The following is a 72,089-nucleotide window of genomic DNA, read 5'->3' as shown; positions in this document are numbered from 1 at the left end:
TTCTGTTTTTCACATCTAAAAAGGGGACCTATTCGTCGTCACTGATTTCTTCCAAATTTATGGTGTGTACAAGACTTGGCCAGAATTGAAAGGGATTGGTTTGGTTGTTCGATTCGGAGGTGGAGGCCAAACTGCGAGGTCATCGGTCCCATCGGTTAGGGAAGGCTGGGGAAGGAAGTCGGCCGTGCTCTTTCAAAGGAACCATCGAGGCATATGCCTGAAGTGATCTGGGAAATCCTAAATCAGCATGGCAGGACGCGGGTTTGAACCGTCGTTCGCCCGAACCCGCGTCCAGTATGCTAACGACTGCGACACCTTACTCGGACAATGAAAGAGACAGAAGCGAGAACACCAAATGGCCAAGCGTTGACAAAAACAGTATTTTTGTCGGGCGAGGCATGAACCATTTGTCTTGGCGTATAGATTCCATGCTGCGGCTGGTGCAGCAGAAGGAACAGACAATAGAAATGAGAGAGGTGTGGGTTCAAGTCCTTATGCGGAAACATTCATTTTGAGTTTTGAAGTTAGTTATCACTGTAAATAGACTGAAACAATGCTCAGTATAACGTACTATGTATTTATTAATGTTTTAATAAAAGGCATGAAAAGGAAAGGCAAAGGAAAATTTTGGATTTCAAATAAATTTCCAAGAACGGATTGTAAGGAGTACACGAGAACTTCGTGAATAAAAGTAGATAGTTTTATTATTTTGCAGTTGGTGATCTACGCATTATGTTGTGGCAGCCATCATCAGGACAAGGGAAGCTGTAATTTTCCAGGCACCTTACCCAAGTTATAATGGCTCCTTTTTTACTATTACTTTTTTGCTTTAAAATGTCAATTGAAAAACAATATTCTCACTATGTCCTCACAATATTCTCGTAAAATTCACGTTACTCGGTCGATAGCTAGCAAGCAAATGAGTCCCGTAGTCGTAGCTAGTGTTGTCCCCAACGGCCGGTGGCAGCGGGAACCTTCAGCTCACGTGCAGATGCCAAGGGCTGCTCGAAGGTCATATTGAATGTATCAGAATACGCATTACTTATATGCTTTCTTGAAAAGATATTAGGGTGCCCTCGTGAATGCTCTAAGTACAGTAGCTTCTAGGAAATTTATTTGCATCCCCATATTTTCCTTCGCCCTTAGTTAAAATGTATAAAAATGTAAATGTCGTGTGACTAGGGCCTCCCGTCGGGTAGACCGTTCGCTGGGTGCAAGTCTTTCGATTTGGCGCCATTTCGGCGTCGATGAGGATGAAATGATGATTATTAGGACAACACAACCGCCCAGTCCCTGAGCGGAGAAAATCTCCGACTCAGCCGGAAATCGAACCCGGTCCCTTAGGATTGACAATCTGTCGCGCTGATCACTTAGTCACCGGTGGCGGCAGTCAAATGTTAATAAATGCAATACATTAAATATTATATCAATTTGTTTGAAGTATAAATAATGTAAAAACCGATAGTTAAATAAAGTTTCTGTACGAACCTCGGATTATTGTCCTGTACTCTATCCGCTGCGCCAACTGCCGCTTGGAAACTACGCTAACACAAATAACTCACGACACATTCGATCAGCGCCAGAAATGCTTTGGCATCTGTGGCTCCCACTGCTGTCTTATTTCTGGCCAAGCCTTGTGCATACCATAAATTTAAACGAAATCAATCGTGGTTAGTAGCTTCAGTCCGTTTGTAAGGCTAAGGAAGCCTTCGAACTGCTCGTATTGCATAAAGCACAACACTTCACTTGCAAGGCAAGGAGTTGAGCAGACATGGATCAGATCCGCTCGGCGGATAAAGGACCGAGGCTGATGCACCAGCCAGCCAGCCAATCTGGGTGTCATTTTTCGGCGGTTTCCCACACTCGTTTACACAAGTGCAAGGCTGTCCCTCACATTCCGCCTTAGAATACACGATTCACGAACAGTTAAACTACGTTCACCCACTGATCAGAGTCTACACAATTCAGAGAGTTAGCGCACACGATTAGGTAACTGACAACTGTGGCGAAAGCAAGGGCACCCGACTGCAGAATTAAATAAACCGAATTTGGTAAAACCTGTAAATACTCACGAAAAAAATAGTAAAGGTAAGTCCTCATTACGGGGTACAGATTCTTTCTTATTGAGATTAATTCATTGCGATACCCGAATGTTGTTTTTCGATATAGAACTGTAGAAATTTCTGCTGCTAATATGGTAGTTACGAAATATACTAATTCAACGCCAATAAGTCACAGAATTACAAGAAGTAATCTTGTAGAAGTTACAGAAGTTTGGATTTTGCAGTTTGTAAGATGAGCCTGTGACAATTCGTTATTTAATGCCAGAACAAAGAAATACGTTGAGTCGGACGAGAAGGAAATTTTGCACCGTCGTAGTATCAGTGTGAACAGGACAGAGAGGAAGTGCAGCTCTGAGTACTGGGCATGTAGTCCTCAGGCACCGAGTGATAGGGAAAAAAGAGTTTTTCAGTGCAAGAGAGGCACGTCACTCTCAATAACTATGCCAGTGTAGTGTTATGAAAGAATAAATTAGCCCGAGTCTAGGAAACTACTTTATTATAGCGAACAAATACCTTGATAAGAGCTTTGGAAACAAATACGGTATTTTCTGGATTATAAGAAGCTACGGAGTATGAGGCGCATCTTGATTTCTAAGCAGTTTAAAAAAAAAACATTTTTGCTATTTTTATTATTAGATTGCAAGACAGAATAAAAACATTCTTTGTTTATAAAACCTAAAAGATCTTTAAAATTCCTGAAAATAGTCGTCTGAGTCTTCTTCCTATTCTTCTTCTTCTTCCTCCTCCTCCTCCTCCTCCTCTTCGTCGTCATCGTTGTCCTCTTCATAAACAAGATGGTGTTCACTGCCATCGAGAGAGTTACTTATGTCGCACTTCTTGAAAGATTTAACAATAATGTCTTCTCTCACTCTAGACACAACTATTTTATCCACTGACACAATTCTTCATTGTAGGTCGTTTCAAACCTCCCTTCGGCGTGAATTCATGTAGAGTTACATCCATTCGATTCCTCTCTACACTTTAAATCGTTAATTTATCGAGAATTCAAGAGTTTGCAATTGTGAAGTAAACCCTCCCGAAATAATAGTAAGCTCTGTATTTCCCATTCTCAATTTCTCTTTCACAGAATTTTTCGAATGACTGCTAAACTGATCTAGAACAAGAAGAGAATTCTTCTCCAATAAAGCACCTTCCCTTCTCTCAAGCACTCTGTTAATCCTTAATTTCATATCAGTCTCGTACATTCAACCCTTTTCATATATGTGTACAATAATACCTGGCGATATTTCAGATTTTGACATTGTTTTCTGCTTTAAAATTATCATTGGCTTAAGTGTAGTTCCATCAGCACACCATATTTTTCATGTCCTGTTGTTTTTATAGTTACAGTTTTACCATCTTTCATAGCAACAATTCTATTACTCGGCATATCAAATATCAGAGGAGTTTTTTTCCATATTCGCTATTTGGCTTAATTCCGCGCTGGTTTTCTTTCGATATTGAATAATTAAACGAAGAAAAGACAATGTTTTCTCTTCACACTCTTGCGGCATTTTCGGGGATATTTTGGTTTTGGTTCGCATGCTAAGTCCTGATGCTTCATAAACCTATAGCACCAACCAACTCTATCCCTAAGTCTGTTCCCGCGGTGTCGAATATATGGCCATTTGTAAGACTGGAATTTTAAATCATATACTGGAGATTTTTACATTAATTTCGAGTATAAGACGCACCTGAATTTTGGAGACAATGTTTAGAAGAAAAAAAAGCGTCTTATAGTCCGTAAAATAGGGTATGTAATATTTTCAGTATTACAACCTCTGCCTAAAGCTAAATCCAAATAGCGACACAATATTTGACTGTACTCTTTACAATAGCAACTCCGTCAATAGCGTATTCAGAAACGCGTTCCTGCCATTCCACTGTAACTGTGAAGAAATTATGGACACGACCTCATGATCCGACTTCGCGATATGACTCCGTGATGATACAGCTTCTGCAGCCCTTGGTCGAGCATTATAATACCGCTCAGATGACTGTAGAACGGTTTCGTGACTGGCTGCCGCTGTTGCAGGTAGCCTGTTGGATTTCCTGAACGGACGATGTTATCGTAGTCTCGGATCAGTGCTTGCACGAGATGCGGCAGAAGTAATTCCTTTGCCGTAGGCGATCTCTGATGAGAAGCCACCGGACTGGCCACCCACTGCGCTGCCTGCACGGTCGGCAACCCGGAACACAGCGATGAGGGAAGGGATGTATCTAGCAGGGGTAGCTGGCGTATCCAACACAAAACAAAATGAATTTCTGCATGTATACGGTGAATGCAGAATCGACGTTTAGAGAATGGGTGAATAGATCGGATAAACATGTCATAACACACGGTGTTTAACAATTATTTCAAATTAGCAATTGTGCATAAAATAGTTACCAGAAGGGCATTTGTATGCCACCCGGAGGATAAGAAGCAACACTGCAGCGAGTGTCCTCTGAAACAAGTAATGTTCTTGTAAATTCTGCTCAGATTCACCATGTCGGATGTAAATAAGCCGTAAGGGTCTCTCGAATAAGTCTGTCGAGAGTTATTCATGTTATACACACAAGAAACTTCCATTTTCATCATGTGACGTATGTCTCATAGATTTCTATCTGCTCAAAGAATTCTCCATACCAAGGAAGCGAGATTTACAAACCATGGCAATATGAAAATAAGAAATATGCAAGCTCTTTCAATAACATTCATCGAATTTCTCAAGACTGCATCTTCTGCATGAACGAAAACAAAAACTTTCGGGAACATTTTACAAAGCTTTTATTTTCAAAAGAAATATTCGATTCCACAATTCTTTTTCCTCCATCACTAGAAGCCTGAGGACTACATGAGCAAAATTCAAAGCTGCATTTCCTCTCTGTCCTGTTCACACAGGTACTACGGCGGTGCAAAATTTCCTTTTCGTCCGACACAACGTGTTTCCTTGTTCTGGCATTAAATAACTAATTTTCACAAGTTGATCTTACAAATTGCAAAATCCAAACTTCTGTAGCTTCCACAAGACTGCTTACTGTAACTCTGTGACTGAGTGGCATTGAATTAGTGTATTTCGGAACTACCATATTAGCAGCGGAAATTACTACAGTTCTGTATGGAAAAACAAAGTTCATACGGGTATCGCAATGAATCAATCTTCGACGAGCACACCAATACAAACTTGGTTAACAATTCACAATTTTCTTGCAGGAATGCTTTTACTTAGATTTAGTAAAGGTTTAACGTGTTCTACATCGGACGAACGACAATCATCCCGTACTTCTCACTATATTTGGTGTTATTGCATTCACTGCCATTTAAATGGCGTCGTAATTCACTTACGGCAGTTTGATGGAAAGATACACAAAGGTCAGTGGTGCAGTGGCAGATCCGGACGGACCTCACGTCTGATACATCGTCGATTCTTAAAGCAATGCCCTTATATGCAGTTATTAGTATTATCTTGTCACCGTCTTTTTCGCAAATAACAACGGGCTCTAAATTTATTACCAGTAAATGGCGCAACGTACACGGCAAGCTGAGGGTTGTCTTGAAACATTATGTAAATATCCAACAGAAATTTTGAAAAAAATGTTAAACTGAATTTTTGACTGTTTTCAGGCAGAACCCTGTGATAACGCCATATGGCCCTAAATGATGTAGTGATGAACGCTGAAACTTGCACAAGCTCAACGTAGATTTGTAGATGTCCTTCTGAGGTAAACTACGAATGAGACAGTGGGTCACAAGGTTTCAGTTCTATAAAAATATAGTGACTGAAACCGTAGTTTGGTGACCTTAGAGCCCTTGCGAAGAGCAGGAAACCCTTCCCATGAGTTCACTACATCAGTTGAATCTACATTTACACTTCGTAACGGATATTACATGCATATTTTACATGCGTAAGTATGGCAACTTGGAACCTTTGAATACTGGTAATGAATAATGATATCGAAAAATATTTGAAGGATCCCTAAGACAGTCCTTTTAATTAAAAGTGTGGTAGTAATAACTCGCCGTCTTGTCATAAATAAAAATTGTAGACATGGCCAACCCCAATATTGCTACTTTTGGTATCCAAAAATCATGGTCTTTCGGGGTTTTCTGAGGAAATGTCTTCCAACAAATGGTACTTTTATATGCCACCTAAGGTACACGTTAGACAAACTAATTGCAACAGGACCAAAACATTCGTTCAGTTTGCCTACGCTAGAGGAAGTGTGTAATATCTAAATTTTGGCTCTTTACTGTAGGACTGATGATGTAAGCAAATTTGGTCCCCCCCAAAAAACCCCATTTTCGAGAATGGCTTTTTGGAACTTATTGTTGTGCACGAAACGATACCTCCTCGCCTCTACAGCGCCTTTAAGGACTAGATTTAAACTGTAATTTGGTTATGGTTTGCACATTTCTGCATGTTCTACTCAGGAGAATACTTCGTCACAGCATCGGCCGAGCATTTGCTCACATTGGGACAGTTCATTTACATCCGATTCTTTAGCTCTCTAAAAATCTTAATTCCAAATGTAAAGCTGGGATAATGAGTTCAAACGTTCTCTGAGTGATGGGACATGGGCAGAAGGTGAGAAGAAAATTTCTTGATTAATTGGTTTTTAAAATATGCTGAATGGGAAGAACGTACGAGCCGGCAAGCACCATCACATCTCGAAAGGCCAAAGCAGATGAGGAGGTCGCGTGGAACTATGGTTATGGAAGAAGAGACACGCCGACCACGACCAGCCATTGTTCTCAGGAGACTGAACACTAAAAATTGTTCTCACAATCAGTGTACTGTTTTTCTTTCAGGGCTCACCGAATTATCATTCCATCAGACTTTTGCTGGCATTACTAATTTATTTACTCGTTGTGAAACGTCCCCTTAGAATAATTTATACACGACTGTGCTTAAACTGACACACAATAGTTTTTAGCGCAACGCAATCTGACTTTCAATAATCCCTACAAAAGAATGGCCCTGACTAACATTAACCTGTACCTTTCACAAATCACTTACCTCACAAAAAATCTTCGTTACTCGAACTACTGTAATACAGCGAGCACCACTACTGCCAGCTAAATAAAAGATTCAAACTACTGAAGGCACTAATTACTGATAGACATAGTTAGCGAATGAAAGATTTTAATAGAGAACAAACAATGTATTTACCTTAATAGTCATAATATATATATCAGTTCATGACACCAATTCTTACAAATTTCAAAACTCCGCCATCTCTCTCCCCACGTCCACCACTGCTGGCGGCTCACCTCCAACTGCGCAACGCTACGCGCTGTTAGCATCCAGCTGCCGCTGCCCAACACTACAGTGGCAGACAACAATGCAAACTAGCCACAGACTGCGCACAGCACAGCCAGTGATTTTTCATACAGAGCGCTACGTGGCGTTGCCAATAAGAAAACCTAAACAGCCTACTTACAGTTGTTTCATGACAGAGTATTGTTTGCATAGTAACAGGGAGCGAAATACTTCTGACGCAGTGATATCCTAAAATTAGGGCCAAAATTACATTTATTCTGGTAGTTTGAACATTCCGTGGATATTTTTTTTATTTTCGTCTACTTACAATGCTACTTTAGCAGAGATATACTTAAACTATACTATACGCTCGTGAGCCGAATGTTGAACTACTCCAAAATAAACTCAATCATTCGCATAATAAGGGAACCACCACAATATCTAATCCCTATACTTTTCATTACGTTATGTTCGAGTTCGAATGTAAACTGATCTTTGATGTGGATAAAGAAGGTAAATGATTTACATATCTTTACTTCAAAATGATTTTCAAAATAATATCTGATTATTTTAACGTGCCGAAAGATTTTTCTTGACTCCAGCGTGGCTAATTTGTGCATTTCTCCTTCCAATTTTAATCTTTCCTGATTTTTTCCCCTTCTTTTCTCCGTTCCCAAGGTGCACCTTACTTCAGGACATTGCTCCGGTTGTCCCAGTCCTGTTACACCTCTTTCATCATCTCTTTCATTTCTCTTAATTATGCCGCGGTTATTCTACGTATCTCCCTCTAGTACAAGCTAAATATCACGGCGCGACTCTGTTTTTGGAAATTGGAAATTTGTGATAAGCTCTTATGGGACCAAACTGCGGAGGTCATCGGTCCCTAAGCTTACGCACTAGTTAAACTAACATACGCTGAGGACAAAACACACAGCCATGCTCGAGGGAGGACTCCAACCTCCGACGGAGGAGCCTCGCGGACCGTGACAAGACGCCTGAGACCGCGCGGATACCCAGTGCGGCACTCTGTATTTAACAATGCAGGAATCACAGTAGCGACACAAGCCATTGCTTGGTACCAGGTTGAGACAAGTACAATGCGATCAACATGAACATTTCCGCCATTCAGCAAAATTTTTAGAAAACCGTGAAATGTAGTGACAGGAAGGACTGTCGATAGCAGACAGAAGATAACCTATCAATAAACATTTCAGTTCTGCCAGTCGTGACACTAAAAACACAGGCGTCATATCTCTTACAGTTCTCTAGGAAGGAATAACACAAATTATCAGAGGTACGTATTCTTAATGAATATGGAGATCTTTGACACAGCCGGCCGCGGTGGTCTAGCGGTTCTAGGCGCTCAGTCCGGAACCGGGCTACTGCTACGGTCGCAGGTTCGAATCCTGCCTCGGGCATGGATGTGTGTGATGTCCTTAGGTTAGTTAGGTTTAAGTAGTTCTAAGTTCTAGGGGACTGATGACCACAGATGTTAAGTCCCATAGTGCTCAGAACCATTTGAACCATGTTTGACACAGCAATTATATCCAGGGTAACTTTATTTTGGAAACCATTCGTCCAGACTGTTTATAAAGATTTGTCTGGGGCTGTTCGTGATCAAGAAGTATGAATTTTATAAATCTTGTAATAACAGGAAAATCGGAATATTAAAAGTTATACGTTTTCTTGTGAAGCTTGCTTGCTAAGTGCTCTATGCATTCACTCTTATAGATAATGTTCGACAAGTCGAATATATCACAGCTGTGTCCTAAAACGCAGGTTTCCCATGCACAAATCTTAAGGAATAACGTACATTATAACAACTTATCATATTCTATAGAAGCATTTCGTCCATTAAGCTATGTTTTTGTCACAAAATAATTTACCTTTCAAGCATAGGCATCTTATAAATGGAATAAAATGAGATTTGAGATTGTTGTTTTTGAAGTGGTATAATTTAATTTATGATTTCTGTATGAATGCAGTTTGTATCCTCAGACTTAATACAGTTCGCCCATAAACTTTTTGGCTTTTCATCTCCCTGTTACTGTGGCTCTAGAGGTCGCAGGAATTCGAGGCGCTAATATATTGATTCAGACTGCTGCCACCTTAGGCGATCAGTAGGCATGACACTGCAGCTGTCACTGCTAAACGCTGTGCTTCATTTCGGCCGTAAGTCCTCGCAATTTTTTCAAGAGGAATTCTCAGTATTAGTCATCGGATTTGTCCAGCGACGTAATTCTTGGTCTGTTCGTTGGATTTAATTTCTTTATGGCATTCTTAGCTGTCACTTTTTCATTGGTTTCGAGCGGAACTACTTTTTCAAATCTTGTTGTGTATAACAAACATTATTTGTCTCTTCAATTTCGTCATTATTTTCTGATTTGTCAGTCCTTTTCTTTATAGTAGGATGCATTTTTATTCAATCCATGTAAAGAGATGTCGACTAAAGCTGTATACTTACAGTGTATTTTACGATATATTGGATTCGATTGATTCACAATATTTGTTTTATTAGTTCGTATTGTGTATCGTGGTCCCCAATACACTTAAAGAGCTTTACTGCGACATTTCTCGGTAAAAATTTCTCTTATTAGCACGTTAGCGAACAGTGCGGTTTTTACTCCAAATACTTATTTTCCCGACGCAGTGTATTCTTGTAATCGAAGTTGGCAGTTTTAAGTTTCACATTATGACTAAGGAAGTAGTTGCCGCGTTGTTTACGTTACCTGACGCATGTACACCACGTCAGAGACATGCTGCTAGATTTGTTGCCGGTTGGTTCGATCAGCATGCAAGTATCACGGAGATGCTTCATGAACTCCCACCCAAACGACGTATATGTATTGTTATATTTTATAACAATTGTAGAATATCTGCTTACCTATAACTCGAACAAGTAAGTATATTATGTATGCTTCCATAATTTTTCTTACAGTGACTGTGTCAAACAGTTCTATTTGTCGTAGCGAAACATCTCTTCACCCCTGTGCGGTATAGATATTTACGAATACATGCAATTCTCTAAGACAGCCAGAACTGAAGCTTTGTCGATAAGGGGGATACGAACTAACCACAAAGTTGCAAACCCAATGACGTCAAGGGGTCAGCCCAACGCGACTGCAACGACACCGCTGTGCGAGGCGCGATAAGTTGGCTTGTGGCCACAGGCAAGTGAAAGTCAAGTCTGCCGCTGTGGAGGCGTTCACTCGTCCGCCGTGATAGTCTAGTGGTTAGGACATTGCGTTGTGGCCGCAAGAACCCAGGTTCGAATCCTGGTCACGGCAAACGGATACTTTTTATCGGCGATGCTGAGGAATCTGCATTGATCTATTGAAGCAATATGAGCGTTTGAATCGATAACGATTACATTTGACATACACAAGACACTTAAAAGTATATATTTTATGAACTGCCTGTTTCTCTGGTTTTTATTTACTTGTATGTATTTCAGACCGAAATCTCGCTATTCAGGGTCTGCAAGTTTCAACCGACACATTTACGTGAGTCACTCCAAAAGAAATTCACACTATTTTTTGTTTTTAAATTATCTTTTATTCTACATGTTTGAAAATTTTACAGTGTGTAGTACATTCTTTAGGAACAATATTTTCATTTCTCCACATAATTTCCGTCACTCTCAACTGCGTTACCCTATTTTGGAACCAACGCCTGTATACCCGCACGCTACAATTCTGGACCAATCTGTTGGAGCCATTGTTTGGCAGCGTGCACAAGAGAGTCATCAATTTCAAACCTTGTTCCACGAAGAGAGTCTTTCAGTTTCCCAAAGAGATGATAGCCACATGGAGGCAGGTCAGGACTGTAAGGCGGGTGTTACAGGGTTGCCCATCCGAATTTTGTGATCGCTTCCATGGTTTTTGGACTTACATGTGGCCGTGCATTGTCGTGCAACAGAAAAACATCCCTGCTTTTGCAGATGTGGTCGAACACGACTCAGTCGATCTAGAAGTTTCTTCAGTGTCATGACATATGCATCAGAATTTATGGTGGTTTCACTTGGCATGATGTCCAGAAGCAAGAGTCCTTCGGAATCGAAAAACACCGTAGCCATAACTTTTCCAGCAGAAGGTATGATTTTGAATTTTTTTTTCTTTGGTGAATTTGCATGATGCCACTCCATTGATTGCCTCTTCGTCTCTGGCGAATAATGATGGAGCCCTGTTTCATCACCTGTCACAATTCTTCCAAGAAATTCATCTCCACCATTCTCGTACTGTTCCAAAAGTTCGCTGCATACCGTTTTTCTTGTTTCTTTTTTGTGAGCCACTGTCAACATCCTGGGAACCCACCTGGCACAAACCTTCTTTAACGCCAACACTTCTGCAAACAGTTCATTCCCCTATCCGACAGTAGCGTGACAATTCGTTCACTGTGATGCGTCTGTCAGCAGTCACCAATTCGTTAACTCTCTGCACATTGTCTGGAGTGTGTGTAGTACGAGGCCTGCCACTGCGAGGACAATCCTCTATATTGTCGTGCCCGCTTTCATCACGTAACCTGCTTTTCCACAGACTAACTGTACTGCGATCGACAGCAGCATCTCCATACAACTTTTTCAACCTCCTGTAGATGTTACTGACTGTCTCGACTCAGGAATTCTATGACAGCACGTTGCTTCTGACGAACGTCAAGGGTAGCAGCCATCTTGAAGACATGTTGTGACGGCGCCACTCACGGGAACAAGTTGAACTAAGTTTGAAAACAAGCGGGAAGTATGTATCTACATACTGTAGAACTTTCACATATGCAGAATGAAAATTGTATTTTTACAAAAATAGTGTGTATTTCTTTTGGAGTTACCCTCGTAACTCCGACTTGGTGTAACAGTCGCACGTGAATTTTGCGGAAACCTGATGAAAAGATAGGAAAGTAATGGTTTAACGCACCGTCGACAACGAGGTCATCATATACGGAGCACAGGCATGCGTTGATGAAGGATAGGCAAGAAAATCGTCTGTGTCGTTTCGAAAGAACCATCGCAGCATATATGTAAACAATTTTTGGAAATCACGAATACCTGTATTTAGACGGTTCGTTGGGAATTTGAATCCGACCTCACCGTGAGTCCATGGTGAAATTCCTCTATATTATTTGACCCTTGTCACATACGTTTCGCCACAAGAAACTAATGTTGAAGACGAACATATCAAATAGTGTCTGGAGAACTTTCTGAAGACGAACGTACAAATATAATTTTGGAGACATTTCTATCATTTGTGCTTTCAATTTCGTGCTTTATGAGATTGTAGAACACTCGAGTCACGGTTTCTCATGCATAAACTCATTTCATTTTCTGTGGCTTTACCTAAAACAGCACGCCGGCATACGTTACAGATCTCTAGTGCTATCTATTTCGGAAATCTATGACAACATACTTGACTTTGTTCAGCATGTGAACAAACGGCTGCCTAATGGAATTTCGGCTGGAAGAGAACAGCGAATATGCAAAAATTTTGTTGATATGATCTTTCAGTATGGCAAACAAAACAAAAAATAAAAAAAACGACACTGACAACTTTTAAAGACAGGTTCCTTCGACCACAAAAAAAAAGAAAATGTCTACTAGAAATGGTCTCTAAAATGCATACCTCAAGAGCGATGAACACTTCTTCAGTAGAAGAGATATTTTTATCACTAGGGAATATGAACAAGGGCTCATAACTCTTCACGTCCGCGTTTCAGACCCCATATTTACTGGACGTGTTTTTTCTTGGTTTGGTCTGCACTACCTCTTCCCAAAATATGGAAAGCAAAGTCCTTGCAGTAGAAGAGGTCTGTTTCATAGTATGACCGACTGCTCGTAGCTAACAACAACGGCCTTTCTGCAGTGGTAACACTGGTTCCCGTCAGGTAACGGAAGTTAAGCGCTCTCGGACTTGTCTAGCACTTCGATGAGTGACCGTTCGGGGTCTGCTGAGCGCTTTTGGCAGTCGGGGTGCAGTCAGCCTTTGTGAGGCTAATTCAGGAGCTATTTGACTGAGAAGTAGCAGCTCCAGTCACAAAAACTGACAACGGGCGGGAGCGCGATGTGCTACTACATTCACCTGCGTATTGACATCCAATGACGCCTGTTTGCTGATGATGATACGGCAGTCAATATACAGGGTGTAAATTTCAAGTTGACAAACCAGAATAACTCGAAAAATAAGCTTCACACGAAAAAATGTGTAGAATCCAATTCTGCGGTCGCAGGTTCGAATACTGCCTCGGGCATGAATGTGTGTGATGTCCTTAGGTTAGTTAGGTTTAAGTAGTTCTAATTATAGGGGACTGATGACCTCAGATGTTAAGTTGGTAGTTGGCTCTGTAATTCAATAAAATCCATGTTCTCATATTTGGGTGGAAAATGGTTACGGATAGATAAAAAATATTTATTTACTTCGTAAATTTTGATTCGCTAAAACTAAAAGTCTCCCTCTCTCTCTCCATAGGGTGGTGTTTGAGGGAGCGGAATTAGAGTTTTACAAATGTTGACCCAAATGGAGAGAGAGGGAGAGATTCAGTTTTAGTTTTAGTGCATCAAAATTTACGAAGTAAATAACTATTTTTTATCTATCTGTAACCATTTCCACCCAAAAATGAAACTATGGAGTTTCTTGAATTACAGCGCCAACTACCAAGAATCGAAACAAATCTTTAAAACTAAAAATGGTACGTAGTTTTTTATGTAGAATCTGATTCTGCAATAAAAAAGGGGGTTCCCATTTGAAATTTTTAAGTTGCCGCCCGCCCCACCCCCAAGCGGCTGGTGGGCTAATTTGAGCACCAGCAGATGTCCCCCTCGAAAATAATCAATATTACATTCTACACAGTTTTTCGTGTAAAGCATATTTTATAAGTTATTCTGGTTTGTCAACTTAAAATTTACACCCTGTATACAGGGCGATTCACGGAGGTATGCAAATATCTTCATATGTTGTTCTGTAATTAAAACTAAAGAAAAAAGTTCAGATAAACATGGGTCCGCAAATGTTAAGTTACGGAGTTACGCCTAGTAAAAGATTTTGCATAAAATCTAGCAACTTCGCTCATATGAAGCCATTGAAAAACTACACGAGGTAACAGTAAAGCACGATTTCCATTTATTTTGTTGTTATTGGTCTGGTGAATCTAACAAGGATAGATTAATATATAAGTAAATCTGTTTAGTTTCCATTAAGAATGTATAAACGTTTATGTTGGAAACAGTTTATTGTTGGAAACAGTAAGTTGTTTAGTCGTTTCCTAATCTTGAAAAGAGTTAGTTTTCTGTACCCTTCAGTGATAGAACATAATAACAACACTGTATTTAAGTAAAACCACATAGTAACAGTTGTAGTTTGCTGTTATTTATGAAATAGGGATTCCTTTCACATTTACGACAGAGGAATACGCCGATACGGTGTTTTCCACGCCTGCATCTAAATGTATTGAACTCGGTGGAGACATTTTTGAACATTTATTTTGAATGTATTGTGAAACTGTGTGTACACTGTACAACTTCCTTAACACTGAGCTTTATTTTTTTCCGGTTTAACATGAATACACGTGTGCTATGGTATTAACAAAAGCAGATTATCTGACACATTCACACAGTTTCAGTTAACGTTATTATAATCATTTCACCAAAATTAAATTCTCTATAACTTCTGCTGAAAACTTTGTGCAATTGTCTGGAATTTAAAAAACAAATTGGGCCAAGTAGTTAACAAATTAAATATTTTTTGAAATTACTTCTTTGCTTCTCTGTATGTTCTGGAAATCTACTGCATATACATGTCTGGGACATGTTTCATTAGATTCGCCAGATCAGTAGCAACAAAATAAATGGAAATCGTGCTTTGCATTAACCTCGTACAGTTTTGCGGTGGCTTCTTATTAGAGAAGTTGCTAAATTTCAGGCAAAATCTTTTACTAGGCAAAACTCCGTTACTAAACATTTGCGGACCTATGTTTATCTGAACTTTTTTCTTTTCTTGTATAATAAAATGTTAAAATATTTGCATAGCTTCGTGAATCATCCAGTATAAACAGGAAGTCCCATTTATCTTGATCACCCTAAGTAACTGTTTGTCCAGATGCAAATTACAATATGTTTCAAACAAATGCTCTTTAGCCGTCAGGGAGACATCAATCAGAATGACTGCTTTCGTTGTAGCTTTGTTTTTTTTACAAAGATATGAACAGCGGTATGACTTTTTTTAATGGCACCCTGCATTTTTTATTCGGTAATTCATTTTTTCACCTAAAGACCTATTCAAAAATGTATCGCAGTGTGCCATTGACTGAAACACAACGTTATTAATTACATAACACAACACTGACTTTGAGCCCGGGATCACAAACTCGTCCACTTGCTGGAGTTGTCAGAAAACAAATGAAAACCAAGTAAAAACATAACACAGAATTGACTTTGACTCTCCTGTTTCATTGGCCAGGACTAGAACATTTAAAGGGGCTCAGAGTGGTGTCCCTGGACACCGATACACTGGTGCACTCGTTGAATGAAAGAATTATTTACTGCTTCCAGTGTTGCCTGCTGAAGAGAATTACAAGCAAGCACGATACTTTCCTGCAAGTCCTCTGGAGTTGTTGGTATATCGCTATAGACAACGTCTTTAATGCATCCCCAAAGAAAAAAAAGTCCAGAGAATTTAAATCAAACCTAGCAGGCCAAGTAACTGTTCTTCCTCGACCAATCCATCTGGCAGGATACCTCCGGCTCAGAGCACGACGTGCACGGAAGGCATTATGTGCTGGACATCCAACGTGTTGATACCACATAAGCATTCTGGTTCTTAGCGACAATTCATCCAGAAGATGAGGAAGAATTCGTCTGAGGAACTTGGCATACGCTGTGCCGTTTAGACTGCCACTGGTGAAAGTTAATTGTAGTACGAAGCATCCCACATCAGATGTTAACTCCCCATTGACACTGATGTTCCACCTGTCTAAGCCATCGTGGGTTGTCGCTGGACCAATAATGCAAGTTCCTTGTATTTACCTGTTCTTTGTTTGAGAAGGAACATTCATCGGTAAATAGAACATTGGAGAAGACGTTCGGGTTGGCGAGGATTTGCTGCTGTGCCTACTGACATAACTCTACACCCTGAATACGATGTATACTGGTTTTAGGAATGCCAATCTCGTGTTCAAGCTATCCTGTGCTCGCATGTAGATACGTAGCAACGGAAGCCACAACAGTAACTTCGGCAGCTTCGTATGTGCGAGTGGTACGACGATTGTGTTGTCGTGGGTTAAAACTTCCAGTTTCCTGAAGCGTCGCAACAAGACGAGAAAACATCCGTCGGGAAGGTAGGTTCTTTTTAAGATATCGTTCTCTGTACAGTTCTGCTGCCTGCTTAGCATTTCGCCTACCTTCAACAACAACAAAAGAAACGTTATGTCGATGCAGTTTGTAGGAAATATAGCCTTAACTGTACGCCTACTTTACACAGCAGTATTTAAATGACAAAACTACAGTACTAGATGTACCTGTACATAAAAATCAGTATTGCAACTACTGTTCTGCCAAGTTACATTCCCCATAGATGAGTAGAATTTCTACCTTCTCTTCGTTGGTGTACATTCTACACACACAACACTTCAATTATCGGTGGTTGACGGAATGACGGGTGTGCCTTCTACTTATGTTTACGTTTGTCCTCTGTCAACGTCAGCACGTGGATGTGTTCCATTTCCCCGAGTACCTACACTAAGCTCTGGGAGCGTCAACGTCAGTGTTGTGTTATGTAATCAATAACGGTGTGTTTCAGTGAATGGCACACTGTGATACATTTTTGAATAGGTAGGAGAGGAAATGAATTACCGAATAAGAAATACAGGGTACCATTTAAAAAAAGTCACAACGCTGTTCATATCTTTGTAAAAAAAATAATGCTACAACGAAGGCAATCATGCCGATTGATGTCCCCCTGACGGCTAAAGAACATTTGCTTGAAAAATTTTGTAATTTGCATCTGGACAAACTGTTATTTAGGGTCATCAAGATAAATGGAACACCCTTTATTTTGCCGTAATGAAGAGGAAACCTGATTAACTGGAATAAACACAAGAAGCATCTGATTTCCAGAAACTAACGCGTCCAATGGAGGGTTCAATGTGCCACGCCTATTTCACTAACACTTCACGTACATGTTGCACACGTTTTACATGTTTGAATATACTCACACAAATAGAAGAGTATACGGAGAAACAAGGACAACAAAAAATCGAATATTATGCGTATGCTTCAAGAAATTTCTAGGAAATAAATGATGTTAAGAAAGAATGTACGTCTCTAAACTGAATGAGTTCTCGCATTTAACCATTATGAAAAAAATTTAACTGCAGAATGAGTTTACACAAGCGAAAAGTTGTTTCAAGTTAATGAATGTGGTTTAAAGCACCGTGAAGCAAACAATATGTGAATGAGGATACGGCAATGAAAAGTCCCAAAACTACAGAAAAAGATTCATAGATTTCTTATTAAAATTTCTATTCAAACGGTGTATGTTTAGTGTCGTTTTCAGGCGTCGACATCACATTTCCCGCCACATTTGCACAACAAACCGTATTAAAATGGCACAATCTGGAGAGATCTTTAATGTGGTGTGTCATTGGTACTATGTATTTTCGCAGTACACCAGTACAAATACGAAAACCACCAATTACGACACGTGAGCTTTGTGAACACTTAAGTGAACGTGGCAGCTGCTCGGTTCACTCCTGTCATCCAATCTGAGCAGAGGACACTGTTGTCACACCTCAAACAAAGGGTGATTCAGTGCTCCTACATGTTGCATGAACATTATGAATGATAATTAATCACGACTGACAATGAATACTCTATAATACGTTCTCTTGCCCTCACCTCTGTGAACCGCGCGACTGCTACGGTCGCAGGTTCGAATCCTGCCTCGGGCACGGATGTGTGTGGTGTCCTTAGGTTAGTTAGGTTTAAGTAGTTCTAAGTTCTAGGGGACTGATGACCACAGATGTTAAGTCCCATAGTGCTCAGAGCCATTTGAACCTCACCTCTGTGACACTGAGCCAAGGAAACTCTAACTGTGATTCATCCCACATTGACGCACTAAAAATTACAAGCTAAATGTATTAAATGTAGTAAACATAACAAAAGATTAAGCTTATTCATTGCTGATACTGTTATTTCGTTCGGCAACTGAATTGTAATGGTCAGAAAATATCTGACTTCTGGCCCCTGTGTACGTTCACGGGTTATCCGAAGGTCGAGAGACTTGTCTGAAATTTCGGCTTATCTAATGTCTTGACTGGTCTTCTCTCAGGCGTGAAGTGCGTATCAAGTGGAGGATTATTAATTCAGAGCAGTTAATGTGCAGAAACAGTCATCTTTTAAATATACGAGGCGAAAAATGGGAAAAGGAACCACAGAACAGGCCGTAAAATCATCGTGCGGTGGGTGTTCGTTGGAATTCGATGAAGATAAAAGGTCTTCGTTCTGCATTTGGAAGATTTGTTAGGAACATTCAAGGAAAAATTAATGCGTGGGATAACTGTCATAAGCGAGTGCTGGAAGTCATATGACAGTCTAGGTACTGAAGGTTTCCAACGGTTAAGAGTGAGGCATTGCGTGAACTTCGTGTGTCCGATAAGTCGTTTCGTTGACGCACAGAACGTGGAGAGGGTATGGTAGGACATTATCTCACGATCTGGTAAAAAGAGCGATTACTTTGTGGGTAGCATAGCTGAGTACACGTTCCAGAAGTATACTGTACGATAGAATTATAATATTTTTTCCTTGAGGTGGGTAAACTTTATCCACCTGGCGACATTGCTATGGGATAGTTCTTTCTAGAGTTCTACAGCCAAGACTGGTGTCTACAGTACCATGCTTACAGTTTCTTTGCACGACTTTTGGCGCAAAAGTTTCGGGGAACAAAGTGCCTTTACTTTCCTCACCATTCAAGGTATGTGAAGGCATGACTTTACATCATACTCTGTTGTTTGCATGTTATTCTGAGACTCTTATAATTCCTATTATATTCATGCTGATTGCTTAATGTCTTTTGTCTTCTCAATTCTGCGCACACATGTATTTCGCATCTATTCTGTCCGCGGTGTTTGTGTACTCGCGCGATGAATTAATGATATTTTCTTGAGGTCATGTGTCCTGTTCTGTCATTGGCAGACAGAAGCAAACCGACCAGCCCCGTGTTGATTTAAGTGTTTGCGAAGCTAACATACCGTGTTTTGTGGTATTACTTACAGCGACACACCACATTTAAGTCATCCCCCGGTACCTGAGTGGTCAGCGCGACAGAATGTGAATACTAAGGACCCGGGTTCGATTCTCGTTTGGGTCGTCGATTTTCTCCGCTCAGGGATTGGTTGTTGTGTTGTCCTAATTATCATCATCATTGTATCCTCATCGACGCTCAGCTCGCCGAAGTGGCCTCAAATCAAAAGACTTGCACTTGGCGAACGGTCTACCAGACGGGAGGCCCTAGTCACACGACATTTATTACCAGATTAAAGATTTCTTCAAAACGCATCATCTTTGGAACTGTTTGTTATGCCTAAGTGTCGGGAAATGTGCTGCTACCGCACTAGAATCGTCCCTAGCGTATAAACAATCAGTTAAAGCTGTTTGTCGACAACGTCTTTTAGTTGCCAAAATGTTGAATGCAGAATTAGTTGACGTGCTTTTGTCCCATGTCGGTAGACGGAGATGTAATCCGTGTAATCCAGTGACGACGAACGCACTCGATACTGCAAATGTAATTGTACTCTTCGAAGCAGACATGTCAAGACGTGACAATAAATGGTTGTAGATTTCTGGTAGCTAAACTGTTCACCAGTACACCAATAAGTTAATTTCCATCCCTCAACACTTTGGTCTATTATGCAATGAGTGCATGATCTGTGTATCATATCAGAAAGTAAAACGGTACACATAACACGTCTGCATGCGATATATCACATATCAGTTCTGATGCGTTTAGCGAATAATAAACAGCGCAGGAAATACATTTAAGATTATGATCCGCCCTGATTTTTGCCTTAAATCTCGGTTTAAAGATAGGCGTCCCAGAGACCCCACCTTGTGGGATACGTTACAGAAAAGCAACCTCGCGAGCTAAAGGTTAAATCAACTGTGGCTTGTAACAGCAACCAATACGAAAACACGTGCAAACGCGAGATTCGTTGCACCGCAGGAGATAATTCAGTTGAATAATGTATTTTAATTCACAGTCCGTACGCGGCACTTGAAATGTTTGTTCATTGGCAAGTAGTAATGGCAAGCAATCTGCGAAACACAAAGAATAACAACCAGTGCACAAAACACACAAGAGTGCCTAAAACACAGTTCACAGGCATCGTATAACAATTTTTTAAAACGTCTTTTATACTGTACGTCTGCACTCCACGTGTTACTTCAGCGTAAACCTGTAAAATAGTAACCACAATACAATTCACATGTAAACGCTGAAATAGTTCTTTGCGCCGCAGGGAACAGCGCTTTGATCTCACTGTTGTTCGTAGTTCTTCACGCAATAATTCAAGAAAGGTTTCCTAATGATGATGAACGCGTAAACACACTGAAATATCCACTTCCCATAATGTGCTTCACATCTAAGTAAATGCACATTCTCTTGGTGCTTGTACGAGTATTTTACGCACCACGTATCACACTCTCACAACAACGAGTCTCTACACATTAATCCAGGCTGCTTTGTTGCCGTTACATCGATATACAAAGCTCGTCTCTCTCGCAAAGTATGACATAAATTACGGTCCTTCAGATTTTTCACACGAATTATAATATTACCCACTCGCTATATTTTGATCAAAAATAGCATGTTGTCAAATGCGCGTGCACACAATAGCACAAAATCATAAACAATAATTCCATAGATGGAAGTTACAGAAAGTATACCGGATCAAACACAACCCCCGATTTGAAAAGAAAAAGAAAATTACGATTACGTTGGTATATTCATATGCATTTGTTTGTCATCATGGATACGATTTCACGGGAATCTGATGTACGATTCTCTCTGATTTCGTAGTAGCTCCGTCATAGTGGTATTGAACCGTTGTAGGTCCACGTTGCAACTCACTATCTGTCACGGTACCAACGTCCGCAGGGTAGATTTCTGGGGAAATGAGAGTGGTCTACAAACAACATCACTTACGGAATAGAAATTATCAGACCAAGAAAAAAGTTATTCTAACAGTTTACCTGTATAACAACTATCGTATAAAATATTTAAAGTCTACGAATGACGTGTAATTACAAAAGGGCGCTGATGGCTTCGTAGTTTAGAGCCCTGAAACACTAAAAAACGAAAGAAGAACTGTGCATCACACCAGAAAAAAATCACTGAAAATGCCTTTCGTCTTCTTCTCGTCGTTACAGGTCATCTAAGGAGTACTTTTAAGCCACTAAGTAACCTTTATTTTCACTTCAATACTCATATGTTCTAACTTTTCTTCTCTACTATCTACTGTCTTTATTCCTTTTCAGTTTTTTTTATTTGTCTTAAAGTTATTGCTTTTTAATTCCAGTTTCTTCTAGGTCTTGAGGCACTATCGTAAGTCATGTGGGTTTAACTTTTAGTTTTCAAAATGCTGTACGATTTTTATCAGTCTTCTACGACACATTATTTTGATACGTTCCTAGAACCTATTTTGTCTGTAATTTTTCTACATATTTGTATATGTCTTCGTTACATTTTAACTTAAATGTTCTTTGCAATGCCGTCCTCTCAGATTTTCTTCCCTTTTAAAGTGATTTTTTCATTTTCTTTCGCAGATTCTGAAATTAGTGTGTCTGAATGTTGTGTACATTCCGATCAAGATGCTGTCATACAGTGATGAATTGTTGTAATTCTATAATGGTTTTTAATTAATATATTTAGTTAAATGAAACGCGAAGTTCATCATTTGTAATCTTCGCCTCATGACCCCTTTTACCTCCATCAGATTGGATGACTTTTTTCAGACACTTATAATCTGCCTGTCCTTCTGATTTTTCCTTGCCTGTTTCAGTTCTCTTGTTTGTCATTACCTCTGACTTCCGAAGGAGATTTAAAGGCCTTCTTAGGCTGATGTTTGCTTTGGCTTTTACAGCTGGGTTTGTAATTTTCTGAACTATGTAGCAAAATGACTATATCGCCTGCAAACGAGAAACAATAAATTTGAATTTATCTCTTCCCTAGCCAATTTGTATTCCATATCTGTTGTTGACTGGAATACTCTTTTTCAAATTCTAAAGGTGGCAGGGGTAAAATACAGGGAGCGAAAGGCTATTTACAATTTGTACAGAAACCAGATGGCAGTCATAAGAGTCGAGGGGCATGAAAGGGAAGCAGTGGTTGGGAAAGGAGTGAGACAGGGTTGTAGCCTCTCCCCAATGTTATTCAATCTGTATATTGAGCAAGCAGTAAAGGAAACAAAAGAAAAATTTGGAGTAGGTATTAAAATTCATGGAGACGAAGTAAAAACTTTGAGGTTCGCCGATGACATTCTAATTCTGTCACAGACGGCAAAGGACTTGGAAGAGCAGTTGAACGGAATGGACAGTGTCTTGAAAGGAGGATATAAAATGAACATTAACAAAAGCAAAACGAGGATAATGGAATGTAGTCCAATTAAATCGGGTGATGCTGAGGGAATTAGATTAGGAAATGAGACACTTAAAGTAGTAAAGGAGTTTTGCTATTTGGGGAGCAAAATAACTGATGATGGTCGAAGTAGAGAGGATATAAAATGTAGACTGGCAATGGCAAGGAAAGCGTTTCTGAAGAAGAGAAATTTGTTAACATCGAATATAGATTTAAGTGTCAGGAAGTCATTTCTGAAAATATTTGTTTGGAGTGTAGCCATGTATGGAAGTGAAACATGGACGATAACTAGTTTGGACAAGAAGAGAATAGAAGCTTTCGAAATGTGGTGCTACAGAAGAATACTGAAGATAAGGTGGATAGATCACGTAACTAATGAGGAGGTATTGAATAGGATTGGGGAGAAGAGAAGTTTGTGGCACAACTTGACTAGAAGAAGGGATCGGTTGGTAGGACATGTTTTGAGGCATCAAGGGATCACAAATTTAGCATTGGAGGGCAGTGTGGAGGGTAAAAATCGTAGAGGGAGACCGAGAGATGAGTACACTAAGCAGATTCAGAAGGATGTAGGTTGCAGTAGGTACTGGGAGATGAAGAAGCTTGCACAGGATAGAGTAGCATGGAGAGCTGCATCAAACCAGTCTCAGGACTGAAGACCACAACAACAACAACATCTGTTGTTAGAATCTGTCAGTTCCTTCCTCCGTTCTCTGGTCACTTTGTAAAGAACACAATTACAAAAGACTGGAGATATCCATTACCATATGAATTTTACTTTAGATTTTGTACCTGTTAGTCCTTTAGTTAGGCTCGGTGCGTCTGGAGATTAAATAGTAACATTACAGCAATAAAAAGGAATTTAATTGATGATCGACTACTTATCTGCTTACAGTGTTTCAGTAGTCGATATTAAGCTGGGATGTAGGAATATACGACAATCGTCTACGTGACTGTTCCCTAGGTACCGCAGCAAGATCGAGAAAAACCCTAACGTGTAGTGCAGTAGAAAGACTTGTTCACATGCGTACGTAATTGAACTCAGGAAGCTTCTGGAGTATTACAAGCGGCTACTTGCACAAAAGAAATGAAAAATGTTTCCAGTAGACGGAGACGAATCTCCGTGTTATAGCAACGGTTAGTTGTATCCTGCAGTTATAAACGTCTCAGAAGTGTCAGCTAGGATACAGGTCCGCATAACATATTAAGAGGTGGTACACTGACTACATCTACATCTATACTCTGTAAATCAGTGTTAAGCGAATGACTGATGGCTCTTCCCACTGTAACACGTGTTCGGGTATCTTCCCGTTCCATTCACGTACGGAGCATGGGAAGAATGGATGCTTAAAGCCTCTGGTAGCCTAATCCTGCCTTCGCGATCCACGTGGAGGCGCGGCTATGGGGTTGTTCTACATTCCTACGCTTAAAGCTGGTTCTTGAAACATTACACGCAGACTTTCTCGGGATATTTGGTGTCTACGTTCAACTACCTCCCAGATCCGTTTCGTCAATATCTCCGTGACTCTCTCTCTTAGATCAAACGAACCTGTGGCCATCCGAGCTGCCCTTCTCTTTATATGTTTAATATCCCCTGTGGGTCCTATTTGGTAAGGGACTCACAACCCTGAGCAGTATTCTACGAAAGGCGGCTCGAGTGTTTTGTTCCGTTTTTAGGCATTACGCAGTATCCAACTACTGTGTTAAGATTTCTTACTGAATATAGAAACCTGGCAGAAGTTAGCTCATAAGTGATGTTGAAAGTGAGACGGTAGGCATGGCGTTTTAAATGTCTGAAGGAAAGAATTTAAGGGCTGTATTGTGAGACACAAGTACTACAGACTGGAAGTTATTTATTTACAGCCAAATCCATGTTCCGTTTGTTGACGTCAAGCAGAAACACTCACTGGCCGGTCACGTATTGGAAAGTAGCAACACAAGACAGCGATAACACAGTCTGCCGTCCTCCGGCTTGCTGCTTCGGTGTCATCCTATGCGGTCGAGGCGCCATCTACCTGCGGGCAGAGTTGCCGTGTCAACTGGAGCGGAAAGCGTAGTTTTCCGCTGCCAAAGGAAGGAGCTCAGCAGAGAGAGCCTAGCCGTGATAGTCTAGTGGTTAGGACATTGCGTTGTGGCCGCAAGAACCCAGGTTCGAATCCTGGTCACGGCAAAACGACACTCTGCTTTTATATTGCGTTTCCTTACGTGCCTAATATTTTGATCTCTTCCCATGCTCGTACAATTTACTAAGATCACACAACTGTGTTTCGGTTCAGATTTCACAAAACTGCGTCCAAGACGACTTTCTTTTATATTCTGTGTTATTACTGTGGTCTTTGATCCGAAGCCGGATTTGATGCAACTCTTCACGCTAGTCTATACAGTGCTAGCCTTTTTATCTCTGCGTAACTACTGCAGCTTGCATCCATTTGAACCAGCTTACTACAGCGAAGCCATAATCTCCTTCTACAATTTTTACTCCTCACACTTGTCTTAACTACCCAACCTGACGATTTCTCCTTGCAACAGTGTGTGGCATATCAATGAGTTCCTTCTTTCAGTTTGGTTGGGCCTCCTTCCCGATTCGATAGAGTTCTTCGTTATCTCTCTGTCTAATCTATAGCATTATTCCATAGCATCACATTTCAGAAGCTTGTCTGAACAGTTTGTTGTCTATGTTTTACTGCCATGTAAACCTATACTCCAGAAAAATACCTTCATTACAAACTTCGTAACACTTACCATTACATTAGATGTTACAATATTCGTCTGTCACAGCAGTGCATTTCTTATTATTAGCAGCCTGTATCTTGAACTCTCTTTGCTTCGGTCAACGTCAGTTAATTTTCCTTCCAAATAGTGAAACTCACCTTCTACTTTCAGTATGTCATTTCCTTATATAATTCCATCAGCATCACCTGTCTTCATTTCACTCCACTCCACACCAGTGCGTTACACTGAAATGACAGAAGTCAAGAGATACCTCCTAATATCGAGTCCGAACTCCTTTTGTGCAGCAACTCGAGTGACATGGCCTCACAAAATCATTGGAAGCGCTTGCAGAGATATCGAGCCATGTTGCCTCTTAGCCGTATATGATCGCGAAAGTGTTGGCGGTGCAGGATTTTGTGCGCAATCTGACCTCTTGATTATGTCTCATTAAGGTTCGGTGTGTTTCATGTCGGACGATCGGAATGGCCAAATTATTCGCTCGAATTGACCAGAATGTTCTTGAGACCGATCGCGAACAACTGTGGCCCAGCGACATGGCGCATAGTTATCCATAAAAAATTCCATCGTTGTTTGAGAAGGTGAAGTCCATGAACGGCTGAAAGCGGTCTCCAAGTAGCCAAACGTAACCATTTTCAGTCAATGATCAATGTACGCACAGTCCACACCTTTATGGAGCAAGTTGCACAATGCCTTCTTGACAAGTCGGGACCATGGCTTCGTGGTGTCTGCGCCGCACTCGAGCAGTAACATCGTCTCTTACTAAGTGAAATCGGAACTCATCTGACCTGGCCAAGGTTTTCTGGTCGTCTATGGTCCAACCATACTGTCACGAGCCGAGGGGTGGCGCTACAGGCGACATGGTTGTGTTAGCACAGGTACTCACGTCGGTCGTCTGCTGCCATAGCCCATTAACGCGAAATTTTACGGCACTCTCCTAACAGATACGTTCGTCGTACGTCCCACACATTCCCTTCTGCCGATATTTCAAGCAGTTTTGCTTGACAGTTAGCACTGACAACTCTACGCAAACACAACTGCTCTCAATAGTTAACTGAAACCCGTCGGTGAATTAGATGCCCGTGGTGAGAGGTAATGCCAGAAATTTGGTATTCTCGGGAATCTCTTGGCACTGTGGATCTCGGAATACTGAATCCCCTAATGATTCCCTAAATGGAATGTCTCATGCATCTAGCTGCAATTACCATTCCGCGTTAAAAGTCTGTTAACTCCCGTCGTGTAGCCATAATATACCAGTACAAACGTCAGCTCCACTTATGTGCTGCCCTTTTATACTTTGTCTACCCGATTTTATGGTCACCTGTCCACTGATCACCCAGAAAACATTATGACCACCTACCAACTAGACTGTATGTTCACCTTTGGAACTGATAACAGCTGCAACGCGTCGACGCATGCCTTGGAAGGCCGCTGAAGGGAGTTGGTATCACATCTGCACACACAAGCCACCAAATTCCCGTAAATTCCTGGGAGGGTGTCGCTGAACTCTGGTGTCACATTCAATCACATCGCAGATGAATTCGATCGATTTCAGATCTGCTGAGTTGGGGGACCAGCACATCAACTGTAACTCGCCACTATGTTCCTCGAACCACCCCATCACCCTCTTGGTCTTCTGACATGGCTCATTATCTTGTTGAAAAATGCCACTGAAGTCGGGAATTATAAATGTCATGAAGAAGTGTATGTGGTCTGCAACCTGTGTCTGATACTGCTTGGCCGTCGTGGTACCCTGCAAGATTTCCACTGGACCCGTGGACGCCCAAGTGAATGTTCTCCAGAGCATAATGGAACCGTCGCCAGCTTGTCTCCGTCCCGCAATATAGGTGTCAAGGAGCTGCTGCTCTGGAAGCCGACGGATTCGCGCCCTGCCTTCGGTGTGATGAAGAAGGTATCGAGAATCAAGACCATGCAACGCTCTGCCACTGTGACAACGTCGCGTGTCCATTTCAGTCGTTGTTGCTGATGTCGTGGTGTTAACATTGGCTGCAGAACCCATCGTTAGTAGCGTTCGGTGCACTGTGTGGTCAGACACACTTGTACTCTGCCCAGTATTAAAGTCTGATCTTAGTTCCGTCACAGTTTGCCGCCTTTCCTGTTTCACCAGTCCGTCCAGCTTACGACATCCGATGGCTGTAAAGAGAGGTAGCCGCACAACACCACGACGTCTGTACGTGGTTTCATCTTGGATCCTTCACGTACTGAGAACTCTCACCAGAGCACTTCTTGAGGATCTGACAAGTCATGCTGTTTCCGATATGCTCGTGCCGAGCCTCCGGGCCGTCTCTATTTGCCCTCGATAAAACTTGGATAGATGGCACGCCTTCGCCGTTTTACACACAGACAAAATGTTCAAATGTGTGTGAATACCAAAGGGACCAAACTGATGAGGTACACACTGCTTAAACTAAGTTAAGCTTAGAAAAACACACACACACACACACACACACACACACACACACACACACACACACACACACACACACCTATGCCCGAGGGAGGACGCGAATCTCCGGCGGGAGGAGCCGCGCAGATAATATTTTGGCTGATTAGAGTATATGTGTATATCGCCAACCCATGACTTTTGTCACCTCAGTGTACATTTGCTGATATCCATATTGTACTACCTGTTCTTTTCAACGGATCTTCAAAGTCCTTTGACACCTGTGATACATTTACAACGTCATGAGCAAACTTAAGAAATTTAATTTCTTCTCTATTAGTTTTAATCCATTTTTTTTTTCAAATTTCTCTTTGATATCCTTCACTGCCTCGTCTTAAAGCCTCCTTTTTTTTTGTTCTTCTGCTTTTATGACTGCAGTTTGATGTCTGTAAAGTTTGTGGATAGCCCTATGTTCCATGCTTTTTACCCCTGATAACTTCGCAGTTTCAAAGAGTATATTCTAGCAAATATTGTCAACAGCTTTTTCGAAATCTACAAACACTGTAATTGTGATTTGGGAGAAATGTAATTGTACTGAAAAAGAGTTACAGATCTGACCAATGAATTCGGAAACACACACCGTTAACAGTCGACACGCCGCATTCAATTGATTCCTTGCTACGTTCACAGAAATATCCACAAAGACAAAGCATCCTAACATCAATCTATTTAGCTTGTTTTTAGCTGAAAGGCCGTGTTCTAAGGCACGTGTTGTGGGAACACGTGTATTGTCAGCAGACTAATGAAAAGGCACTAGAGAAGCACGTGTAACCACCAAAACCCTTGCCAAAGCGCATGTTTAGTTTAGCTCGCAGACTGTGTGAATTAATTTAGAAAACCATGACTCCGCTTGCAACAAACAACTTCGAGGTCCCTTCATCACAACTCGCGTAAATACGGCTTTTCTTACCATCACTCTAAGACTGCAGAAAGGCTGCAGCGGTAGCTGAGGGTTAAAAGTTCAGTCCTAGCATCTATGATCAGATCTAGGACGAGATCTTGCCTATCTACAGCTCTAAGGTGAATTCTTCATTATCTGGAGTTCTAAGATGTAGTGTTGCTCTTGAGCAACCCTAAAATGAAGTACAGTCTGTTATCCAACTCCAAAGTCTTGCTGTTTCTCCCAGCATTGGATTCTGCAGCCGGCCACTACAGACCTTTCAAGTACCGATCAATGAAAAGTTAACAATAATAACAACCATTTCCGTTCTCCTCAAACACCAGTAATGCACGATTCTGTGCTACAGTGAGGCAGAAAGAAGCACATCTACCATGGGAGTTGTAACATTACAGGACATATTGGGACATATTGAAGTATTCGATACTGTAGACTTTTAGGGGATGTCGATACAGATATGCAAAATGTAAAGGGAAACTTTGGTGATGTTTAAATATTGTACTGTGTCAATATTAGGACATTTTGCACAGAAAGAACAAAAATAGAATTAATGTAAATATATATTAGTGTTAGTAACCTATTTTCATCCAATTTTGTAATCATATTTCATTTTGTAAAAGAAAGACTCACTGTTTGCTGTAGCTCTGATTAATTGTATAAATTATCAGTTTTGAGCTAAATTATTTCGTATAATATGGACAAGATACTTTTAAAAACTCACCAGCTAAAGAGAAAGTCTCTAAATGAACGTTTAATGCACACTTCTGGAACTTTCTATGGAGAAATTCTATATTATGATCGCAAAAATACGAAAACTTGTTAAAACTGTTTCATAACCTAATTTCGAAAGACGATTTTGTATCAAGAAATATTGCTAGAAAGATTTATTTACGTTTTGAAACACGATTTAAATCATTTTACATATAAATAGTTGTTCTAAATCACTCAAGAAATATCCAGAATCAAATGTCAAGATATTTCTGGAAACATCGGTACAAATCTGGTGAAGGTTATCCAGAAGCTGGTAGAAAAATGTTATAAAATCTATTTGGAAATTATGCTTGTAAGAATTTATATGTACTCATCCTTTTACTTACTTTAATCTGTACTAAAATTCTGTAATGTCTAATTTAGTTTTAAGTCGTGAATTGCTATCGTATTGTAAACAAAACATTGTCAAGGACTCTCATTGTTTGGAAAGATATTAATACACCTAGGAGTTGTCAGTTCGGCAGTTCGGATATGCAGTGCGGTTAGCTCTGAGAGTCAGTTGTTGAGTCTGTGAAGTCTGTCAGTTCTGTTTGTAAATAAACGTCTGTAATGAAGAATTACTTGTTGTCGTCAATATGAACTCAAGACCTTTGCACGAAGCAGACACCTCCTAATGCAACGTTTTTATTTGGTGTTGAGGAGCTGAAATGTTATAATTTGGTGCAGAAAGTCCTGGGACGTTATAATTTGGTTGAGGAAGCTGGGATGTTATAATTTGGTGGAGGCGCCGTGATGTTATACAGTGCTTTCAAGTTTTAGTCAATGACAAGAGCTGGACGTATAAACTCTCGAGTCTTCCTCCCCGCTACGAAAACCCTGTTGGTGAACCAACCCAGCCCTGTCTTACAAAATTAAACAACGTTTTCTTTTGACCTCGACTAAGTGCAGCCGATTTTTCGTATCCTGAGTGAGTCATATTTCCCAGTCCGTATCTTTCTCTCAAGCATTCTTTCCTCGACCTCTCACAGTTTACATCCTGACAAAAGTCTCGTTCAGGGCTGTGCAAGGCTGTTATCTACCGTCGCGTACAGTGTTGTACAAGACAGGAAACGGTTAACGTTTTCAAAGTCCCAGAGCGATGTTGTCTCGCTTACATTACGGAGGTGTCGATACGAGGCGGCCGCGAAGAATAACACTTCACCACCGATCAGTGGGTCGGGGAAAAACACAACACGCGATCCAGATAGCGGATCTCAGCAGAAATGTAGTGGGGCGGAGCAGATGGACATGATCACGTTTCCTTCGTTATGCGATGAAAGAAACGCCATTAATAATGCAACACCGCGTGCCAAGAGCTTTTATGAACGAGTCCTACGCTATAATAATAAAAAAAAAGCTAGTTAAGCAAGCACCGCAGAGTAGGAACCGCCGATAGCTTTGTAAAAACGAGACCCATATGGTGATAAGTGACGCCGAGTAAACATTAGCCACTACTTTGCTCCATTAAACCCTCCGCATTTTAGCTCGTAAGGCAGTCGATCAGGCGAATCGATGTCATACATAATATCCGCATTCGATTCCCTGATTACGGTAAAGTGATATACGGCACAAGTCTGTTGTAGATTACCTGCACGGTACTGAACAACGACAGCCGCTACTGGGAGAAATGGCTACTTCACCATAATCACCAGTCGCAGAATCCAACACCATAATCTGCCGCTGTCGCAGATGTTAGACCAGGGGTCTTCCCTATCGTGCAGGCTCAGGATACCAGCGTTCCTGATAGTTTGGCGGACTGACCAGGGCCTTCCTGAATGGCAAGCCAAGATCGTCGTGCTACGTGGCTACACAGCAACCATCATTGCGGTTCAGTAGATAAAGGTGAATGGCGGTGAGGGAAAGGGAACAGAGCACCTCCCAAATCGGCGTTTATAACTCCACCACAGGCACAGCCTTCACTTACTGCCGCGGCATCGGCGTCCGACGAGCTTCAGAGCTACTGTGGGAGGTGAATTTCCATAGCAGCACCCTTTGAGGAACGGGTGTTCCGCGTCAGCTACCTTGAGCGGGCTTACAGGTCGATTACATCGCGACTTCTCCGCTGGCATCGAGAGCCGACTTAAACAGCGAGTCAAGACCCCGGCTGCACCTTGTGAAAATAAATAACTAATAATGAACCTTCTTTCATCGCGCCTACCGGTGACAACAGGCCAGCGCCATTCTTTCGAGGAAAACTGGCGAGGAGAGAACTGGGAGAGTGCCTCCTGACAAAGAACCGTCTATACTTCTGCCCTTCCAACAGTCGCCTCTTGCACTGCACATTGGGCGCTATCTGGGACAATGCACGTGTGCCCAGAACACCTGCCTTAGGATATAGCCTTTCATCTAGAAGGAAGTAGGATGGAAGTAATAGGAAATATTAGAGCATTGTTCGTCTTTTATGAGAGCCTGGAAACTATTTTTGTGGTGAACTAGAAAGCGATGGAGGACATACTGACCGTAGTTCTCAGTCTGCAAGTCCACATTCTTGTCCAGCCAACTGAAAGAAATGTTTCGCGAGTTCACTTTCTGTTATTACTAAAAACATGCGCGTAGTAGCGGCCAGGTTGTGGCTTCACCCGAGGCAGCGCGTACTCCGGCCTTTGACTGACGTGGATCCTACGGTAGGTGGGTGCGAAGTGAAGTCAAGTCTTGCCTCTCAGGTCGTATTTACATACGGGCATGAATTCAAAACGTCGGATATCCCTTGCAGAAATATTGGACCATGCTGCCTCTATAACGGTCCATAATTGCGTAAGTGTTGCCAATGCACGATTTTCCGCGCCAACTGACCTCTCCATTACGTCGCATAAATGTTCGATGAGATTCACGTCGCGCAGTCTTAGTGGCTAAATCATTCGCTCGAAATGTCCAGAATGTTGTTCAAACCAATCGTGAGGCCCGGTGACATTGCTCATTGTAATCTATAAGAATTCTATCATTCTTTGGGAACATGAAATCCACGAATGGTTGAAAATGGTCTCCTTGTAGGGGAACATTTCCACATAACAAAAAATAGCAAATGTAACAAGTTATGCAGGCAAATGAACGAGTATCAGCACTTTATGCAAAGAGGGTGTCCCACGCTGAGTGCAAAGTCGTTTCAGAAAGGGCAGGGGTATAACAGTAAAGCTACAAGACCTAAACTTAATTTACTTATATGCGGCGTCAGGGACAATTGAAAGACAGAAATGAAGTTACTTTTATCGAAATGAGATTGCTGAAATGCTAATGAACGTTGGGGAAAACACAATAAAGAGTGGAGATTTTAATTGTGTGCTACTCTGTGAACACCAAACGCCTAACTCTATGTCACCTCGATAGATACATACTTTGGCGAATGATTTATGAATGAAAGATATCTAGCTCTATTTAAAACCGCAACTTACCGACTGCACATATGTTAGCAGTACGTCGGAAACTGGATTAGACAGAATCTATGTTAATAACGAACAATATCGGATGAACATAATCTGATAAGCAGCAAGGAGTCACCAAATCTCTTCTGCACTACTTATCTTCTAAGCTGTACAGCGAGCAAAGAACAGAAAAAAAGTTCTTGCTGTCTGTAGCTTTGAAAATCTTTCTACTAACTACTGTCTGAAAAACCTTATGCCGCATTTCTTCTTCGTATTGACCAACGTCGTGCTGAAGGCAGAATTCTGATTAAATGAATGGAATTAAGTGTAGACTGGAAAATGAATACAAAGCGCGTAATCGGTCGTATCTCTAGAGATTAATTTCATGAGTGGCTTGGGAATGAAAATAAATCGAAAAAAATTTAGTTAAACCTATGGTTCAGATTCAGTCCGCAGCCATTAAGACACGATATAAATTTAGACAACGTTTCCACAGGAGAACAGCGATCTGATCCTACAATTTGGTTAAAAAAACAGCCTAGACCACAATGATATTTATTTGTGACGACCGGTTCCGACTTTCACTTAAAGTCATCCTTAGAATATGACCCTTGCAAGAGCAAAAATGGTTCACATGGCTCTAACCACTATGAGACTCAAGGGCTGAGGTCATCAGTCCCCTAAACTTAGAACTACTTAAACCGAACTAACCTAAGGACATCACACACATCCATGCCCGAGGCAGGATTCGACCCTCGACGGTAGCAGCCGCGTGGTTCCGGACTGAGGCGCCTAGAACCACTCGGCCACCGCTGACGACTGCTAGAGCAGGTATAGTAACGCTGCAGAGAGTACTGAAACGTATGGGGTAACCCGAAAGTACGGAGATGATGTAACGTCTCCGCCTGTGACTGGCGCTGGCGGCTCTTCGGCTGTTCTCGTGACAGGACGATCGTAACTGCGACTGATGGCCGTAGAGCCGCAGGTTAAATAGCGTGCAGCTTCCGCTTCAAATACGGATTACATCAGCACCAGCCAGTGGCAACCACTTCACGAAAAGTGAAATGTCGATGTTACATGAAATTTGCAAAATAACTCTCTTAGGCCAGGTACGAATATGTGAGAAGTTAAACGATTACAAATGATCAGACAAGTAGTGATCTGTTTTTGAACAAAGCGAAGTTACAGAATACGCGAGGAAGCAGTATTACCTAGTGACAATGGTGTGAAAACATTATCCTTATCGATATTTTGCCGATGAACAAAAGAACTACAGAAAATATTTATAAGCACATGCAGACATCACGCGAAAATATGACAAGGGAGTAAATTACATTACAAGATGCACCCACTGAAAGTATATACATGTCGTAGTCTATTAGATAGACAGTGCACTGTGTTCGAAAATGACGCCATTGTGATGGCAACACAGAGAACAAGATGGCAGCCCTGAAATCGGAGAAGCGTGTACTCAAAGGGAGCACGCCGTTGTCATGGCAACGTAGAAGCCAATGTGGCAGCTCAGAATCCACAGAAGTACGTTTGGGGACGCCGACTGTAGTCACGATAGCGATCCAAGTCGGTATCCTCAATGACGGTTGTGTAGACGGCTCATAACACAGGTTCTTGGAAAAACTGAAAATCATCGTTACCACTTGACAGAGTGTGACTGAGAAATTGGCGTAATATAACGCAAAGATATAATGTAAATTTCATATTACTTCCCCAGTCACAGGAGCAAACGCTACATCATCTTTGTGTTTTCTGGTTACGCCATCGTTTTCCAGCTCTCTGTAACTCTACTATTCCTGCCCTTGCAGGACTCATATTCTAAAGGTGACTGGAAGTTGAAAAGGAAGCCGGTCATAATAAATAAATATCATTGCACTCTAGTCTGTTATTTTAACCCCGTTAAGACACGAAACATTTCAACTGTCTGGACGGGGACCACGTGGCATACAGGGCCACCGCATCAAAAGAGCTGAATGAAATAAAATTCTAGGCACATCAGAAAATCCTGCCTCACATTTAAATAAACGGGAGTGTGATGTAATCTGCATATCTATCGTATGGATGTTAATGAAAAACCGATACTCTCACACGGGCATCTAGCTCGTATGACTAACTAGCTATGTGATCGACGGAAGTAAATCTGAGTACAAATGAAAGTGTATACAAAGAACTGAAAATATTGCAAATCCATACTATGCCAAGCTTCAAAATGTGTGCTGCGAACCTCACCATGCTTCTTGTACCTGGTTGCTTGAGAAAGCCTATCAGAAAATGCGTTCGAAGGAAGCTACCACACCAGTCACCCGTAGCACAAACGTGGAAGCAGCAGCCAAGAACCAGAGCAGCACACGATAAGCTAGCCAGAAACAAAGAGCCGAAACCGCTTTGTTCCGGGTTCAACAAGGCCCACAGGCATAGCACTCGACTAGTCAAACCGAGTGACTTGCAACCATTGTTCGCACACTGAACTCGCGTGCGGGAGGACGACGGCTGAAACCTACGTCCTGCCATCCAGATTTAGGTTTTCCGTGATTTCCCGAAATGGCTCCAGGGAAATATCTGTACAGTTCCTCTGAAAGGGTACTGCCGATTACCTTCCCCATCCTTGACAACACCCGAGCTTTTGCTCCGTCTCTAATGACCTCCATGTCGAATGGACGTTAAACCCAGTCTTCCTTTTTCTTTCGACTAGCCAAAGGGTTTAACACCTTACGTAATCGATCAACTGGTACATATCACCTTTGCAATATTTCTTCTTTTCTTTTTTCGTTTGGGTCATTTAAGGACCAAGCGTCAACTTCAGTTCTTCTTTTTCTTCCTCCAGTATTCATTAATCTACCCATGTATTCTTTTTCTCCCCTCAGACCATTTTGACCCTGCCTTCTTCTCCTTCCTGCCTTGGAATCCTTGCATTTTTAGCACTATCTTCTTAAAAATCTCTCTTTCTGTTGTGTCTTTTTCACTTATGTTGTTTCTTTCCAAATCTTTCCTAACTTCTTCAATCCAGGCTGTTGTTGACAACTTGTAACAAAGATATTTAAAAATCTGTTTCGTTAATCTGCCGCAGTTCATTTTGTATAAATCTAAAAAAAATAGACGTCGCTTCTTCCATGACCTTTCAGTTAGGTTTTCCATGTTCTTCATTACTTCTTGATTTCCATACTACTGTATTTCTTAGCGGACCAAGTATTTTTCGAATGATTCCTCTTTCTAAGATTTTAGGTTTGTGTAATTTGTAATTCAGTACTAAACATTCACGTACATACAGACATTTTGTTTTTACGACTTTGTTGTAGTGCTGTATCTTCAATTTCAATACAGACCTTTTGTTGTAAATGTACCTGGTTATACGATATGCTCTCTCCATTTTACCCACACATGCGTCTACAGTGAATTTTTCTAAGCCATTTTCTTGAATAATTTTTCTCAAATATTTAAATCTATTAACCCTATTTATCTGTCCAATATCTTTCAAAACATGGTTTAAATGACGCTGAGCACTATGCGACTTAACATCTGAGGTCACCAGTCCCCTGTATTTTAGAACTACTTAAACCTAACTAACCTAAGGACATCACACACATCCATGCCCGAGGCAAGATTCGAACCTGCGACCGTAGCGGTCACGGGTTCCAGACTGAAGCGCCTAGAACGGCTCGTGCCACAACAGCCGGCTCCAATATTTTTACTAGGATTCATGGGACAGGTCATAAATTTTGTTTTTCCTCCAGAAATTCTTAAACATGCATTTTTGGCAATTTCTTCTAAGAGTTTGATTTGTATTTTTGGCATTCACAAAGAATGGCAAAATCATCCGCAAATGCTGGAAAGTGAATTTCAGTACTTTTTTTCTTCGTCCCCAGTGTTATAAGTAATAGCTTACGTTATTTCAGTTTTGGTTTCCATCGCTCACTACTTTTCACAGGACGCAGTTGAATAGGAGTGGAGACAGGCCTTCTCCTTGCCTTACATATGTTTTTATTTTGAATGCCTTATGTGTTTCACTCGAAAGTTTAACTTATGATCTGGTGTCTGTGAGAGCTTCGCAAATAAGATTTCCTAGTTTCGCGTTAATGCAAAATTCTCAGATCACTTTATCTAGTATTTCTCTATCAGTTGAACCAAAGGCCTTTTTAAAATCTATAAATATTACATGTATGTCCTTAGAGATTGTAAGTCTGTGGCGGATTATTAACTTTAGGACGAAAAGCTGTTCTGAGCAACATCTGACCTTCCTGAGTCGACTCTGATATTCTGCCAAATGGCTATCAAGTGTTGCTTCTACCATTGATGTGATAGCAAGAGGTGGTACTATTAATTCAGAAGCATATGTCAACACATTAACAACACTCAAGACGCGTTTCAGGCGACTTTGGATCTACAGGAGCCAGGAGATGTTCTGCTGCAACACGAAACGCTCGGTCCCACACAAATCTGAGGACTGCTGAACACATCGAAAACAGGGTTGGGCAGTGTTACTCCATCCACAGTACAGTCCTGATATAGCCCTCCTCGAACTTCCACTTATTTGGACTATTAAAGGATGACAATCGTGGAAGACATTTTGAGGACGATGAGGAGGTGATCCACACAGAGATGCACTGGCTTACCACCAGGATAAGGATTGCTACCGACAGGCAGACACACGGTGTGTGGATACAACACCATTCTTTCCTGTGTGTAATTCGCATCACGTTCAATAAAGAATAGTTAAAGAAAAAATGCGTATATTACTTTCTGGGGAATCCTCATATTTCAGTTACTAAACAACTATAAGATCGATTTCATCTACGATGGTCAGGATACGTGTCCCCTTTTTTTGTAATTGTGTAATAACTGATTTTCTTTTACGACATACTCTACGTTCTTCAAGATCACCTCATTACGGATCTTTAGAATATAAAGTATATCTAAACCAATACTGTTTTATCTCATCGATCACTGTAGATAACCAACACCGGACTTCATAATCATGAAGCACTTTTAAATTTGTGCACTACCCCTGAGTTGCGATCCACACACAAGAGTGCGGTCACCCGATTCCAAGATTTAGAAAAGCTCGTAGCAACTATTGCAACTGCTAAGACCTTCAGGCCTGAGATGCAATGTTATTCGCTTAAGACATAGACGTAGCTATTTTCCTTGGTCATTCCCTTTGTCCCTCTAATACCGCTAGTGTGATAACTGCAGTCTCTTAGTACGACTTCGAAAATTGCTAGTCCTCGCTCACTGCTGCCCTGACTTCGGCAGAATGTCGCTATTCCCTAAGCAAGCCTAGTAGAGTCGGAGCACAGTGCTCAGCAAGTATTATGAGTTCTACCGTGGAGCACACCATGTAAGGAAAACTGACTCGTCTGCTCCAGCATGCGGATGAAAGCGAGCGTGGTATTCCGAAACCTCGATCCTTCTTCAATTTTGCTGTTATAACATCTAAAGGCTAGTTCCAAATCAGAACGTTATTCTTGCGAAACACAGGCTGTATAGGCTCACAAATGATACGTTAGGCTGTATTCGCTGTACTTCCATAGAGACATCAATGTTGCAGCTATCAGATGTCAAACGTCCCTAATCATTTTTAATGAAGTTAGCTACAAACTATTTAAATTGTGAACCAAGTTTTCCTTACGACCGAAGGGCGGCCAAAAACTGAATCGGCGTTCTAGCAGGACCGAGTGACGTCAGCAACTCTACGGCCACTAACAGAAGAACGAGGTACATCCAGGCTGAATCCAACAGCCGTGATAGTCTAGTGGTTAGGACATTGCGTTGTGGCCGCAAGAACCCAGGTTCGAATCCTGGTCACGGCAAGAGGTTAATATTTTAATGAAGAATGGCGCACCTGCACTTAACTACTTCATTGATACATTACTTTTGTTAACACATAATTATTGGTTTTGTTCAAATCAGCTCCATGTCACTAGACTTCGATAACGCTTTTGACACCGTTTCTCCCAAGCGACTACTAATGAAAATGCGAGCAACTGGAATATCGTCTAAATTACGCACCAGGATTCGTGACTTTGTCAGGAAGATCGCAGCATGTTGTGACCAGTGAGAACAAAGCCAGTGAAATCGAAATTGTATCTGTCGTTCCACAAGGAACAGTGACAGGCTCTTTACTGTTCCTGAACTGCATAAATGAGTTTAGAGAAAATATCAGAATCTTTTTTAAAATTGTTGAAAAATGAGATTGACAGAAAGTGCAAAAAAAAGCACAGCTGTAATGGCTAGAGAAAACTCTCCATCCGAACGGGTCCCTCAACCGACAGGAGTCACTCGATGTGGATATGGAGGGGCATGCGGTCAGTACATAGCTCTATCGGCCGTTGTCAGCTTTTGCGATCAGAGCCGTTACTTCTCATTCAGGTAGCTTCTCAGTTGCTCTCACAAAGGCTGAGTAAACTCCAGTTGCCAAGAGCGCTCGACAGAGCCGAAGGATGGTCCATGTGAGTCCTAATCAAGCCCGACAGCGCTTAACTTCTGCGAACTGACCACAGCTGGTATAACCACTGAAACAAGGACGATGGTAATGGCGAGAGAGGAAATGCAAAATTATAGAAGTATGTATGACTACATGGATGATAAATACCACTTGCAGGAAAATAAAGAGACCTCTGCAGAAAAGGAAAGCAGCTGCATCTCTATCAAGAGCTCAAATGGCAAGCCAGTACTAAGCAAAGAAGGGGAAGGCTGAGAGATGAGGAAGATATAAACGGCTATGAAGAGAAAATAAATTTGAGAACGATACAATGAAAATAGTGTGGGAGAGATGGTACTATAAGAAGATTGTGACAGACCTTTGCAAGACCTTAGAGGAAAATAAAGTACCTGCGACAGACAATATTCCCTATGAAATGTTGAGCTCCTTGGGAGATAAATGAGATTGGCGAAATTAGCTCGGACTACAAGACGAATGTAATACTTGACATTACAAAGAAAGCATACGCTGATATTACTGAACTACCAGTTTAGAAACTCATAGTTGCAAAATACTAACACGAATTCTTTATAGAACAATGGATCAACTTATAGAAGCCTATTCTGGATGACATTAGTTTGTTTCCGGAGAAATGTACGAACACAAGTGGCACTGTTGATCGTATGAGTTACGTTTGGATATAAACTGAAAAAATGCAAACTTACATTTAACGAATTCGTAGATTCAAAGGAAGTTTTTGAAAGAGTTACTGCATCGCACTCTTCAGCATTCTGAAGGTAGCAGGAATAAAATACAGGAAATAACGATTATCAACAACTTGTGCAGAGAACAGACTGCAGTTAAAAGAATAGGAGGACATGCAAGTGAAGCATTAGTTGAGAATGGAGTGAGATAACGTTGTTGACTATCCTCAGTATTGTTCAGTGTTCAGTCTGTACTTTGAGCAAGTAGTAAAGGAAACCAAGAGATGTCTGGAAAGGGAATTAAATTTTAAGGGGAAGAAATAAAAACTTTGAGGTTTGCCGGTGACACAGTAATAAATGGTGATAGGGAACAATAGAGGATAGGATAAACTGCAGACTGACAATAGCAAGAATAGCAGTTCTAACAAGGAAAAGTTTGTTAATTTAAATGTAAGGAAGCCTTCTCTGAAGATATTTGTCTGGAGTGTAGCCTTGCACGGAAATGAGATGTAAATGAAAAACAATTCAGAAAGTAAGATGATGCGAGCTTTTTAACTGTGTTTCTAAAGGAGATAGAGCAGAGGCTAATGAAGAAGTGTTGAATCAAATCGAAAGGGGAGCGGGGGAAGAAAATTTGTGCTTCACTTTACCGAAAGAAGGGATCCTGAGGCATCAGTGTGATGGAGAGAAGTCTGCTGGATAAAAATTCTCATCGTTGTAAAATGATCAGATGTGTGTGAAATATGATGGGACTTAACTGCTAAGGTTATCAGTCCCTAAGCTTACACACTACTTAACCTAAATTATCCGACGGACAAACACACACATCCATGCCCGAGGGAGGACTCGAACCTCCGCCGGGACCAGCCGCACAGTCCACGACTGCAGCGCCCCAGACCGCTCGGCTAATCCCGCGCGGCTGTCATCGTTGTACAAAGATTGATTCTAGAATACAGGTTCAAGTGAATGTAGGGTAATATAGTCGTGCGCTGAAGATAAACGGAAAAGAAAGAAGCTACAGTGTCGCAAGATTAACGTTTCTTACATCTAAAGGTGTCTCGTCAGTGTTACTGCTTAAGAAATTCCAAAAACTATTGTATGGACAAGTTAATTAACAAAGGGAACTGATTAAGGCAATGTTCTCATTAAAATATCAATCTTCTGCCGTGACCATGATTTGAAAAGATGCAGATAACAGGTATTAGGTGGGCTTAGCGGATCCAGTATCTTCCATCCATAAGTAGGAGTGCTCTCTCTCTCTCGCTCTCTCTCTCTCTCTCTCTCTCTCTCTCTCTCTCTGATCCACACTGCTCAGTAGGTACTTATAGTCCATCTGCTGCAGTATATCGGTAATACTACCTACATAGCCTTCCATTCAGACCCTCCAAACGTCTTAATGGCTCCTATAGATAGAGTGTCCATTTACCGACAATCAGTTAATAATTGTTTAAAAAATGTTATTAACAATATCGTTTCCTCTTGCCTTTTCTCTAAAAGAGTTAATTATAACATCTGTCATATGAAAGAGTGTCAGGTCCGTTTGGCACATAGGAGGTCGTTTACACGTATAAGAAGTAGGCATGGACCGAAAATGAAAGCCCTAGGAATTATTTTTTCCCTTAGTTGGTATAATTTTCTCTCCTTCTAAACTATTTATCGCAGATTGTATTCCTTTCGTTACATGAGATTCAAATCAGTTGTGTATAATATGCATGATACGCTTGTGAAAAAAACTTAAACTATGTGGAATTACACAGAAAAATGCTTTAGATATATTGAAAAATTACCAGCTGGTGGTTCTTTTAATGTAATCCTCGTAATTTTTGGTGAGTAAACGTGTAAATGGCATTCTCTGTCGAGCAAATCGTCTGCAACGCAAATTGTAATTCACTAAATCGTAGTAAACCGCCGGCCCAAGGAACTTTCGCCACAAGAGGGGAAAAACAGCCATCGACTAATGTAAACTAAAACGTATGTAATCTAGATGTGAACAGCAGTCTAAAGATGAAACTGACGGTTTGAAACTGGTGACGGGTATATTTTTGAGAATAATCTGCGTTATTTACAGTGTGTGGTTGATGTTTCCTTCTTCGCAAGAATCAACTTGTATTTTGAATACAGCTACATTCTACAAACTCAGTTTTCGACAAAATAACAATGTGTGATTAACATTGTGGAGCACCGTGGCTGTGGATTCAGTAAGTACTACTTCGTTCCCACTTACATGTAACACTAGACTTAAATTGTATTTGTTTGACGAATATTTTAGAAAAAAGATAATAGGAAGGTAATTGGATGATAATTTACTAAAAGACGGAATAGTACTGTCTGGGACACACCACAGTGATTTGTGTTTTCAAATTGTCTGGGTAACATAATGAAGGTCACAATATTATTGATATTCGTTGACGCCGCGTAACAGTAGCTGCGATGAGTGTTCAGATAACTAGGCCTGAAGATGACGTATACTGTCTGGAACCGACTATAAAAAATAAATAAACTCTGACCAATACTGTTACGCAATTTGTATACGACTATTTAAATCTTTTGTGCGTCCTTCCCCATTGAGGGGTTTAACATAGCGTATTGTTATGTCAGGAACAATTCCTTGTGCTAATGTTGAATTATGTACACCACTAAGAAGATGACTTACTAAGTTAGAATGACTGGTATTATCAACGTATCTACATTAATAATTCGTGGCTTTTTTTTTACATATTCTTACATAGGTATAATAGTTTCTCTGTTGCTTCAGTGTTCCTTTTAGATCTATAAATATTTGTGAATCTACATTTTCAGTGTACCTTCTTGCTTCTTCAAGGAATGCACAAAATGGGATGTGCACAGAATTGACAGATATTCATGAAATGATCTGTGTTGAGGATCGGAAGAAACTCCTTCAGTTTGTAATAGGTGTTGAAAGCGGGATGGTAAGCCTGGGTCTGAAGGAGAGGAAGTTTATCCACAAATATTGAAAGAACCAAAAGCAACACTGAAGCAGCGATGAAATTATTATATCTATGTAAGAATACGCAAACAAACAAAAAGCCACGAAGTATTAATGTAGCTACGAGGATAATTCAAGTCATTCTAACTTACTAAGTCATCTCCTTAGTGGTGTATACAATTCAACACTAGCACCAACACAAAGACGTGAGATCTCAGTGTGCGTTCTCCGTCTTATTGCTCCCGCCTGTTGATCTGCGATCGAGCCGCCACCTACCTGCTGGCGGCGTTAGTTTTGCCAACTGGAGCGGAAAAGACCGTTTTATGCTTCCAGAGGAGCTTTCCCAGACGAGCGACGGTAGCCGTGATAGTCTAGTGGTTAGGACATTGCGTTGTGGCCGCAAGAACCCAGGTTCGAATCCTGGTCACGGCAATATAGTGCTCAATTTTGTATTTCTTTTTTACAGAGTTACTAATGTAGTACAAAGGTCTCTTCTAACTGTAACAACTGGAAATTGCTCATCAGGGCTACCAACATTAAACAGTTGCGATTCACAGTTGCTTGCTAAAGGCAGTAATTGAATAGGAGGAACCACCCAAATGCATTGTTTCCCTTTTCCGATACAGAACGAGCGATGATTAGCAATAGAACTATATTCAACAAAAATGGCATATTATGGATATTATTGGAGTATTGTGAATAGTTACAGATAACACAAACATAAAAAGAAATCTAATAAACTGCTAGAAAGATCTGTTCACCAAATGTATAAAAACTGCCGATGTACATGTATAAGATTTTGAATGTGTTTGTTTTTATCGAATAATACCTGACACATGAAAAATCATTTGGACGTGACACCGTACAAAACTTACGACACATCTAAAAAAATGTTCCTTCGCAGTGCGAATGTCATTGGATATAGAAGACATAAAAAATATCATATGTTTCTTCCATACGGTGCCTTACTTTGACGGATTTGGTAAAGACATGCAAGAATTACCGTGTCCAAACAAATTATTCGTGGTACCATTTAATGAATTCCTTGTAGTAGTCTCTTCAGATAACTGAATATACTAGTGCTGCTTCTCAGTAATTTATTCTTCAATTAAATATATCACATGAACTATGTCTTTCTTTGAAATCAACGCCTCAGTTCTCGGATACAATACCAAGAACAAGAGGAATCTATATTAAAATTTGGAATCACATACAGTGGTGTACATAATTCAGGAATAGATATTTCAGACAGCGTGCCAGTAACCATATAAACGTCAGTTATTGATAAAGTGCAAATTATAAGAATCCTAAGGAATATTTTGGCAGCCGTTTCCTTCTACATCAGTGACGAATTTCTTAGCAAAACGAAATGGTGTCAATACTTAAAGTTAAATCACATAACATGAATGTAGTGTAACAACCCATTTCGAAACAGCTTCAGTGGAGCAAATGGAAAAGTCTAACTAAGTGTGCCATTTTATTTTCTTATTTTTCTAGTCGCAGCATCAGTTTTGTGTATGATGTGGCCTAATGAGTGAATTTTATTTTATCTTTAGTATTTTTGCTGCCATAGCTTTCGAGGTTTTGCGTAATAACGCAGTGTACAGGGCGTATAAAAAATCCAGTTACTAAAATGTCAAAATTATTATGTTATCTGAGATATGTGCGTGAACAACAAACTGTTGAAAAGAGCAAATTCTCGAGTATTCTATGGTACTCTCTAGGTATCAGCAGCATGCACCCACTTCAGTTCTAGTAAAAATGGTGTCGGGACAACAGAGAGTGTTTTGTGATCTACGTTTTGCGCAGTACGGGTCAGTAATAACTGTTCAGTGTGACTTTCATGTTAGGTATGGTGTGGATCCTCCTACAGAACAGAGCATTAGACGATGTAATTAACAATTGCGACAAACAGGTTGACTGCGTAAAGGCAAATCGCCGGACCGTCCCCAAGTCTCTGACTCAGATATCTAACGCATACACCACAGTTTCACAAGCCGTCCGTTCGCCGTCAAGCTCGACAGTTCTACATGCCCCCCATGTTCGCCTGACGTGTGTTGCATCGACGTTCACACATGAAACCATACAAAATTCAGATACTGCGAGTTCTTTGTGAAGATGGCAAACAACAGCGTGTGGAGTTTTTGAATTTCGTCCTTGGCAAAATAGAGGATGACAATTCAGTTTCACGCTTAGTGTTTAATGACGAGGTAACATTCCATTTAAATGGAAAGATGAACCACCATAACGTAAAAATACGGGGTATGGAACAACATGAGGGGGCCTCTCCAAAATTTGTGCAGTTTCGCGGGAAAAGGTATATGACAAATTTTTCTTAACCGAGAACACTGTTACAGGAAGCACATATCTCGATATTCTTGAGAACGTCCTTTTCCCACAGCTGGAGACTGATTCGAACGACTTTATTTACACACAGGATGGGGTACCGCCACAATGGCATCTGGAAGTGCGAGAATTTTTTAATCAAAGGATTACTGAACGATGGATCGATCGCATTGGACCAGATGATTCAGCCTCAGTTTACTGGTCTGCAGGCTTACTGGACCTGGATGTTATTTCTTTTGGCGGTTTATAAAAGACTCTGTTTCTGTGCCTCTGTTACCAGAAACAATGAATGAACTGAGACATTGAAAGACAACGCCTGTGGAAGATAAAACTCAAGACATGTTTGTTGCACTGTGAGAATAATTTGATTACAGCACTGACATACGCCGTGCATTCAAGGGGGGCATACTGAAGACCTATTAAAATGTATGAAAAGAAAAACTTTTCGAGTTTCCCATTCACTAAAATATTAAATTTATTGTATATGTTTATTAGTTTCAGAGATATAGATGTGCCAAATCGGATGATTCTTTTTGATGCACGCTGTATTTTATTATATCCTGAAGTTCGTCTATTACCACTTTACTTCTTGGTATTCACGTACACGTACAGACGCCGATGTTGCTGATGCCTCTTCTGTTTCCGCAGTCGGCGACGTCACGCACGCACCTCCGCTGGAGACGATGTCCAAAGTGGCCAGTGGTATCAGAGCTGATGCCGGTGCTGCTGGTGATGTAGGCTGCGCTCCACTCGGCCTTAACGCTGACGCTTCGCAATCCGACGGGTGCTATACAGCCCGGGCACCGGAGAGCTACTGTTACACGCAGACGGATACACCAAGAGTATTTATACGTGTGTCACTATCACATCGACATCCGCACGGATGACACTAATTCACAGCACTACCGCTGCCACTACATGCTCACGCTAACCAAACTGGAGCGTTGGTGGACTCCGTTTTCCCCCACCGATACATAACATGGCCGAAGCTTACATTAGCCCACTACTGACACGGTGGTAATTTTGTCAAACGAAGATGCAAATGCAGTATGTTTGCGACTCAGAACTCATCGAAGAATGAATAAGTTTGAAAGCAGATATTTTAAAAACATCTTTGAAAGACTACACTCACAAGCTAAGTATAAGGGGTGAATAGTCCTTAGGACCAAAGAGGCACAACCTTTAATTCGCTAATGTATTATACAGTATTCGAAAGACCAAAGTTGGCGAAAACAAATAACAGAATTTAATTTTTCTTACTTGGCAGACCTGTATAAAAATAAGATAAACTCCCGGCCAACATCATCAAAATAAAGCCTTTTAAATCGAAAATAACGGCCTTAGTCCGCGTGGACGGTGGACGAAGAAAAGTCCGAAGGAAGGACAAAATTACTCGGAACATACGTGATTACCATGTGATGAGGGAGACATGCAGAGGGAAAAAAAAGAAATAAAAAACTGTGCTGAGAAAGGGCCAAGGGGAATAAAACAGCACACAGACAGCAATAAAACACTGTGACGCCGGAAGAGAAATAGTAGAATGACTAGCGAAGGGCCGGCCGTTGTGGTCGAGCGGTTCTAGGCGCTTCAGTCCGGAATCGAGCTGCTGCTGCGGTCGCAGGTTCGCATCCTGCCTAGGACATGGATGTGTGTGATGTTCTTAGATTTGTTAGGTTTAATTAGTTCTAAGTCTAGGGGATTCATGACCTCAGATGTAAAGTCCCATAGTTATTAGAGCCATTTGAACTAGCGAAGGTCTTGTAGTATATACAGCAATGATGTAATAGAATACTACTACTACTACTACTATGTGATCAGGCCCATTGGAGCGCACTCATCTACAAGTTTCCTCCTCCACTGTATTCTGTCCATTGCTGCTATCCGCCATTCGTCCACATCTATTGACACTTGATTTAAATCTTCATGGAGTCCGTCCCTCCAACGCTTCTTGGGTCTCCCTGGCGGTCTCTTTCCTGTAGGTGTGAAATCCAGTAGCTTCCGAGGCCATCTGTGATCCTACATCCCGGCCACATGACAGGTCCACTGCATTCGTTTGGCTTTGACAGTTCCTGCTATGTTGGGCTGCTGGTATAGTTCCTCAAACTCTTGGTTGTATCTGATCCTCCATTCCCTTGTATCTGCATCCAGAACCGGATCTTCCGAAGCACTTTTCTCTCAGAAACAAGGAGCTTATGGAAGTCCTGTTTCCGGATACTCCATGTCTCACAGCCATATAGAACAACAGGCTGGATCTTATGTATGAAGATAATAATCATAGTTTCCTGTGGCTCAATGGCCTGGTGCGAGTTTTTCTATTAGACGCCACTTCGATGACTTGCATGTTCTCACCTGCTCCAGATAACCAACCTGATAAGGAGGGGGAGGGGGGGGGAATTTTTGGAATTTGTGGTAAGTTCCTATGGAACCAAACTGCTGAGATCATCGGTCTCTAGGCATACACACTAATTAATCTAACTTAACTGACGTACGCTAAGGACAACACACACACACACACACAAACACACACACACACACACACACACACACACACACACACACACACACACACACACACACACCCATATCCGAGGGAGGACGGGTGGAGCCACACAAACCGAGGCAAAGGCGCCTCAGAACGCCCAGCTACCCTGCGCAGGGTAGATACAGTTTAACGTGGAATCCGACTCCGTACATCGTTGAGTAGTGAAGACTAGGTAAAAATGCAGACTGATTCCTACGTCGTATTTTACAGATAGACCACCAGGCCTGATACAGTTTTTAGTTTGCGAGTATCAAAATCAGTGACATGTATGGCCCTATATCTTGTTTGCATTTACTAGAAGCTTAAATTACACTGACGGAAATAAATTGCTACGCCAAGGAGTTGTGCAATGTAAAGGAGGAAAGCTGGTAGGCATATTTCTATATCTGAAAAGCACTCCGTATTCAGGCCACAAGTGGCCCATTGGGACCATCCGACCGCCATGTCATCCTCATCTGACGATTCGGATAGGAGGGGCATGTGGTCAGTACACCGCTCTCCTGGTCGTTATGATGGTTTTCTTTGACCGAAGCCGCTACTATTCGGTCGAGTAGCTCCTCAATTGGCATCACGAGGCTGAGTGCACCCCGAAAAATGGAGACATTGCGTGGTGGACCGGATGGTTACCCATCCAAATGCCGGCTATGCCCGGGCGATCTGAGGGGAACCGGTGTATCCATTGCGGCAAGGCAGTTGCCCTATATCATAAAGATGATGTCTATTCAAATTAGTCACAAGTAGCATAGGAGTGGCGCTAATGGCGTCACTCTGATGATGCAAATTAAGTTTGCTTTAAATGCACGCTGTAACGGCCTTGAGCTTTAGTTACCTTTGACATTGGACATCCTGAGTTGTTAGTCAAGACGCCGGTATCAACACCTCACTGAGTTCGAAAGAGGTCTTGTAATGGGGCTAAGAGAAGTTGGATTTTCCTTTTGCGATATTGCAGAAAGACTTGGCAGGAATGTAGCCATTATTCATGATTGTTGGCAGCGGTGATCATGAGAATGTACGGTCGAAGAAACACACGGCTCGTGTTGGCCACATGGCACTACCAGAGGGAAGACAACCGTGTTCGGCGCACAGCTCCGAGGCAGATGCCCTATAGCGTGCATTCCACTGACCCCAAACCGCCGCCATTTTGGACTTTAGTGATATGTAGCGAGAGCTCATTGGAGGGCAGGATAGAGGTCTGTGGTGTTCTGATGAACGTTGGTTCTGCCTCGGTGCCAGTGATGGCCATGTGTTGGTTGCAAGGACGCCAGTTGAGGGCCTGAAACTGTCTTTTCTGCTCGCTAGACATACTGAACCTACGCCTGGAGTTATAGTCTGGGATGCGATTTCATACGACAAGAGGAGCTCTCTCGTGATTATCCACGCACCCTGACCTCAAAACATGTACGTCAGTCTGTCGATTCGACCTGTTTTGCTGCCATTCATTAAGGGTATTGCAGAGGGTGTTTTCCAACAGGATAATGCTCGCCCACATACCGCTTTTTTTAACTCAGCAGGCTCCACAGTGTGTCGACACGTTGCCTTGGCCTGCTCTATCACCAGACATGTCTCCAATCGAGCACATATTAGGCATCATCCGATGACAACTCCAACGTCATTCACCAACAGCGTTAATGTCCCTGTATTGTAAATCGAAATGGAACAGGGATGGAACTCCATCTCAAAAACTGACATCGGCACCTGTGCAACGCAATGCATGCACGTCTGCATGCTTACATTCAACATTCTGGTGCTTAGGACGTTCATTACTGTAGCACCATTTCACATTTGCAATGGCGTACCTCGCGTTTACATGAACTTGTGATGTAGCAATATTAATCGGTTACATATGATACCCAGCAAATGCATTTCCGAAATTTCATTGGGCAACACTAATTATTGCCCCGTGTTGTGGTTTTTTCCGTCAGTTTATTTACACCGCCTGGAAAACTTAGACATTGTATTTCACATAAATTTGAACTCAATATCTGTAACAGTTTCCGAGAAAGAAAGGTCTTTTTTAGATGGTCGTATGTTTTGATTTTCATTGTCGTAGAATGTACGTTTCCTACACTTCCAAGGGATCGTAGACTTCAGTACCGGACACAAACTTCAACTTGATATTCCTGAAAAAAAAAAGGGTCTGAACATTCGGACAGACAGGCAACGAAGTGATCAGACGGTTGCGTTTGTTATCGACTGAGTTACATAATCCTAAAAATTGATAATTAACGATTATTGTAGCGCATACAAACATGAGCCTGGACTATGCCTAAAAGTAATAAGCAGACTGCGGCTATATAAGGACTACTGAGGCACCAGTCAATACCAGAATCCTTTATGATTACCAGAAACCAGCCGCGGAACCCAGTAGAGATAAAAAATCCTGAGAGTAACTAGACGAATATTTGGAAAGACGCAAGCAATATCGTCCTACTAACTAGAGTCAGCCGTGTATAGTGGAACGAAACCATAGCCGCACCAGAAAGATCATACAAAGCTAAACTGAGACAGTCTCCATACTGTGACTAATGTCAACTTGTGGAAAACGCAGCACACATGATACGCGAAAATAATATCAGAATTTGTAACTGGACTGGGAAGACGTTATCACTCTCGTACAGAACCACAGGAAGTGACACACCAACAAGTCAAGCATTAGAATACGACTCTAACTTACACGCTTGTGCCGAGAAGAGTTATTCATGGTTTATGGGCACTTTGTGTTTCATATGACAGCATACAAAACAGCTAATTTACAGCGATAAATCTCTTACGTTACAGAAGAGCATTTTAAGTGACAGAAACAATATCAATATAAGATTGGGTTCCAAAAGTTTCTCTGCCCTGCGTTATGTGAGTTATCATATAAGGTAAGGCCCTTTATTATTATTTATCTTCCATTGTTTTTCATATAGTTCTGTTAAGTTGCTAATAAGTCGTAAAAGTCTTTGGAAAGGAACAAAGGATTACTAAAGAGATGAATTTCGTTTAATATGATGAAAGACAAAACGGTTGGATACTGGACATACACAACATTAAGTGGAAAATACTTTAAATTTAGGAAATATTTTTAAATGAATGTTTGTTCAAAAGTTGAAAAGGAAATGAATAAAACTTTTGAACAAACATTCATGTAAAAATATTTCCTAAATTTAAAGTATTTTCCACATTTTGGTGAGTGGATGAAGACTCGCCAGAGGAAATGTCAAACAGTTATCTGTTTTACCTTGACTTACTATTTCATTTCAGTCGTATACATTCTAAGGTACATAAATGAAATAGTTCAAAGGTTGTTTCTTCCTTTTACTTTCACCAGAGATAACTCGGCAGTCTTTCCGAGTACTTAGTGGCACGAAAGGTGAAGCTGGTGAGTGTCATGTGCGGCTGTAGTGGGAGAGAGGGCCAGGATGGAGGAAAAAAGAAATTTCAAAAAGTGTAGCGGATCGCAAAACCAGGAAGAAGAATCATCACCCAAGAAAAAAGTCGAGAGTATATCAAAACAAGGAAAAATCATATTCACTGGAAATCAATGTAAATTATTACCTTTAATCAAACCTTTTTTGCGTTAGTAGCCCAGTTGCACTATCTAATTAGAGACTTCAGCTTACCTTTTACGACATGTTCTACATTCTTAAAGATCACCTCATTATGGATCTTTAGAATCCAAAATATATAAAATATAATACTATCTTTGTGCTGGCTTAAGCTGTCGCCAGCACACCGGTCGCAACGATGTAGCCCGAAGATCGATAGTAGGAGCTGGATCAAGCTCGCCTTAGCACAAGAGAGACCAGAGATATACCAACAAGCAACACGCTGCCAGTGCCCTCTTGCCAGCATGTGTTTAGGTCACAGCCGCTGACTGGAGGATCTCACTCGACTCACAGTACACTTTGGCGTCTTGCCAGTTAAATGTAGTGTGGGCTTGTTTACTGAGTGACTGTGGCTACGACAGTGCACAGCGGGACTAGCAGAGAGACTAAAGTTTGGAATAGCAAGGTTACCGATATTCTCTGCAAGAGGACTATTGCGGATGAGCTTGAACAACACATGGACTCTGTTGAAGATAAGTATCCAGGTCATGTAAATAAAGAACCATATTAATCCACATGTGCATTTGTGTTGTAAAAAGAGAATACTGGCCACCAATAACAACATCCCCTCCCTTACTCCCTTAAGGCACAAAACTCTACAATCTTATCTTATCGATCACTGCAGATCACGAACACCGACTTCATAATTATGAAACACTTCTAAATTTCACCTCTACCCCAGAGTTAAGGCCCACACACGAGAGTGCAGTGAGATTTCGAAAAGCTCCCAGCAACTCTTACACCTGATAATACATTCTGCCTGAGGTGCAACATCATTTGCATACGACACAGACGCCCATCTTGTCCTGCGTCATTCCCTTTCAGCCCTCTAAAACCGCTTCTATGATAGCTGCGGCCTCTTAGTATGACTTCGCACATTGCTACTCTTCCCTAAATGCTGCCAGTACAATACCTCACTTCGCCAGAATGTCACTAATCCCTAAGCAAGCCTAGTAGAGTCTGAGCACAGTATTCAGTATGTATTATGAGTGCCACAGAGAAGCACACCATGATCAAATAAAGAAAGTAACTCGTCAGCTCTAGGATATAGATGAAAGCGAGTATGATATTCCGAAACCAGCATCCTTCTTCCATTTTGATGTTATAGCATCCAAAGGCTAGTTCGCTTATGAGCAATTCAAATCATAATGTTATTGTTGCGAATCAGTATCTCCACAGGCTCACAAATGATTAGGCTGTACTCACTGTACTAGTATAGACACATCACTGTTGCAGCTATTAGATGTCAAAAAGTTCCTAATAGTTTTAGAAATGTTAGTTATACACTGTCTTAACTTCGAACCACGTTTCCCTTACGACAGTAGGACGGAAAAAGCTGAGTCGGCGTTCTAGCGGAACCGAGTGACGTCAGCAACTCTGCGGCCGCTAATAGAAGAGCGAAGTACACCCACGCCGAATCCACCGGCCGTGATAGTCTAGTGGTCCAGTCTGCCGCCGTGCCGTTTTCCATTCTAGACCACCATGGCGCACAACTATCGGAAGAAGACATTACGTTTCAACTTTTGTTCCGACTTCGCCCGACCCAAGGCCCTGGAGGTAGAACATTTTTCGCGATGAAGTTAAGATAGCACCAACGGATCTAATTGGTATCCACTTGTCGATAGTTAGCAGTACCGTCTACGTCAAAATGATCAACGATGCGGCGTGCGACAAGGTGCTTCAAGAGGCAAAACGTGGACTGCGCTTCTGCCATTCCGACGGCAACGTCGGACCCGTTACCGTCGATCACGCAGGTCTCGGCACACGGAAGATAAGGATCTTCGAACTGCCGTTCGAACTACCTGCAGACGTCGTCATCGAGGCGCTCCGTCCCTATGGCAACGTTCTGGAACATGTTGCCGAACGATGGGTACAATTTCAGACCTATCCCGTTTTAAACGGTGTTAGACAGGTCCGCATCGAGTTGCAGAAACACGTGCCTTCTTATCTACGTATCGGAGGCTGCCGTGCCATTATAATGTACGACGGCCAACCTCGAACCTGTTCCGGTTGCGGGAAAGAAGGTCACCTACGGTCTGAATGCATTCAACGACGTGTCGCGCAGCTCCCGTTGTCGGAAGCGTCCGTCACACCCACTATGACCGCCCTACCGGTCACTTACGCAGCGGCACTCGCCACGTCTACAGTTTCGTCCAGTCCGTCGCCCGTTCCTTCCGATCGGCACGTCCCACCGTCCCAGTCACCTATGGACGGTGCGGACGTCCCACCTGACAACCTTGCCGCCGAACAGGCTCCCGCACCGGACGCTGAGGAGAACCGTACTTCTTCACAACACCTGTTTGACAATTTCATTGTACCCACCGACGCATTCGAACCAGGTCGACGCTCTTCCTTGCCGTCGTCCGACACTGAGGAACACGTGCGCAAACAACGCTCGCCACGTAGGCGCAAACGCCGTCGCCGTTCACCCACGGGCTCTCAAAGCGTCGCCACCCGCGACGACGAAGACGACACCCAACCAATCGACATTTCCATGCAGAGGTCGGCGGACAACTTTCACGATGATCAAGACATTTTGCAGGACGGGACCTCTACGGAGGTCGCCACGCACAATGTAACGATCGGTGCGCCGGTTGAGACGCCTGTCTCCCCGCCGACAACTCCAGATCTCTCTCACCACGACGCAATTCCCATGGACATTGGACGGACCCATGGCATAGGAGCATGGGCCGACGAGATTGAGGAAGATACGCCCCCTCCTCCGGATGAGTTGCCTCCGACGGACAAGGCTGCCTGTTAACATCAAAAGCGAGGCCCTGCACCTGATGGGACGGGACTTCCTGTCGGTGCCCTCCTCTTACTTGCCTTGGTGATGGTAGATGCGCGTCCACCACCACTGAAACAAACGTATCGGTTTGCCACGCTGAACATCAACATGATCGGCACTGTACCCAAGCTGCAACTCCTATGTGACATGCTTCGGGCCTCTGACGTCGACGTCGCCCTTCTTCAGGAAGTACGCGTTGCCACACTACCACCAGTCTACGGCTACGACTCATACACGTCCACATGTGATCAATCAGGGCGTGGAGTGGCTTTCTACATACGCGAAGGAATCCCACTCAAGGACACGACAATCCTTCCCTGTGGAAGAGGCATGGCTGTTACCATCTTCGACACGCGCGTCATCAATATCTACGCTCCGTCTGGCTCCACGAACCGTCGGCAGCGGTCCACTTTCTTCGGACATGACGTGGCGCCCCCATTTTCTGGAAGCTATGATCGCCTTATCATGGGAGGCGATTTCAACTGTGTCCTCCATCCGCAGGACCAAATGCCTAGTTATTCGCCATGCCCGGCGCTTCTCACCTTAATCGAAGATTTTCACCTAGTGGACGTTTGGGAGAAAATTCATGGCAATACCCCCGGTTTCACCCATTATACAGCACATTCTGCGAGCAGACTGGACCGGTTATATATCTCTGCCCACCTTGGCAACGACGTCGCCCAAGCTGAACGGTGGCCCCTTGCATTCTCGGACCACTGCGCCGTCATTTGCTCCCTGGCTCTGCCACCTCAGTCAGTGTGGCGCAGCAGAGGTTACTGGAAGCTTAATACCTCCCTCCTTAATGATCCACACTGCCGACAATGTATTGCCACTACGTGGGCGTCTTGCGAAAGACGCCTTCCGCAGTACACATCCACGTTCCATTGGTGGCTCAAATGTGCCAAACCTGCGATCCGAAAGGCCTTCATACAATGTGGCAAGGAAGCAGCAGCATGGCATCGAGACACCACAAATTTTTACTACGCCGTCCTCCGTGAGCTCGATGCACTCCCTCCATCACCTGACACCCATAGGGAACGACAACGTACCAAAGCTCGTCTCCTCTCTCTTCAACGTGCACGACTGCATGGTGTCGTGGTGCGTTCCCGACGACAAGACCTCCTCCACGACGAAACCCCATCCACAATCCATGCCGCATCCGACCACAGTCGTCGACGTCGACTCTTCGTCTGCCACATCAGGACCTCCGATGGTGTTCACCACACAACACAGGCGGCGGTGCTGTCTGCCTTTGCTGAACATTATCGCCAATTTTATGATGATGAGCAGATGGCGACGCCCATTCCTGATGATCTCCGTCCTTCCCCTGACCGGACACTCACCGTAGCGGAGTCAACGTCCATGATGTCTGCAATCACCGCAGAAGAGGTAGTAGATGCGATCAACAGAGGGGCCAAGAACAAATCACCAGGACCAGATGGTCTCCCAGTGGAGTTTTACCGGACGTTCACCACGTTGATGCTTCCTCGCTGGACGGAAATGATTCAGGAACTCTTTACTCCATCCTTCCCAATTCCACCTGAATTCGTCACTGGCATTCTTCTACCTGTGCCTAAACCGAAGGGAGGGTCTCATGTCTCTGCATATCGCCCCCTTACACTCCTGAATGCAGACTATAAAATCTATGTACGCCTCTTAGCAGCGCGCATGCGCACCGTCTTACCTACGGTCCTTTCACCTGAGCAGACTGCACGTGGTTGTGGGGCCACCTTACAAACAGCCCTAGGAGAATGCCGTGACCTCATTGCACTGGCGTCGGTTTGTCGCCTTCGTGCAGCACTGGTATCCGTTGATTTCACGAGTGCCTTTGATCGCGTTCGACACCCATTCCTCCTCATGGTGGCGACACGTATGGGGTTCCCATTACTTTTTGTCGATGCCATTCGCCGGTTACTACTTCCCGCCGTCTCGATGGTACAAGTCAATGGGAGGCTTGTAGGACCGATTCCTATACGCCGCTCTGTACGTCAAGGATGCCCTATGTCTACTTTACTATATGCCATTGCACTTGAGCCCCTCATCACCTCTACCTCTAGACTGCAGGGCCTCACTTTGCGTGACTACACTTTTCACTGTAGGGCTTATACGGACGATCTTTTCTTTCTCACCTTCTCCTCCACGGAACTCAATGACGCCATCCAATGGATCCACCAGTATGGACATCTTTCTGGTAGCATTCTTAATGTCCGTAAATCGACTATGATGCACATTGGGCGCGGCCTCCCGGCTATGGTGCCGAACCCACTCCCAGTCAGTACCACCCTTCGTTACTTGGGTATCGAATTTACGAGCTCCACACACCGCACAGTGGCCCTGGCATACCGGCGGCTTTTGCAGTCGATTCGGCACCATGTCCGCGGTCAAGTGCACCGTAACTTAAACCTACTCCAACGTGTGTCCTATGTCAACATGTATGTAGCCCCTAAACTGGTACACGTCGCCCAGATCCTCCCAATGCCGTTACTCCTTGGCCGCCGCATCCAATCAGCCTTTGGATATTTCGTGTCAGCAGGGGCACTTTTCAAAGTCCGCTACAGCACTTTAACATTGCCTCCTGCAAAAGGTGGCCTCGGACTCGTCAACGTGCGGGCACGATCTTCTGCACTCTTTGTCCACACTCTGTTGCGGCACCGGCAGGGGACGGTTCCGTCCTTAACACGTAGTCTCTTAGATATCCTCCGACCAGCTTCTCTCGATCCACCGATCAATGTGGCACCTATTTCTCCATTATTGTACCACGTCGCCAATTGTTTCATAGAACTCAGCTACGTTCGGGCCGATCTTCCAGTCGCCCGTCCTCCCCGTACAAAAGATTACTATCGTTTGTTTATGCTGTCCAACCCTTGCGACCCCATGGTGCTACGGCATCCTGACATTAACTGGCGCACAGTTTGGGGGTGTGTGCATGCACCCTTTTTACCGTCGTCTGTGTCTGCACTCTGGTATGTTTTAGTTTATGGAAAGTTCCCGACTAACAGTCGACTTTATCGCATAGGACTGGCCACCTCCCCACTCTGCCCTGACTGTCAGCTCGAAGACACCGACGAGCACCGTCTTACGTGCCCCCTGAAACAAAACGTATGGCTCCTCATCCAACGAATCGTGGGCTTTTACCTCCGTGCCCCGCCACCGACGGTAACCCCGGATTTCCTGTTGTTGCCCCAGACATTTCACTACCCTCTTGCTAAGCACCATACTCTCATCTGGTTTTGAGGACTGGCTTTAGAATACCTCTTTCAAAATGGTCCGCATACAGTCCTTGACTTCTGGTACAAATTTGTGACCTCGTATAGCACCCTCACCCGCAAACCATCTTACCGACAAACTTTTGCCGGTTATCTCCGCAGCGTCTTCCTTGACCCCCCACAAAGCAGGGGTGTACCATGCATACCTGTCACATGATGCAACACCCTTATTCACGTTCCCATGCATCGACAAAAAAAAAAGTGGTAAGGACATTTCGTTGTGGCCGCAAGAACCCAGGTTCGAATCCTGGTCACGGCATAAGGTTAATATTTTATTGAAGACTGGGGCAGCTGCACGTATCTACTTCATTTATACATTACGTTTGTTAGCAATTAATTATTGATTTTGTTCAAATCGATTTCATGTTACTAGACTTCGAAAATGATTTTGACACCGTTTCTCACAAGAGACTGCTAATGAAAATGCGAGCAACTGGAATATCGTCTAAATTATGCTCCACGATTCATGGCTTTCTGTCAGGAAGATCGCAGCGTGTACTGAGGGGCCCTTTACTGTTCCTGATCTATATAAACAGAGTGTGCAGAATAGAAAAGTAGCAATGGCTAGAGAAACTTTCGTCCGAAAAGGCTTCGGAAAGCCCAGGAGTACGACCGACTACCACGTCATCCTAAGCCGACAAGCGTTACTGCGGTCGTAAGAGCCGGGCCGTGATCCGTCTAAGTCCTAACCAAGATCGACAGGGCTTAAATTCAGTGATCTTACGGCAACTGTGGTAACCACTGCTGCAAGGCCGATGGTTATGGCTACACAGGAAATGCAAAATTATGGAAGAACGTATGAGCACGTGGAAGATAGATGCCGCCTGTAGGAAAATTGAGACCTCTGCAGAATAGGGAAGCAACTATATCAATATTAAGAGCTTAGACGGCAAGCTAGAACTAAGCAAAGCAGGAGTAGACTGAAAGATGAAGAGAATACAATAACGGCTAAGCAAAGAAAATAAATTTGAAAACGATACAATAGAAAGAGTATGGGAGAGATGATACTGTGAGAAGATTGCGACAGTCCATTGCAAGAGCTTAGACGAAACAAGGTATCTGGGTAGGACGATATCCTTTTGAAATTGTGAGCTCCTTGGGAGAGCTAGCCACTATAAAGATACATTAGACTGGCGAAATTGCCTCAGACTGCAAGATGAATATAATATTTCACATTATTGTGAAAGCATGCGCTGATAGGTGTCGATAATACCGAACTATCAGTTTATTATGTCATACTTACTAACACGAATGGTTTACAGAATAATGTATCAACTGATATAAGCCTATTTCGGATGACATTAGTTTGATTCCGGAGAAATGTACTAATACGAGAGGTACTACTGACCCTAGGAGCTACGTTCGAATACAAACTGAAGAAATGCAAACCTACATTTATTTGTAGATTTAAAGAAAGTTTTTGAAAGTTTTATCTGCATCACACTCTTCGAAATTATGAATGTAGCAGGAGTAAAATACAAGAAGCGATCGGTTATCAGCAACTTGTGCAGAAACCAGACTGTAGTTAAAAGAATAGGACATGCAAGGGAAGCAGTTTTTGAGAAAGGAGTGAGACAGCATTGTTGCCTATCCCCCACCGTTGTTCTGTATTCAGTTTGTGCTTTGAGCAAAGAGTAAAGGAAACCAAGGGACGTATGGAGAGGGAATTAAACTTCAGGGGGAAGAAATAAAAATTTGGGGTTTGCCGATGACGTAATAATTCTAGGAAAGGCAGCAAAAGAGTTGCATGGCAGTGTCTTGAAAAGAGATTATGAGTGAAAGTCAGAAAAATTAAAGAATGGTCATTGAATGAGACACTAAACGTTGTACATTAATTCTGATATACTGGTAGCAAAATTGAACAGCGAAAGAATAGAGAATAGGATAAAGTGCAGACTGGCAATAGCAAGAATAGCGGTTCTGAGAAGGAAAAGTTTGTTAATTTAAATGTGAGGAAGCCTCCTCTGAAGATATTTGTCTGGAGTGTAGCCTTGCACGGAAATGATACGTTGGTGATAAACAATTCAGAATGTAAGATGATACGGGCTTTTTGAATATGTTTCTACAGAAGATAGAGCAGAGGCGATGAAAGGTATTGATCAAATCGGAAGGGGGAGAGGGGAGAAAATTTGGGCCTTCCTTTACCGGAAGGAGAGATTCTGAAGCATCAGTGTAAGGAGATAAGTGTGTGAGATAAAAACTGTCAAAGTTAGACAAAGATTGACTATAGAATACGGGTTCAAGTGTATCTAGGGTAACGTAATTGTGAACTCAAGATGAACTGAAAAGAATGAAGTTTCAGCGTCGGCGAGATAAATGTTTCTTATACCAGAAGGTGCCTAGTTAGTGATGCTGTGTGGGAACAAGTAATTCCAACGACTAATCTATGTCCAAGTTAATTTAAAAAGAACTGATTGACGCAAATTTCTCGTTAAAATATCCATCTTCTTCCGTAACCAAGATTAGAACCTGATGCAGATAACGGCTGGTAAGTGGGATTGCCAAATCCAGTATCTTCCATCCATCTGTAAGACTGCCATCTATCTGATCTAAACTGCACAGTAGGCACTTCCCGTCCATTTTAGGCAGTATATCGATAATACTACCTTCATTGCCTTCCATCCAAACCTTCCAAGCTACTGAACGGCCCCTCTATATAGAACAGTTTTCATTGATCTTGTGGCTTTTCATTGAATACCATTTGAGCCACCTGCAGCTATATCGATGAACAACGAAGTTATAACTAGGGACACCACTATTAAGTTTTTAACATTGTGACAAATTCCGTTACATGGCATACATGGTATTCTCACTTTCCCGTTTCACACAAAAAATACGTGCTTTCGAAGCGATAAATTACACCAGAAAGTAACCCAAAAGACATTGAGGAGTAGAACTCTGTGAAATATTTTAATGCGTTGATTGATTTCATTTATGTGAAGACCAAAATTTATTGAACTTACATGTCTGAGAAGCATAGTATGCTTCATCAAGTTTATATTTTCATTAATTCTTACACCCAAAAATTCTCCCACTTTCGCTAATTCCGTTTCTTGTAGTGTGTTAAAATAGTTTTATCGGAACTAACTGTCCATTTTTCGATAATGACTTAATAATCCTTTGAAAAATGTTATTAACAACATCGTTTTCTCTTGCTTTCTCTCTAACAGAGTTAATTATAATACCTGTTGTATGAAAGAGTGTCAGGTCCGTCTTATACATAGGAGGTCGTTTAAATGTATAAGGAGTGGTAAAGGACCGAGAATAAAAGACAACGGAATTTTATTTTTACCTAGTCGGTATGATTTTCTCTCCTTCTCACACTATTTGGTTTATCAGAGATTGTATTCCTTTTGTTAAATATGATTCAATCCAGTTCTGCATAATAAGTTCAATTCCATATAGTTTAAGTTTTTTCACAAGAGTATCACAAAAAAAATGTTTTAGACATATGTTGCAGAATTACCAGATGGTGGTACTTTTTATGTAATCATCAAACGTTTTGGTGAGTAAATGTGTAAATGGCATTCTCTGTCGAACAAGACGTGTAGAACGCAAATTGTAATTCACTAAATAGTATTAAATCTCCGGTCCAAGGAACTTTTGCCAGGTGGGGGAAAACAGCCAACAAGTAGTGTAAACCGTCGGCTCAAGGAACTTTGACCACAAGAGGGAAAACAGTCGTCAACTAATGTAAACTGAAACGTATGAAATGTAAATGTGAACAGCAGTGTAAAGATGAAACTGTCGGTTTGAAACCGGTACCGCCTCAGTTTGTAAGAATAAATAGCGTTATTTACAGTGGCTGGTTGCTGTTGTCTCCTTCGCAACAATCAAATTGTATTTTGTACACAGCTATGGTGTAAAAAACTTGTCAGTTTTCGACAAAAGGATAATGTATAATTAACATGGTAGAGCACCGTGGATTCACTAAGATAAGAAAAATTAAGTACATAGTTTCCACTTACATGTAACACCATACTAAAATTGTATTTGTTTAACGAATATTTAGAAAGAAAAGATACTAGCAGGTAAATTGAATGATAATTTACTAAAAAATGGGATTCTGCTCTCTAGGAGACACCACATTGATATGTATTAACACAATCAATATCACAATATTATTCATGTATTCTGATGTACACAGTTTTACACAATTTGTATACAATGATTTAAATATTTTGTATGTCCTTCTCCATTGAGGGATTTAATAAAGCGTATTGTTATGTCAGCAAAAATTCCTAATGCTAATGATGAATAGTATACACTACTAAGGAGATGACTTTCTATGTTACAATGACTGGTATTATGTTGCATTTTTTAAATAATCTTACATAGATATAATAGTTTCTCTGCTGCTTCAGTGTTGCCGTTTGGTTGTTTAAATATCTATGAGTCAACATCACCTGTCTATCTTCTTTCTTCTTTAAGGAACGCACAGAATGGGATGTACACAAAATTGGCAGATACTCATGATATGATTAGGGCTCAGAATATGGGGAAATTCCAGAAAATTATGCTAGGTGTTGAAAATGGGACGGTCAGCAGGGGACTGAAGGAGAAGAAGTTAATGTTGTATTGTGGGGTGTGGATGACATAGGCTGGGAGCTACGTATTTATAGCTGACTCCATTCCACATTTATTCAGATTAAGATGAATTTCTTACTGTCGACTAACTACCGCTAACGTTTAGAGAATCACTAATAGCGACACGAGATCTCAGTCTGTGTCCTCCGTCTTGCTGCTCGTCTGTTGCTCTGCGATCGAGACGCCACCTACCTGCTGGCTGACTTAGTTTGCCAAATGGAGCGGAAAGGACCGTTTTCTTCCTCCAGAGGAGTGTTTCCAGAAGAGCAACGGTAGCCGTGATAGTCTAGTGGTTAGGACATTGCGTTGTGGCCGCAAGAAGCCAGGTTCGAATCCTGGTCACGGCAATAAAGTGCTCTTTTTTGTATTTCTTTTTTACAGAGTTACTAATGTAGTCAAAAGGTCTCTTGAAAATTGCTCATTCAGGTTACCAACATTAAATAACTGTGATTCACACTCTGCGTATTTCAAATATGATACAAGTGGATCATTGAGTTATAATCAGCACAATTCTGTTAAATAAATATTAGCTTGGAGTGCCAGATGCTGAACTGCAGCCTGCAAGGTAAAGGCAGTAGTAGAGTAACAGGAACTGACCAAACGCTTTGTTTGCCTTCTCAGATACTAAAGGAGCGATGTTGAGCATTAGAGCTATACTCAAGGAAAATGGTTCATGTGGACATTGTTTCACTATTGTGAATATTTATAGACAACACGAACATAAACAGCAAACCTAATATGCTGCTATGAAGGTCTGTTGATCACATGATTAAAATATGTAGACGTACAGATGTAAGATTTTAATTGTTTTAGCTTTTTTCGAGTAATACCTGATACATGAAAAATCATTTTGACAGAATACCATACACAGCTTATGATACATCTAAACAAATGTTCCTTCGCACTGCGAATGTCGTTGGAATGGATGACAAAAAAAATGGCACACTTTACTTACTTTGCTTCCATACGGCGCTTTATTTTGAGGTAACTGGTGAAGACAAGCAAGAATTACCGGCACAAAACGAATTTTTGATTGTACTAATTCACGAATTCCTTGCAGTGGTCTCTTCATATAACTGGATATACTTCTGATGTTTTTCGGAGCATTTATTCTTCAATCAAATGTATCACATGAAATACGTCTCTCTTCGAAGTCAACACCTCAGTTCTCGGAAACATTACCAAGAACAAGTATAATGTATATTAATATTTGGAAACAGATATGGCGGTGTCCATAATTGAAGAATAGATATTTTTGACAGCGTGTTGTAACCATGAAAAGGTCAGCTTTTGATAAAGTACAGATTAGAAGAAGCCGGAATTTTTTGGCAGCCATCTCCTGCTACTTGATTGACGACTATCTTAGTAAAACGAAATGGTGTCAATACTTACAGTTTAATCACATAACATGATTTCGGAGGAGCTTCAGCGTAGCAAATGAAAAATTGTAACTAAGCACTGGATACTGGTTTTGTTTTGATGACGACAGTTCTCTTATGCAGTTTAGTGCAATATATTTAAATGTTATTGGTACTCTTTTTAATTAATGAGCGTATGAAAAAGCTTTGGCTTACTTTCTCTGAGGCCCTTCTGGCTTAGTAAAATTAGCATAGAAGGTTCCTTTTGCAAGCATGTAATACATTTTCATTTTCTGTCATTTCCTGCAATCTCGAGAATCTTTTCACTGATTCACTCATGAAGATTCGAAAACTACTGTAAATCAGCGAATATTTTCCATCTTTTTATTCAATGCAGTAAGTGTGTTTTTGTATACGCTATCTTTTTTTTCTATATTTACATGTTTTTATAGATCACCGTCTTGTTGAGACAGGCACCAGCAGGTCCATGCGTAAAATATGTACTTTCTGAGTGGTGATTACACCGGAAAATAACCCAAATGACATCAAAGAGTAGAAGTTTATAAAATATATGTTGATTGCTTTTGAAATCGGCAGTTATGTGAAGAGCAAAGTTTATTAAACTTTGATATCTGAAGAGATTAGTATGTTCCATCAAGTTCATATTTTCATCAATTCTTACATCCAAGAACTCCAAATATTCTTCCACTTTCCGTAATTCCGTTTCTTGTGGTGTGTTAAAGTTGATTTTTCGAAACTAAGTGTCCATTTACCGACAATCAGTTAATAATTGTTTAAAAATGTTATTCACAATATCGTTTCCTCTTGCTTTTTCTCTAAAAGAGTTAATTACAACATCTGTCATATGAAAGAGTGTCAGGTCCGTTTTACACATAGGAGGTCGTTTGCACTTATAAGAAGTAGGCATGGACCGAAAATGAAAGCCCTTGGCATTATTTTTTCCCTGAGTCGGTATAATTTTCTCTCCTTCTAAACTATTTATCGCAGATTGTATTCCTTTCGTTACATGAGATTCAAACCAGTTGCGTATAATATGCTTGATACGTTTGTGAAAAAAACTTTAACTATGTGGAATTACACAGAAAAATGCTTTAGATATATTGAAAAATTACCAGCTGGTGGTTCTTTTAATGTAATCCTCGTAATTTTTGGTGAGTAAACGTGTAAATGGCATTCTCTGTCGAGCAAATCGTCTGCAACGCAACTTGTGATTCACTAAAACGTAGTAAACCGCCGACCCAAGGAACTTTCGCCACAAGAGGGGAAAAACAGCCAACGACTAATGTAAACTAAAACGTATGTAATCTAAATGTGAACAGCAGTCTAAAGATGAAACTGACGGTTTGAAACTGGTGACGGGTATATTTTTGAGAATAATCTGCGTTATTTACAGTGTGTGGTTGATGTTTCCTTCTTAGCAAGAATCAACTTGTATTTTGAATACAGCTACATTCTACAAACTCAGTGTGATTAACATGGTGGAGCACCGTGGCTGTGGATTCAGTAAGATAAAAAAATTAAGTACTACTTCGTTCCCACTTACATGTAACACTAGACTTACATTGTATTTGTTTGACGAATATTTTGGAAAAAAAAGATAATAGGAAGGTAATTGCATGATAATTTACTAAAAGACGGAATAGTACTGTCTGGGACACACCACAGTGATTTGTGTTTTCAAATTGTCTGGGTAACATAATGAAGGTCACAATATTATTGATTTTCGTTGACGCCGCGCAACAGTAGCTGCGATGAGTTTTCAGATAACTAGGCCTGAAGATGACGTATACTGTCTGGAACCGACTATATAAAATAAACAAACTCTGACATATATTGTTACGCAATTTGCATAAGACTATTTAAATCTTTTGTGCGTCCTTCCCCATTGAGGGGTTTAACATAGCGTATTGTTACGTCAGGAACAACTCCTTGTGCTAATGTTGAATTATATACACCACTAAGAAGATGACTTACTAAGTTAGAATGACTGGTATTATCATCGTATCTACATTAATACTTCGTGGCCTTTTTTTTTTACATATTCTTACATAGGTATAATAGTTTCTCTGTTGCTTCAGTGTTGCTTTTGGATCTTTAAATATTTGTGAATCTACATTTTCAGTGTACCTTCTTCCTTCTTCAAGGAATGCACAAAATGGGATGTGCACAGAATTAACAGATATTCATGAAATGTGTTGAGGATCAGAAGAAACTCCTTCAGTTTATAATAGGTGTTGAAAGCGGGATGGTAAGCCTGGGTCTGAAGGAGAGAAATTAATGTTGTATTGCAGAATGTGAATAACATAGTCTGGGAGCTATTTATTTGTAGCTGACTCCATTCCACATTTATTGACATTAAGATGAATTTCTTGCTCCTTGAAGAAGGAAGAAGATACACTGATATTGTTTATCCACAGATATTGAAAGAACCAAAAGCAACACTGAAGCAGCAATGAAATTATAATATCTATGTAAGAATACGCAAACAAACAAAAAAAGCCACGAAGTATTAATGTAGCTACGAGGATAATTCAAGTCATTCTAACTTACTAAGTCATCTCCTTAGTGGTGTATACAATTCAACACTAGCACCAACACAAAAACGTGAGATCTCAGTGTGCGTTCTCCGTCTTATTGCTCCCTCCTGTTGATCTGCGATCGAGCCGCCACCTACCTGCTGGCGGCGTTAGTTTTGCCAACTGGAGCGGAAAAGACCGTTTTATGCTTCCAGAGGAGCTTTCCCAGACGAGCGACGGTAGCCGTGATAGTCTAGTGGTTAGGACATTGCGTTGTGGCCGCAAGAACCCAGGTTCGAATCCTGGTCACGGCAATATAGTGCTCAATTTTGTATTTCTTTTTTACAGAGTTACTAATGTAGTACAAAGGTCTCTTCTAACTGTAACAACTGGAAATTGCTCATCAGGGCTACCAACATTAAACAGTTGCGATTCACAGTTGCTTGCTAAAGGCAGTAATTGAATAGGAGGAACCACCCAAATGCATTGTTTCCCTTTTCCGATACAGCAATAGAACTATATTCAACAAAAATGGCATATTATGGATATTATTGGAGTATTGTGAATAGTTATAGATAACACAAACATAAAAAGAAATCTAGTAAACTGCTAGAAAGACCTGTTCACCAAATGTATAAAAACTGCGGACGTACATGTATAAGATTTTGAATGTGTTTGTTTTTATCGAATAATACCTGACACATGAAATATCATTTGGACGTGACACCGTACAAAACTTACGACACATCTAGAAAAATGTTTCTTCGCAGTGCGAATGTCATTGGATATAGAAGACATAAAAAATATCATATGTTTCTTCCATACGGTGCCTTACTTTGACGGATTTGGTAAAGACATGCAAGAATTACCGTGTCCAAACAAATTATTCGTGGTACCATTTAATGAATTCCTTGTAGTAGTCTCTTCAGATAACTGAATATACTAGTGCTGCTTCTCAGTAATTTATTCTTCAATTAAATATATCACATGAACTATGTCTTTCTTTGAAATCAACGCCTCAGTTCTCGGATACAATACCAAGAACAAGAGGAATCTATATTAAAATTTGGAATCACATACAGTGGTGTACATAATTCAGGAATAGATATTTCAGACAGCGTGCCAGTAACCATATAAACGTCAGTTATTGATAAAGTGCAAATTATAAGAATCCTAAGGAATATTTTGGCAGCCATTTCCTTCTACATCAGTGACGAATTTCTTAGCAAAACGAAATGGTGTCAATACTTAAAGTTAAATCACATAACATGAATGTAGTGTAACAACCCATTTCGAAACAGCTTCAGTGGAGCAAATGGAAAAGTCTAACTAAGCGTGCCATTTTATTTTCTTATTGTTCTAGTCGCCGCATCAGTTTTGTGTATGATGTGGCCTAATGAGTGAATTTTATTTTAACTTTAGTATTTTTGCTGCCATAGCTTTCGAGGTTTTGCGTAATTACGCAGTGTACAGGGCGTATAAAAAAATCCAGTTACTAAAATGTCAAAATTATTATGTTATCTGAGATATGTGCGTGAACAACAAACTGTTGAAAAGAGCAAATTCTCGAGTATTCTATGGTACTCTCTAGGTATCAGCAGCATGCACCCACTTCAGTTCTAGTAAAAATGGTGTCGGGACAACAGAGAGTGTTTTGTGATCTACGTTTTGCGCAGTACGGGTCAGTAATAACTGTTCAGTGTGACTTTCATGTTAGGTATGGTGTGGATCCTCCTACAGAACAGAGCATTAGACGATGTAATTAACAATTGCGACAAACAGGTTGATTGCGTAAAGGCAAATCGCCGGACCTTCCCCAAGTCTCTGACTCAGATATCTAACGCATACACCACAGATTCACAAGCAGTCAGCAGAAATCCAGTCGCCGTCAAGCTCGACAGCTCTACTTGCCCCCCATGTTCGCCTGGCGTGTGTTGCATCGACGTCCACACATGAAACCATACAAAATTCAGATATTGCGAGCTCTTTGTGAAGATGACAAAATTGAAGATGACAATTCAGCTTCACGCTTAGTGTTTCATCACGAGGTAACATTCCATTTAAATGGAAAGGTGAACCACCATAAGGTAAAAATACGGGGTATGGAACAACATGAGAGGGCCTCTCCAAAATTTAATGCGTTTTGTGCAGTTTCACGGGAAAAGGAATATGATAAATATTCCTTAACCGAGACACTGTTACAGGAAGCACATATCTCGATATTCTTGAGAACGTCCTTTTCCCACAGCTGGAGACTGATTCGAACGACTTTATTTACACACAGGATTGGGCACCGCCACAATGGCATCTGGAAGTGCGAGAATTTTTGAATCAAAGGATTACTGAACGATGGATCGATCGCATTGGACCAGATGATTCAACCTTAGTTTACTGGTCTGCAGGCTCACTGGACCTGGATGTGTGTGATTATTTCTTTTGGCGGTTTATAAAAAGACTCTGTTTTTGTGCCTCCGTTACTAGCAACAATGAGTGAACTAAGACATCACATAACAGCAATTGTGGAAGCTGTAACTCAAGACATGCTTGTTGTAGTGTGAGCACAATTTGAATACTGCGGTGACATATGCCGTACATTCAAGGGGGTCCTATTGAATACCTTTGAAAAGGTATGAAAAGAAAAACTTTTCGAGTTTCCCATTCACTAAAATATAAAATTTATTGTATATCTTTATTAGTTTCAGAGATATAGATGTGCCAAATCGGATGATTCTTTTTGATGCACGCTGTATTTTATTATATCCTGAAGTTCGTCTATTACCACTTTCTTGGTATTCACGTGCACGTACAGACGCCGATGTTGCTGATGCCTGTTCTATTTCCGCAGTCGGCGACGTCACGCACGCACCTCCGCCGGAGACGATGCCCCCAAGTGGCCGGCCGGCCGCGGTGGTCTCGCGGTTCTAGGCGCCCAGTCCGGAACCGCGCGACTGCTACGGTCGCAGGTTCGAATCCTGCCTCGGGCATGGATGTGTGTGGTGTCCTTAGGTTAGTTAGGTTTAATTAGTTCTAAGTTGTAGGCGACTGATGACCACAGATGTTAAGTCGCATAGTGCTCAGAGCCATTTGAACCATTTGAACCCCAAGTGGGCGGTGGTATCAGAGCTGATGCCGGTGCTGCTGGTGACGTAGGCTGCGCTCCACTCGGCCTTAACACTGACGCTTCGCAATCCGACGGGTGCTATACAGCCCGGGCACCGGAGAGGGACTGATGCACGCAGACGAATACACCAAGAGTATTTATACGTGTGTCACTATCACATCGACATCCGCACGGATGACACTAATTCACAGCACTACCGCTGCCACTACATGCTCACGCTAACCAAACTAGAGCGTTGGTGGACTCTGTTTTCCCCCACCAATACATAACATGGCCGAAGCGGACATTAGCCCACTACTGACACGGTGGTAATTTTGTCAAACGAAGATGCAAATGCAGTATGTTTGCGACTCAGAACTCATCGAAGAATGAATAAGTTTGAAAACTGATATTTTAAGAACGTCTTTGAAAGACTACACTCACAAGCTAAGTATAAGGGGTGAATAGTCCGTAGGACCAAACAGGTACAACCTTTAATTCTCTAATGTATTACACAGTATGCGAAAGACCAAAGTTGGCGAAAACAAATAACAGAATTTAATTTTTCTTACTTGGCAGACCTGTATAAAAATAAGATAAACTCCCGGCCAACATCATCAAAATAAAGCCTTTTAAATCGAAAATAACGGCCTTAGTCCGCGTGGACGGTGGACGAAGAAAAGTCCGAAGGAAGGACAAAATTACTCGGAACATACGTCATTACCATGTGATGAGGGAGACATGCAGAGGGGAAAAAAAGAAATAAAAAACTGTGCTGAGAAAGGGCCAAGGGGAATAAAACAGCACACAGGCAGCAATAAAACACTGTGACGCCGGAAGAGAAATAGTAGAATGACTAGCGAAGGGCCGGCCGTTGTGGTCGAGCGGTTCTAGGCGCTTCAGTCCGGAATCGAGCTGCTGCTGCGGTCGCAGGTTCGCATCCTGCCTAGGACATGGATGTGTGTGATGTTCTTAGATTTGTTAGGTTTAATTAGTTCTAAGTCTAGGGGATTCATGACCTCAGATGTAAAGTCCCATAGTTATTAGAGCCATTTGAACTAGCGAAGGTCTTGTAGCATATACTGCAACAAGAGTAAATGATGTAATAGAAAAAGCCGGAAAGGGCTAAAAGGACTCGTGTTCTTATGTATGAAGATAATAATCATAGTTTCCCGTGGTTCAATGGCCTGGTGCGAATTTTTCTATTGGATGCCACTTCGGTGACTTGCATGTTCTCACCTGCTCCAGATAACCAACCTGATAAGGAGGGGGGGGGGGGAGATTTTTGGAATTAGTGGTCAGTTCCAAAGGGCATCAAACTGCTGAGATCATCGGTTCCTAGGCTTACACACTAATTAATCTAACTTAAACTTACGCTTCCTCCCCCCATGAAACGTGGACCTTGCCGTTGGTGGGGAGGCTTGCGTGCCTCAGCGATACAGATAGCCGTACCGTAGGTGCAACCACAATGGAGGGGTATCTGTTGAGAGGCCACACAAACGTGTGGTTCCTGAAGAGGGGCAGCAGCCTTTTCAGTTGTTGCAGGGCCAACAGTCTGGATGATTGACTGATCTGGCCTTGTAACAATAACCAAAACGGCCTTGCTGTGCTGGTACTGCGAACGGCTGAAAGCAAGGGGAAACTACAGCCGTAATTTTTCCCGAGGGCATGCAGCTTTACTGTATGATTAAATGATGATGGCGTCCTCCTGGGTAAAATATTCCGGAGGTAAAATAGTCCCCCATTCGGATCTCCGGGCGGGGACTACTCAAGAGGATGTCGTTATCAGGAGAAAGAAAACTGGCGTTCTACGGATCGGAGCGTGGAATGTCAGATCCCTTAATCGGGCAGGTAGGTTAGAAAATTTAAAAAGGGAAATGGATAGGTTAAAGTTAGATATAGTGGGAATTAGTGAAGTTCGGTGGCAGGAGGAACAAGACTTCTGGTCAGGTGACTACAGGGTTATAAACACAAAATCAAATAGGGGTAATGTAGTAGTAGGTTTAATAATGAATAGGAAAATAGGAATGCGGGTAAGCTACTACAAACAGCATAGTGAACGCATTATTGTGGCCAAGATAGACACGAAGCCCACACCTACTACAGTAATACAAGTTTATATGCCAACTAGCTCTGCAGATGACGAAGAAATTCAAGAAATGTTTGATCAAATGAAAGAAATTATTCAGATAGTGAAGGGAGATGAAAATTTAATAGGCAAAGGTGACTGGAATCCGGTAGTAGGAAAAGGGAGAGAAGGAAACGTAGTAGGTGAATATGGACTGGGGCAAAGAAATGAAAGAGGAAGCCGCTTGGTAGAATTTTGCACAGAACACAACTTAATCATAGGTAACACTTGGTTCAAGAATCATAAAAGAAGGCTGTATAAATGTAAGAAGCCTGGAGATACTAAAATGTGTCAGATAGATTATATAATCGTAAGACAGAGATTTAGGAACCAGGTTTTAAATTGTAAGACATTTCCAGGGGCAGATGTGGACTCTGACCACAATCTATTGGTAATGACCTGTAGATTAAAACTGAAGAAACTGCAAAAAGTTGGGAATTTAAGGAGATGGGACATGGATAAACTAAAAGAACCAGAGGTTGTACAGAGTTTCTGGGAGAGCATAAGGAAGCAATTGACAGGAATGGGGGAAAGAAATACAGTAGAAGAAGAATGGGTAGCTTTGAGGGATGTAGAAATCCTTGGGTAACTGAAGAAATATTGAATTTAATTGATGAAAGGAGAAATATAAAAATGCAGTAAATGAAGGAG

At 41.6% G+C, this 72,089-nt stretch overlaps 6 non-coding genes across 6 annotated transcripts; all 6 read left to right on the top strand.

Moving 5' to 3' along the window:
* Window positions 1-10,521: 10,521 nt before the first annotated feature.
* On the top strand, window positions 10,522-10,593 carry Trnah-gug (transfer RNA histidin (anticodon GUG)). Its single transcript has one exon. It is a non-coding gene; the product is annotated as a tRNA-His (tRNA).
* Window positions 10,594-25,012: 14,419 nt separating this feature from the next.
* Trnah-gug (transfer RNA histidin (anticodon GUG)) lies at window positions 25,013-25,084 on the top strand. The gene has a single exon. It is a non-coding gene; the product is annotated as a tRNA-His (tRNA).
* A 13,778-nt stretch (window positions 25,085-38,862) lies between these two features.
* Window positions 38,863-38,934, top strand: Trnah-gug (transfer RNA histidin (anticodon GUG)). The gene has a single exon. It is a non-coding gene; the product is annotated as a tRNA-His (tRNA).
* Window positions 38,935-43,556: 4,622 nt separating this feature from the next.
* Window positions 43,557-43,628, top strand: Trnah-gug (transfer RNA histidin (anticodon GUG)). The gene has a single exon. It is a non-coding gene; the product is annotated as a tRNA-His (tRNA).
* An 18,962-nt stretch (window positions 43,629-62,590) lies between these two features.
* Window positions 62,591-62,662, top strand: Trnah-gug (transfer RNA histidin (anticodon GUG)). Its single transcript has one exon. It is a non-coding gene; the product is annotated as a tRNA-His (tRNA).
* A 3,790-nt stretch (window positions 62,663-66,452) lies between these two features.
* On the top strand, window positions 66,453-66,524 carry Trnah-gug (transfer RNA histidin (anticodon GUG)). Its single transcript has one exon. It is a non-coding gene; the product is annotated as a tRNA-His (tRNA).
* The last annotated feature ends 5,565 nt before the right edge of the window (window positions 66,525-72,089 follow it).

Source organism: Schistocerca gregaria, chromosome 2, assembly GCF_023897955.1.
Source record: "Schistocerca gregaria isolate iqSchGreg1 chromosome 2, iqSchGreg1.2, whole genome shotgun sequence".
Taxonomy (NCBI): domain Eukaryota; kingdom Metazoa; phylum Arthropoda; class Insecta; order Orthoptera; family Acrididae; genus Schistocerca; species Schistocerca gregaria.
This window is presented reverse-complemented; position numbering and strand designations above follow the sequence as displayed.